The sequence below is a fragment of the Pinus tabuliformis genome, chromosome 1_2, assembly GCF_031772625.1.
Source record: "Pinus tabuliformis cultivar Carrire ecotype Pingquan chromosome 1_2, CPIR1, whole genome shotgun sequence".
In the NCBI taxonomy this organism is placed as follows: domain Eukaryota; kingdom Viridiplantae; phylum Streptophyta; class Pinopsida; order Pinales; family Pinaceae; genus Pinus; species Pinus tabuliformis.
The window spans coordinates 310,612,017-310,684,105 of record NC_142298.1 but is presented as its reverse complement, the minus strand read 5'-3'; the positions used below and the strand labels follow the sequence as shown (position 1 = coordinate 310,684,105).

The 72,089-nt window shown below is 36.1% G+C and overlaps 2 pseudogenes; one reads left to right on the top strand and one right to left on the bottom strand.

Annotated features, from left to right (window-relative positions):
- The first annotated feature begins 42,245 nt into the window (after positions 1 to 42,245).
- LOC149205603 (serine hydroxymethyltransferase 3, chloroplastic-like) lies at positions 42,246 to 45,904 on the top strand (annotated as a pseudogene).
- Positions 45,905 to 67,216: 21,312 nt separating this feature from the next.
- Positions 67,217 to 71,390, bottom strand: LOC149205602 (oligopeptide transporter 1-like; annotated as a pseudogene).
- Between the last annotated feature and the right edge of the window lie 699 nt (positions 71,391 to 72,089).

The following is a 72,089-nucleotide window of genomic DNA, read 5'->3' as shown; positions in this document are numbered from 1 at the left end:
ATAGAGGCGATTCTTCAACTCAGAGAACGCTTGCTTTTGGGTTTCCAACCAAAAGAACTGTTCTTTTGCTCCGCCCTTGGTGACTTGACCTAGAGGCCAAGCAATATGAGAGAACCCTAACATGAACCTATGGTAGAAATTGGTAAGACCCAAAAAGCTACAGAGCTCTATTAGAGTGGTTGAGGCTAGCCAATCCTGAATGACTTGTATCTTGGGTGGGTCCACATGCACACCCTGCTCATCAGTGATGTACCCTAGATATTGAACTTAGGTTAGGCCAAAGGTGCATTTCTCCAAATTAGCACACAAATTGTGTTGTCGAAGGGTTTAAAGGACCTGTCAAATATGGTGGAGGTTCTCTTCCCACCTCTGGCTGAAGATCAAAATGTCATCTAAATACACCACCACGAATGCATTGGCAAAGGGTCGCAATATGTCATCCATCAGTCTCATGAAGGTTGCAGGGGCATTCGTCAATCCGAACGACATGACCAACCATTCAAAAAGGCCCTCCTTGGATTTGAAGGTATTCTTCCACACATTGGCAGGTTGGATAGGCACCTGGTGATAACCTGACTTCAGGTCAATCTTGCTAAAATATTTCTCCCCCCTTGAGCTGGTCCAAAAGGTCATCAATTCGCGAGATTGGGTACCTATTCTGGACAGTGATCTTGTTCAGTACCCAATAGTCAATACACAGCCTCCAGGTCCCATCCTTCTTCTGTACCAATACAATCGGGCTCCCATAAGGTGATGAGCTTGGCTTGACGTGCCCTTTCTGTAGTAGTTCCTAAATCTGCCTCTTGATCTCATTGTTCTCTAGAATAGAGCATCGATAGATTGGTCCATTGGACAGTGGCATGCTCGGGGTCAAATCGATGGAGTGCTTGACCTGAAAGTGCAGAGATACTCCTCTGGGTGAGGCAAAAATAGACGTGTACTCCTCCACGAGCTTGTCCATATACTGCTGCTATGCAAAGGAGCCCTGCCTGGAAGTCGTGGCCACAACCTTCTTCTTGCCTTGGGGGCGAATCATAAGAAATTTTTTTTCTTGCTTTGGGAAATGATCTTACTGCATTACTTTGTAGTGATCAAAGAGATGTTAGTAGGCGAGGCTACCTCCAATATCCTGTACAACTTATTAGCCAAATTAATAATCACAAAACGAGGTCTAGACTCATATACAACATGTCGCTTCCACAAGTATGGTTGTTTTAAAAATACATCGGAAACTTCAAGAGGAGCAACATCACACAATACCTCATTTGTGAAGGGCTTGATGCTATAGGGAAGGTGACACTACCAGCTGACGCGAAGATCTTGTCCAGGGAAAATTTTAAGAACCACCCTAAATTTATATGTATAATAAATGGGTGAATCCCCATGATACATAGGAAAAATGGGAGGCGATTTTATCAATAATATAATATGTATATATAATTTTTTTGGTGAATCTCTCACCAGATTATATTATCTTGTAAAGCCATGGTGAATCTTTCACTAAATTATAAAATCTTGTAAGATCTTAGCAAATCTTTCACTGAATAATAAAACATTGTGAAGTCTTGGCGAATGTTTTGTTAAAGTATGAAACCATATATGATAATAGGAAAACATATTCATTAAACTGTAATATACTAACATACGTGTTTATAAAAAAAGAAACATAATTTTCTCTTCCTACAAACAATGTTTCAAGTTTCAGTGGTCGTGTTCGTTAAGGTTCTTACTGTACACTCTTTCATATCCTTCTATTAGTTTTGATAATATTCCACAACAAAGTTCTTGTATGTGTTGATCTTGATCACCAATTTTGTCAAGGTAGGAGAGATTAATCTTTTCTCTACCACTTTTTTCAAGCTATGAGAGATTAATGTTTGTGCAATTTTTTTTTTTACTTTTCTCCCAACTTTTGTTTCCTTGAGTGTTTCCATCACTACCTTGTCGATTCCATATCAAACCAATTTCTCAAATGCCAGCCTAAGTGTGAAAAAGGAATTTCTCGCTTCTACAAATTTGCAGCCTTATTGTAAGGAGAAGTTGTTATATTTGTAGGGGCAATTTATAAACACTTTCATTCGCTCTCCGAGTAGTTTTTAAGTCATTGACCTTTAGGTAGTTCATCCTTCCATATGATATTTGGTCATTACAATCTATTCTTAAAAAAATATATAAGTTATGAAAGTCATTCTACCATGTCATGAAGTGTTGAATTGAGGGAATCCCATACCCATGAACCTTACCTGTGGTCTTACGATGCAATCTTCCGTTTTGAGTCATTGTGTTAAAGTCCCTCCCCTTCAAGCATACTTTATGCAAGTAGGAAAATGAAACAGCCCCCCCTCACTTACCGACCTTCCTTTATCTTACCTGAATAATTGTATCTTACCCAACCAATGAATGGTTCCTACCTTGAATGATGGAGTTTAATAGACCAACAAGAAAATATTTATGTAACTCTGGTCCCCACCACCTGAACACCTTATGGCCCAGCACGAATGAAGGCATGTTAAAGATTTCTTCATTAGTCTTGGTAAAGATCATTTCAATTCATATTCATCATGGCTTCTGCTAGCCACTCACGTAGGGTCACTTGGCTTGGCAATGCAAATTTCTCATTAATGCTTCCCATCACTTGACCACCTTCAATCATATTCATTTCAACAATTTCATTTTGATTAGCATTTGTAAAATTTGTATGTGTTTTTTTTCATCAACAACTACTATTTTTTCTTGAATTGCTCCATCATATTCTTAATTAGATTTTCCATGTTCATCATCATCACCTAATAGATGATAACATCCTTGAGGTAGACTAAACAAGTTTATAACAACTTTTTCATCTTTATCACCAGGTATTTCAAAAACTTGGCTACAAGCCTCATCATTGGTAAGAGCAGCATAATTGACTAGCCAAATTCCATTGCACCTACATTCCACATTAATATTAGAGGGTGTCAAGGTCCTTTCAATAGATATGCTAGAAATTTCAATTGTTTCAAACCTTTTTAGCTCTCTCCATGGTTCTTTGCCATCCAATTTATTCTCTCAAACCTTAAATAATTATTAAAAGGGCCAAACACACTTCTAGGGGTTTCAACTTATGAGTAATGTCTAAGTAGTGCCAACACTATGTATGCCTATCATGTTTGCCTCTGTGGTTTGTAAAACTATGTTGTTGTGATGGCCATAAAAATTAACAAGTATACGTTTGTAAGATAGACGTCTCTAGGTAAAAAGTGACAAAATGGTATAGCCAAATCATAAACAATTATTTAGTCATCCATGCATTATGATGTGCAACCACGGATATTCCTTGCTCACAATTCTTGACATGGTTCTTCATATTTTTATTTCCCTAAAACAAGAAAAGCCTAGACATTGATAAACCAATTGTAATTGAACAACAAAATATAGTTATCCACACTGTTGTTAGGAAACACTTTGGCACATTTTCACTCATTCTCTTGTCATTTATCCACATGCCAAAATTCCTTCAAACTTGGAAAGGAAACTCGTCACAATTGCATATATATTTTGTAAACTGTATGAATGATATTTGTATGCCTTGGATAGAGTGTATTGTAGGGTGTAAATCCATAGTTTTGTCTCTATTTAGGATTTCAATTGTTCATAATGCCAACTCTTGATATATTTTCTTAACTCCTGCCCACCCTGATTTCCCCAAAATCCATCTTTGAATGCACTCAAAGTGGAGCAACGTTAGCCTTAAGTCATATCAACTCTAGGTCAAGGCCAATTTCAAGTATCTCCTTACACCAATCAACTATTTCCTCCTTTTGTTCAATTAACATTGTAATAACCCCTTTCTTCTTCTTCCTTGCATGAGGTATTTAGCCAATAATGTATTGATGATGGTGAGTTCCATATTTTCTCATTGCAACTCTTATTAAGCATCCATTTAAGTCAACATCATCAATTTCCTTCAGCATATCCTCTTCAATTTGGCCTCTGTTAACACTATTATTCTTGGTTAAACTTGCACCTTGCACTATAATTCATGTAGAAGCACCACCTTCAACATCTACATCATATGATCTTCAACTTTTATATCATTATGCTATTCAAAACCTACTGGATTTAACTCCTCATTTGAGGAAGAGTTTTGTAGATGATCAACCCTTTTCGCTTGCATTCTTAGCCTCACAAGAGCAACACTATTTCCTCATGCATGATAGAAAAACATTAAACAAACAAATATTGTAGAATAATAGAGGTTAATGCAGTGCATAGCAATAAGGAAACAAAAAACTTTAAGGTAAACATAGGTGACAAGAAACAAAACTTTAAAAGGAGAGAGTTTATGAAATAGTGTTGATCCCTAACTAAAGATTCGTGGTGAGAGAAATGTTTGCAGTGACCTACTAAGCAGTGTTGTAAACTGAGTTGAAGAAATGGTGCTTCCATTAATGATGGTTTAGATTTATAATGATCCATTGGAAATATTGACATTATATGAAATTCTGACAGTGATCTAGAGATCAGTATTGTAAATTGAGTTTCCGTAATGGTGCTTCCATGAATTATAGATTAAATGTATATCATTCCGTTGGAAAGTTGAGTGGTGAATGGTCATCGACATGGATTGCATATGAAGAATGATGATATATGTGTATAGGAGTGATTTTATTATGATCTAGGGGTCTTAGTTTCTCCTAGCTAATGCCAGTGCTTCTAAAATGTTTAATGGCCTTGGCAGATTGATTGATTAATGGTCATTTTGAAGATAGTTGAATAAGTTACTCCTTTCCATTATAGTTTGCAAACTTAGGGGTGGGTCATGGAAAGAATTGAATGATAAGCATTACCTATTCATGTATGATCAAATGCACAAGGGGAAAGAAGCATTGGACTCTATATGAACTTGAGGTTATACATATTGGAACATCATTTACTGTAGACATTCTCCAGTAATCAACCTCTCTATCAGATGTGATAAGTAATCTGTACATAAAAAACGAACCTTGTTGGACTAAACATTTAATGGTTCTTAATGTATAAGGATTTGAAGTGTCTTTACGTTATAGAATTTAAATATGTGTTTGGGCATGATGTTTTGTATGGTAGTGAACTAAGAGTGACTTTCTAGACAATTGTATGCCTTGTGAGTTTATGGACTATTTTTAAACTTGTGAGAATTATTCGTTATTTTAATACCACTTTTATAATGTGTTATCGGTGTGATGTGTTTTGATTTGTTATAGCTTCAGAGGTCAGGTTCTATCTCCACTATTGGTCCCCATTCCACTACTGGCTTCCCTCCCCTAGTTTATCACCTACTCGAGAATCACAAATTCATGAGGCATTGATTACAATTGAATAGAACCAATGAGAACGTGACAATAATATCAATTGAGTTTCAACAATAAAAAAAACATAATTAGGTCACTGTATCAGGACAATACATTAAGCATGCAATAATTCTAGCGAGAATGATCTCCATTACCGCAGGAATGACTGGGGATCATGACATCAAATACAAAAAAATTCAAAGCATTGATCAACAGGAGGTGCTACTTAAGAATAATGTATTACCCCACAAATAACACCTCATGTTTAATTTCAAATGTAGCATTACACCACAAACAACACCTCATGTTTAATGCCAAATGTATTACAACGAACAATAGAGGAACTGCCAACATAAAATCCTAAGAATCAAATACATGCATAACCCAACAGGGACTTCTGTGTTTTGGCAGCAGAGTAATGAAAAATAATCTAGATTGAAAAAATGTTTATCTTTTGATGAATGACATATTACAATAGCTGTGTAGGAATTAAAACAAATCATGCACAATCACCATATTATCAGACATAAATTCCCATTGAAAAATCAGAGTAGCTGATCAAAAGAAAAAAACTCTCAATTTTTGTAGTTTGCACCAAAAAAACAATCACAAGAATTTGAGATGATGACTAGACATAGGAAATCATGGCTGCTATTCAATAACCGAGTTGCTTAAATAATGTTACCTTATTCAACCAATAAAACTCAAAACACAAAAGTACATTCTACCATTTTTGAAAGAGTCGAGTTCGAATGTACATGCAAATTAAGGTTTTGTTAGAAAATTATATATTATAGATCTACATAGATGCAATACAATTCCCTCATATATAGCGAGGGGTTTCCTTCTAGGGAAAAAAACCCTAATTTAAACATAACTTCTACTGTCACATCTCTGCCTAATGAACGACCTAGATTGACTACGAAAGTATAACATTTTACATGGAAAATTTACATCTATTTTTAGCTTCGGGGGCGCTGCCCCCGATCCCCTCGCCAGGGGGGCTCCCAGAGGTTGCAGCTGCCCCCTAGACCCCCCTTGCAGTGAATATTTTACGGGCGGTGTGCCACCTCATTATGAACTGGGGTCCAATGCGGCGATACCTTTGAATATAGAAGATAATCAGGCTCCACACCCAACAATCTCCCACTTGGAGACTGATTATAGCAACTCTACCGCAGCTTCATTTGTTGGAAAATGACTCCACTTTGGACCTAGCTATTTCTGATCTTCTTCATCATACTTGAAGACCAATTGAAACTGAGTATATTCTCAGTTTCTCCCTGGTTACAACTTTTGTTAACATATCTGCAGGATTCTGGCTAGCGTGTATCTTTTCCAGCTTCAATTGTCCATCTTCCAACGCTGACCATATGAAATGGTACTTGAGCTATATATGTTTAGTCTTGTAATGAAATGCAGAGTTCTTTGCAAGATGTATGGCACTCTAGCTATCACTGTATAACCTGCCTAACTCCTGCTTCTTACCCAATTCATCTAGAAACCTTTGTAACCAAATCATTTCTTTACTAGCCTCTATAGCAACATCATACTCCACTTCTGTTGTTGAGAGTGCAACAAAACTTTGCAGTTTTGAGACCCAACTGATAGCTGTTACACCTACAGTAAACACATACCCTATTGTGCTCCTCCTGTTATCTCTATCACCTGCCATATCTGCATCAACATATCCCTATAGAGCAATATTTGAACCACCAAAGCATAATTCTTGATTTTTGGTACCTCTCAAATACCTGAGAATCCACTTCACCACCATCCAATGTTATTTTCTTGGATTTTTCATGTACCTTCTTACAACTCCCACTGCTTGTGAAATATCAGGCCTTGTGCAGACCATTGCATACATTAAGCTTCCAACTGCTGATGCATATGGATCTTTAGACATATGAGCCATTTCTTCCTGAGTCTTGGGACACTCCTCCTTACTTAATTTGAAATGGCTAGCCAAAGGTATACTAATTGATTTTGCATTCTGCATATTAAACCTTTTCAACACCTTTCCTATGTACTCACTTTGAGACAATGTTAGTTTGCGATTCTTCTTGTCTTTAATTATTCTCATACCAAGGATTTGTTTTGCAACACCCAAATCCTTCATTGCAAATGAGTTTGCCAATTTTCTTTTGAGCACATTTATTTCCTGCATGTTAGAACCTGCAACAAGCATGCCATCTACATACAATAACAATATAATATAGCTGCCATCACTTTTCCTTTTGAGATAAACACAATGATCAGAGTGACATCTAGTATAACCTTGTTAAGACATAAACCTGTCAAATTTTAGATACCACTGCCTTGGAGCCTATTTTAAGCCATACAAGCTCTTCTTCAACTTGCACACTAGTTTCTCCTTCCCTTTTACCTCATCTCCTTGTGGCTGCTGCATATATATCTCTTCCTCCAAATCCCGATGGAGAAAGGTTGTCTTTACATCTAACTACTCAAGATGCAAATATTGAGCTGCTACTAGACTTAAAATAGTTCTGATTGAAGTCATTTTAACAACAGGAGAAAATATCTCATCAAAGTCTATACCCTTTTTCTGTGCAAACCCTTTCACCACAAGTCTAGCTTTATACCTTTTCTACCTCCATCTTCTTCCTTCAACTTGTAAACCCATTTATTCTGCAATGTTTTTTTTACCTGCAGGCAACCTTACTAAGTACCAAGTTTGGTTATGTGCTAAGGAGTCCATCTCTTCTTTCATGGCTTGCTCCCACTTCTTCCTGGTTTCTACCTATACTGCTTCTTCATAACATTCTGGTTCACCAGAATCAATCAACAATACATAATATAATGAAGGAGATCATCATTCAGGGGGTCTACTTATCCTAGTAGATCTTCTAACACCACTTTCAGGTGTTTGAGGTGCTTGTCGCTATTGTGGTTGTTTTTCTAGATGTTGATCATTATGATTTTTAGGCACCATCACTTTTTCTGTGATCTCGTCAAGCACTCTGTATTCTCTGTTTTCTTTTTCCTGTTTTTTTTTCCTACAACTGATCCTTATACAAAACCTTTTCATTGAATATGACATCTCTGCTCCTAATGATATTGTGTTTTTCATAATCATAAAAGCGATAACCAAAATCATTAACACCATATCCAATAAAGGTACATTTCTTTGATTTTTCCTCAAGCTTTGTTCTATTTTCTTTATTAATGTGAACAAAGGCTTGACAACCAAAAGTCTTTAAAAAAGAGTAGTTTACCTTTTTACCTATCCATGCCTCCTATGGAATACCACCATCCAAGGAACTTGAAGGCCCTCTATTTATTAGATAAACAACAATATTTACAACATCTACCCAAAATTGTAAAGGCAATCCTTCATGCAATCTCATGCACCTTGCACGCTCCATGATTGTCATGTTCATCCTTTCCGACACACCATTTTCTTGTGGTGTTCCTGGAACTGTCTTCTCTCTGCGAATTCCATTCTCTAAATAGTACCTATCAAACTCTTTGCTACAATATTACCTCTATTGTCTGATCTGAGACACTTCAACCTTTTTCCTGTCTCATTTTCAACCAAAGCTTTCTATTTCTTGAAAGTATCAAATACATCAGATTTATTTTGAATACAATAAATCTAGGTTTTCTGGTTGCATCATTAATAAAAGTAACATAATAATGAAAGCCACAAAGAAATGATACCTGAGTAGGTCCCCATACATCTGTATGCACAAGATCTATTTTTTCGCTCTTCTTTTCTTTCCCAACTTTGAGGAATCTGACTCTCTTCTGTTTTCCATAAACACAATTATCACAGAATTTTAAATCAACATGCTTCAAACCTCACAACGCATTTCTTGAGTGAAGAATCTACATCCCTTTCTCACTCATGTGCCTGAGTCTATGATGCCACAATTCTGTATCTTCTCTTGTAGAGGTTAAAAAATTAACAAAATTAGAAATACCATTGCATAAATACAATGTACCAACCTTTTCTCCTTTTGCTATTACCAACGATCCTTTAGTGACCTTCCAGGTTTTATCTATAAAAGTAGTCACACAACCTTCACCTCCAAATTGCCCTGTTGAAATATTATTTTTCTTCAGATCTGGAACATGCCTTACCTCCTTCAATAGACATTGATATCCATTCTGTTGTTTTATGAAAACTGTACCCATTCCAATGATTTCACAGGGTTTATCGTCACCCAATCGAACCTGTCCAAAATATCCTTGAACATAATCATGAAAATGTTTCCTATCAGGTGTGGCATGGAATGAGGCCCCTAAATCTACCACCCAGGCATCAATAATATTTTCTAAAGAAAGAATCAAAGCATCTTGCAACACATCACTTGTTACATTCGATTCATGATTATTTCCTTGCTGCGCGTCTCCTTCTTTTCCCTTTGGAGACTTGCAGTATTTCTTCAGGTGTCCTTTCTTCCCACATTTCCAGCACACTATCCCTGATTTGGACTTGGATATGCCTTTTCTTGACTTACTGCGATATCCAGGGCTCTTTCCTCTTTCCATTTTTCTTCCCCTAGTCTCTGCAGTCAAAGCATTACCTGATGTCTCACTGGAGCTTTTCCGTTGCATTTCCTCGCTAAGGATTGCACCGACAACATCATCAAAATTTAAAGTACTAGATCCAGAGACAAAGTTACTAATGGCCATAACTAAACCATTCCAAATTTCTGGCTATGAGAACAGAAATAACAGAGCCCTAACCTCATCATCAGAAGTTACCCCTACAAAACTTAATTGACTGGTAATTGTATTAAATTCATTTAAATGATCAGCAACAGATCCACCTTTTGACATTTTCATATTAAATAAACACTTCATAATAAATACCTTATTTGAGGCCAAGGGTTTTTCATATAGTTTGGCCAATGTCGACATTAAACCCTCTATTGTCGTTTCCTTTGAAATATTAAATGCTATCGACGCCGCTAGGCACAATCGTATTGTTCCAAGTGCCTTTCTGTCGAGAATATCCCATTCTGTGTCTGTCATACTTGTTAGCTTCTTTTCCTTTCCACTCAATGGTTGGTACAGATTTCTCTGATACAAATAATCTTCCATCTGCATCTTCCACAACTGGTAGTTTTCCCGTTAAATTTTTCGACCCGAAACCTAACATCTTTTGCCATTGCTCCCACTCGAACTAGGAACCCTTCTCTCCTACCAGTTTATTAGCCAAATAGACCTTCGGCTCTGATACCAGTTGTTAGAAAATTATATATTTCAGATCTACATAGACGCAATACAATTCCCTCATATATAGCGAGGGAGTTGCCCCCCCTGGACCACCCCTGCAGGGAATATTTTACGGGTGACGTTGCCACCCCATTACGAACTGGGGTCCAATGCGGCGATACCTTTGAATACAGAAGATAATCAGGCTCCACACCCAATAGGTTTCTCATTAAAACATCATTACTATTTGATAAACCACCATGATTGTAGACGACTTTCAATCCTGATCTTCAACACGTGACCTAATGAAAACCTGAGCTAATCAAATCATATTACTTTATGCCATCCATGACACAACAACAAAAGTTTTATATTCTGCCATTTTCGAGAGAGCCCAACTAGGATGTATTTCAGATGAAAATTTTGCATTGAGAAAGAAATTATTACTAATTCAAAACATGCTAAGTTTTTACCTGTAACCTGACACTCAATCATGATGTTCAGAACTTGTCTTAATGGAAACATCCCAATACACCATGCCCACCATTCACAAAAGCTTTTACATCCTTCTAATTCAAGGAGAGATTAGTTGGAATATATGTATATGCAAATGAAAGTTCACCAAGGTATAGAAGCAGTTACTCATATGTTTCACAATCCTAGTTTGGAAAACTCCCATTATTCTTTTCAACACTTCCAATTGAAAACAATCTCTAGTAATGTGAGACTACACTCACTATAATTTGCACTAATTTGAACATCCAGTTGGTTGAAAGGCCTTGCATTTTGCGGTCACACAAAAATTTGAGCATTCAAGAGTCAAATATTTTGAAACAAAAATTAACCCATGTTCATCATTTAGATACTATGATTCCATTGAATAATACCCTCTCTTGTTAAGACAATTAAGACCAGAAGACTATTAAATCAAAAGCTAAACAATGTTGTCAACAGGGTCTTACCTGGTCAGTGAAAGAGGGGTGTTGTTATCACGCCCATTGGGGTTCAACTCCCCCAAGTGACATGTTCACCTCTCGTGGGCTGGCATACCTCCACAAGGGGCTACTTATTGTGTATGGGACTAGTTACAAGTCCTATGAAATTTTGGCAAAATAGATACCACCAAGTCATGGTATATTTTACAGTCCTCAAGCACATCACATCACGTCTCATAGCCTTAATCCAACAATCCTTGCACTTTTTTCTTTACCCCATAAAAATCCATAACAAATTATATATACACTTGTTTGGAATAAGTGAATCCAATAGTAATTGGATCAAATACTCCACTTATTTTTTTGTTTTTTGGCTCTCAAACTTGTCTCTATATACTTTGCATTCCTCTGTGCTATAGACTAAATGAGATCTTGATTCTATAGACTCAATAAACTCAGGATGTAGCTTCCTAATAGTGTAAGTCCCAATCGATCTAATATACTGACTAATACTAATATAATTCAAAACAGTAAGAGTAGTCAACTAGTCAAATGAAACACAGACAGGGTGTGTAAAGTGGTAAATTCAGTAATCAAACCTTGTGTAAATACCTACTCAAGCTACGTCAATTCTATCTATAAACCATGGATAGGGTGGTAAATTCTTTCTATAAAGGGTGTGTACAATAAATGTAACAGTATCACTTTCTTTCTGTTTATTCCTACCTAAGTCTTTATGCCTACTATTCCTATTACTTAGTCCTAAGCAATAGAACAAAGTCTAAATAACTGCTCAATAAAATGAAGGATTGAAAGGGTGTACCATACAAATTATGTAGACTTTTCTTGCCAATAAATAAAATAGAAAACTCAACATCCATCACACCAAAACAGAATCTATATGCTTATACTGGGGAAGCACATAAATTCAAGAAAAATACAGATCTCAACATGGTTCATTGCTACCCGGATGCGGGTGTTATTAATCGGCATTAATGAGACGCATGCAGAGACAACAGCTGTCTTGGCACCTGGACGGTGGACGCAGCTTACACATTCCTGCAGCATCTGATATGAATGTTGAAAGGTACAACATTATGGCTCTGTTAATGGCATTCAATGCGCATTCGGCTCGAGAAATTCTGCAAGGTGATTTAATCATGGTCTGCTCTCTGGTTCCTGCAAGTGACATTCTAGGCTCCTTCTTCCTTTGCTCGTTATTTTTTCCGCACCCCTGCTCTGTTCAGGTTGTCTGGAAGCTCCTCTGGTTCTTCAGTTTGGCTTGTTCAGCCTGCGCCTGGTCCTCTCCCCTCCAACTCTGGTCACCTTCCCTTCCTAAGCTCCCTGTTCATCCAGCCATGGTTCGACGTCGCGGAGTCTCACGTCGTGGTGGTAATGCTGGCAATCGAGGCCCTGTATCTCATTTTTCTCCTCAGAACATCACTCCTTTAGCCTCTGCCACCCTGTCCTCCCCGCCTTCTGATCATTCTCGGCCTTCTCTGAACAGTTCCTTTCAGACCACCCGTTTTAAGTTCAGGAGCAGGCTCAATAAGCCTTTGATTTCTGCCAATATTACTATAATTCTTACGGAGGAGGAAGATGCGCCCAACAGTTCGGACAACATTTCCATGTCTCAGTCTCAGTCTCAGAATGCAAGCGGATTTCAGGGTGAGATTGCTGGGGTAGTGCTCAACGCTGATAATATGCAGAACGAAGGTGAAATCCCGGAAGCCCCTCAACCCCAGCCAACGTCTTCATAGGATCAAGTACTTGCTTGTGAACCAGTGCATTTTACAGGAAGCATTCTGAATCTAGTAATTCCTCCAAATGGCGGTGTTCTAGAAGCTGAAGATAATAAAATGGTCACATGGATTGGCTCTCCTAGCCAGGTAAATAAGGACGCGACCGACTCTCATACTCATGATTAAAGAATTCTGGTTCAAAGGCTCTGTCAGCATTCTCGTCTATGATCTGTCGTTCTCAGGTTATGCATCTATGGTTTTTGTTACATCTGCTCATGCCTCTGGCACTGCTTTTGGTATAAGCACGAATCGCTATAGTCTTCAGTTCAGAAACAATTATGGCCTAGCTAGCCTGGTTTTTGATTCTTTTTGTAATGGCGGCTTCAAAAGATTGTCTCTCAGCAAACGCAGAGCTGCCACTAGAGCTGTTATGTCAACTATAGGTATGGTTATCTTTTTGTCTTTTAGCATTCTTCAATTCTTGCTTCAAAGTCTTCCAATTATGTAAGGTGATTGAAGAAAGCTATATGTTTAAGTTTCTTTGGTGGAGGGCTGGCTTCGGCCCCCTCAGAGGTCTAGACCTCTATGTAAATATTTTTATCTTTTTTTAATAGAAATAATCTTTACTCAGAAAAAAAGAAAACATGGTTCATTGCTATAATCTACAAATGGGACCAATTCTTGCCAGCCTATGTGAGATGATGAATGTAACGATAAAATATTAGAAGCCCAATTGATTGCAAATGTGTCATGTATACATGGAATCTATGCATGAGTAGAAGTATCTTAGTGAACACACTTTATGAACTTTGTAATTGGCCCAATACCTGGGCCCTTGAGAAGTATGGAATATTGCTTTCTAGGCTATATAAAGTATCCATAGTCACACCACATAAATAAGTGCTATAATAGCTTCCATACAAGTTATCAATATTTTTCAACCCAAAATTCTTGTGATGAAAAACAAGAGAGCCTTACATAATTTCCAATAAATAAAATGGCAAACTCAACATCCAACACATCGGAATAGAATCTATTAATGCCAATGCTGGGAAAGCACATAAATTCAGACAAAATTCAGCTTAAAACATTATTCATCACTATAATATACACATGGAACCAAATCTTACCAACCTAGTTATCATCACTGAAGCCCAACCTAAAAGTTAATAAAGGACACTTCTGATCTTGTGAGCACGTCATATATCTAATTAAGATTTTCAGTGCCAACACCAGACAATGGAAATTGGTTAGCAAATGATTCAACCCGCTTTTTGAGATCAACAATGCTATTTTGTAGCTAGAAATTGTCAGACTTAATAAATTATATAAAATATTTTAATTTTGTACTTTTCACAGAGCCCTTAGCCTTAATGGCTATTTGCACCCCCTTGTGGATAAAATATGCAACCTTAATAAAGTCATCCTCAAGGAGCCCATGGGTGGTTAATGCAAGAGTCCCTAGGCATATACCACCAGGAACCATAACAATTTTATCACTTGAAAACGTAAGGTATTAAAGTAATCTATATCATCCCATGGAGAAATGAAAATCAATGAATCCCTTACATCTAAATATACAAAAAAAAATCATGTAACCTAGTACAAAATTATTATTCAGTGCGATAGAAGAAACATCCAAAACGTCCTCTACTCTTGCACCATCAATGCCCTGTCCAAGCCCATTAAGATATACCATGTTAAATTCAACCAACTAAATCCAATAGGAATCAATATACAATTAGGTTGTGTACTCCAGCATATGAACAAAGGATCCTGACCAAGGGCCTAAAATAAACTAGAACTAGGTGATTTTCGCTACCACCAAACACAAAATTGTAACCCAAATCCATTAGGCTCTTTGCAAGGGCTTGACAATTTTCTACAACTTACTAAAAATATTTTACCTTTGATAAGAAACAAAATCCATTCAAAAAATAATTCACATGCATGAATTTTACAGAAGCTTAGACATGTGAGAGTGCTACACATGTACTTGATAAGCCTTGAACTTTGCAGTTACATCCTATTTTAAACAAACAACCAACCCTTCTATGGTATGGTTATGTGGTCCTCCCTAGAAAGCCACAAATTATTTCATGTACTTTTAGAAACGAAATAATACAAAAAATTGATATATCCAATATTATGATATTAGTGAGCAGGAGAACAATATCGATGATGGAGCAAAGGAAGGAGAACTCAGATTGACCTGTAACCCTAGAAAAATACATTTTTTATGGTTGTCTCTAGGTCGACCCCCAATACTGGTTCCTTCCTGAAGAATATCAAGACTCCCCAAGGACCTCATAAAGACTAAAAATCACAACCCTCCAATACAAAAACATTTCAGAATGAAAAATATTAGAAAGATAAAAATGAAAGGAAAAAAGTGAAACAACTGACAAGCAATTCAAGCAACATAATAAGTTTCATCAAAGCTTTGATCTAGTAGTGATAAGAAATAGAAAGAACATAAAAAAATGAAAACAAGAAACTGAATCAAAGAACATGTAAGAGAATCAAAAGGAAAATCTACACCTCTTAACTCTATAACCACTCCTCCTATGATGGGAATGGCATATTTGTTTTAGTTCTTCGCTGTTTCTTGAATATTAATGGGATTATTTTTCTTCTACAAGGGGGGAATGGCACAGATATATAGCATTAAGATAGATCCAAAAAAATCCATCTAATATAGTCATATTTTTAATCGAAAGGGTGAAGTGCAGAGAAAATTAATAGCATAAACTCACCTTGTGCATTGTACTTGTTACTACATCACAAAAATCAAATGGACTAGCCATTATGGAAGCAACGATGAGACCATTTATGTGTGCCATGTCCACCATTAAGTATGCCCCAAATGTATTGGAAATCTTCCCAAACCAAAAACGTTTTAGTACTAAAAATCATAAAAAATCCAACATCACATACTATAAGAACATATTAATAAAATATGCTAGAATAAACATTGCTGAAAAGAGAAATTTTTGAAATGAATGCCATTATAATATCTATAGAAATACCCAGCTTCAATACCTGCCTCATGCGAGGGTAATCAATATCTCGGGGATATGCACTAGCACCAGTAATGATAAGCTTGATCCTAAAAAGGGTGGAATTCTTCTCAAGCATCTCATAGTCAATGAATCCTATAACCCAAGAAAAAAAACTTGACCATTAACACTTTGAACACTTTCCCAAAAGATTGGTTCAATATTTGTCAATGTTGGAACTGTTTCCCTCCTAATTATTATTAGACTGGAAATGCGAGCTCACCCGTGGATTCATCTAGATGATATGACATTGATCCAAAGTAAATTGATGTAGTAGATACTCACTTTTTTTCTATCATGAATCCATGAGACAAATGCCCTCCATGTGGTATATCCAAACCCTAAATGTTGCAAAGAAAAATTTCACATGTTACATGCCCAAATAGGAATGATAATCTTATCAAAGGAGGTTCATAGTTCAGAACCATACACACCATAATGTGATGATGTGGTTGGAGGAGAGTTTTATAAATAAAAAAATTAGTTGGGGATCAAGATAATGGTTGAAAATTAACACCCCATGTATTGTTGTCAAGATGGAATGCTTATAGGGCCCTCTACTAGCAAAGCCTCTCACTTTGGTCAATGTATTCATTTCCATCATATTATATGCATGGCATAAATCCCAACCCAACACAGTAGTGAATAAATATAGAAAAGTGTCCAACAACTATATCCATCATTGTGATAACAGATACTCATGCAACAACTACAGGTCTCTACATTATAACGGTGAACCCAGAAACCATTACACACATGTCAAACATTCAAACTAAAAAGTACAGGTCCAAAAGCTAAGAAAAACTGAGTTTAATAAGAAAAAAATACCAAGTGGAAAGAAGAAACTGTAAAGCAGCTCAGACACAATCACAATCATGATGGTTCCATTCTTCACATTCCAAGTTATATCTTTAGGCACTTGCCTCTTACTAGGGAGTCCTTCTGAATACTTTCTTGTTAAACATGATCCAACAACTTCCATAACCGCCTAGGATGTAAAATTTTTAGAAGAAATAAGTTCCAAGCCATTGAGTTGCGACTGCTTTACTTTCTCAATTATCACATTCATTTCAGGATCGAGCTCACTCAGAGGAGGATCTACAAAGCTTTTCTTTCCCTCTGCACGGAGTAATTCACAAACCAGATAAGAAATCACAATAAATTTAGTACCCTCGGTAACTGAGGCACAGTTTGACAGGAGTATTAATTGTATTATTGAGGTCTATAACTTCTGTTTGCTGGCATCTGAGGGGAATCCAGATCAAGAACAAAGTATTTATCAAGCCATTTATAACCGTTAACTCAACAAAACTATAAATAAAACCGAGATATTTGAAATAGTTCATTAAATGAAGATAAGAAGCTTATTTGCAGCAACTCAATTCATAAATGAATCTTCTAAACACCTCCAAGTTAAAATATATTCAACTATGATCTGTGCTTTCTTCACTTGGTCTTCAAATGGAAAGATTATCGAGGATGTCACAGAGGCTATCTGTACTTGTAGCAATTTCAACAAAAAACAGATACATAAATAAATACATCATAGCTTGAATTGTGAACAACATGCACACCTGTGAAGTTGCAGGGTTGCGCCAGCATGAATGCCAAAGGATTTCCCATTTTCAAGCTTGTTGTGATACAAAAAGGTTTATATGATGGGCATGGTCTCAAAGTTTCAAACCTCCTAATTTTATGCTTTTTTTTTGCCAGGGAACCCCCAAAACTAGTTGTGAAGTTTTGGGCATCAAATTTGCAGTTGGTATCAAATTATATTCACCCAACAAGCCCATCCCTACTGCTCCACAACTCGTTATGACCTACAATCAATATGTTTTCACCTGAAACAAGAGCTATCCTCTATGCCCACTTCAAAATGTGAAAATTAATCAAATACCAGGAGACATGTGAATCCAGAACTTGATGTATTGTGGATAATTCTTTGGAAGAGGTAGACATGAAAGACACCAAAAGCAACACCAGTTCAAATTTGACTCCTGCATGTTGCTGACTTGGGTTTGAATCGTAGATAATATACATAACAAGAATATCACACATGGAGGAGCAACTGACTCGGGTTTGAATCAAAGATAATATATAGAACAAGAATATTACACATATTCGCAGATAATATATATAACAAGAATATCACCTTAGTAAGCACCAACAAATAAAGGGCATGGATAAGTTTTATCAACCTCCAGATTGCAACCCACCTTGGAACTTTAACCTTTGGAGTCATTTTTATGCCTTCATATAGGTATTTTATTTGATGATGTACTTGAAAAGGAGGGATCTCCTTGTCTACAAAATTGTTATTCCTTCTTTCCTGTCCAAATGGCTCTAAAGGCAATCAGGGGAAATGATCTATGTTATTTGAGTGCTCTATCGTCAAACAATCCAACAAAGAAGCCTCCTGCCAAGTACCCTATCCTCAAATAAGGGGAGAATAACACCCCATACCTCGTGAGAAAAAATACAAATGAAAACCGAACACCGACACATGGTCTATTGTTTCCCCTTCACATTTTCATAGAGTACAAATTCCAGGACCCTGCCTTACCCTATTTTGTAGAACCTCTCACGTCAAAACATTATTCGTTAGGGCCAACTACATAAAATCATGGATTTCATTGAAGATTTAACTTTCCAAATTTCCCCACCACCAAGATACTACTACTACTTCATCATCAAAGATAGCCTTGTCCCACAAGCTAGCTGTCAACAGTCATATGGCAGGATCGTTGGACCATACAATTTTCTTGCGTGAAGAAGACATGGAGACAACTCTTTGCTCCTAAATGCAACCAATGTTGAGTTAAAAAAAAAAATTTGCTTGATTTTGTATTGAGCAACAACAAAATATACAGAATTTCCTTGTGACAGAGTTGCTAAAATGGAATCTTCATCTACAAACATTTACCTATTAGGATGAGAAAATTCAAATCAAATTTCTTTCTTATTCCATAGACTCCAATTGCGAGATAAAAAAAAACACATCAAGTTTGTTTACCCCAACACGCCAACAAGTAGCAAGCCCCAACTATATAATATAAGAAAGTAGTAGGTATCCTAAAGGCCTGAATGGGATCTAATGGAAAGAAGTGACTATTGTCAGAAGCCTTCCAATCAATATATAAATATATAAATGTAGATTTATTATTATTTTAATTGGAAAATTTCAATTAAATAATAAAATTTAATTATGTCTCTCCCAATCTAAATTGTTTATTAGCATAATTCACTACCTTCATACATCTTGCATTTTTTAACAACGTTCTACATGTGGATTAATTTCCTTTTTGGTGCACAATCTTCGCCTTTTAGAACAATATGGTGTAGTGGTCCAACCCCTACAGATCATTACCACAAACTAAGAGTAACAGAGAAGATGAAAGGTTGTACAAACCAACATATTTTTCAAACAACTAATCCAAAGTCAGTACCTTAACTTTTTCATGAAGATATCATATTGAGAACGTTTGAAAAATGGTGCGAAATCTGGGCAGCGACTATCTCTCTTCTGTGAGGGTGATGCGGAAAGAGTGATAAGATTTCACTATTTTGATTTTTTTTTGTTTGTTTGTTGTTAAATCAGAAAAACCAATATTAATGGAGATATTGGTATTTTTGCTAAATTTTGTGAAGTGACTAAATGTAGCTTTAACCATTCATGTTAAGATGGTTTTTACAATGTAATTTCCTAAGTCTATTTAATATCTTCATTATCATAAAAACCAACCTATATCCATCTTAACTCCACATCGACCAAACTCTTATATGGATGAAATCTATTTATCCCTCTCAACACTTGTAGACCAGAATTAAGATGGATCTAAGTTAATAGAATTTCCCCTTTAAATAGTCTATGCTCACATGAATACCATGGTATTACCATGGGTCAATACCATGGATTATCATAAACCTGGAGCTTAAAAACTACTATTAGTAATTTATAAAAATTAATAATTGATTTTTTGGTTTTTTTTGATTTTTTTTTTTAACTGAGTTAAAATGCTTAAGTGACATTAAATTACAAGATCCATTTTTACTCTTGATCTACCAAGCCCCGAGAGGGATCAAATATTTTTTCACTTTATGCTAGTTTGCATATCACGATATTTGATCCCTCTCGACGCTTAGTAGATCCAGAGTAAAGATGGATCTATCCCGGTTTAATTCCCCCTTTAAATAGGCTACATTCCACGTGAATACCATGGGTCAATACCATGTGCCATCTTTATTTTTATTAATACTAATATTAGGGTTAATAATATTTTTTTCATGATATTAATAATAATTCGGACCATGGTATTTGGCCCATATGCTTCACCTAAATATAACGCATTTTTTGAGTGTTCGTAAATATAAGGTGACTTATGGAGTAAATATAAAAAAATGTTTTATTTATTTATTTAAATAGAAAGAGGGTTATGGACTAAATATATAAAGAGGTTTTATTTATTTAGCATACCTCTAGTTTATTTATATTTTTATTTATTTACCATACCTTTGGAGTAAGTATAAAAAGAGGTTTTATTTATTTACATACCTCCACTTTATTTATATTTTTATTTATTTACACCTTTGACATCGATGAAAACCAGATTTGAAAATAAGGAGCCGTTCACAGAAGAAATCAAGGCGATTGGGACCAAATACAACCTCCCAAACCAAAAAATGGGCAATTGCAAACGAATTTAACATTGTAAAGTAGAAAATTGGACGATTGTAATGGAATATAACCTCCCAAACCAGGCGAATCGGGTCAAATGAGTCTTTTCATAGTTTATCTACCCCTTTTTTTGGGCTAAAGTGAAAAAGATAATTATTTTTTAAATAAAAATTGAGCTAAATATATGAAATGGGTGTTTTATAAAAATTTCGCCCCTCTAAAATGAAAAACCCCTTAAATTTCACCCTTGGGTTAAAATTTGCCCCTAAAATTTACCATGGAGTAGAAGTAGCATCATATATGTACGAGTTGTAGCAACAACATATTGATATGCCAATGAGAATCATGCACACTCATGTCCACATGATTAGCCTACCTATTGGAGCTATATTAATCTCAGGGGGGGGCTATGCATGGTATAAAGTTTCATGGCTTGATTTTCATTTTCACTTTTCTTTCACTTATGTATTTGAAGCAACCCCATATGTATTTTCATGAGTGAAAAAAATGCAATTTTCAGCCATATATATGCTTTTGGTATTCATTTAAAAGTTGGTTGAAAAGTTTGTACAACCATGCATAGAAGGAGATTATTGATTCAACCACGCATGGAGAGTTTTGAGCCTGTTGTAACAACCATAGGTATTATATTGTACATCATTATTTTTAGCCACGTACTCTTATGTGGCGCCTTGTACCATGTTGTTTCATCATTTGGATGTTAGCAGATAGGTCCTAATCAAGAGAGAGACTCATGGGTTATGTCATGCATATGTTGATGTCAGTTTTTCTTGAGATATGAGAGTTGTTACAACCATGTTTGGATCGATGATTGTGTTGATGGTGTTGGAACCGCTAACATGTCAGGGTATCTCCCTAGTAAGAAGTCCCAAATAGACCTTAGACCATTTGGAGTAGGAGTCCCAACAATGGGTAGTAAAGTTATGCCTTGATGGCGCTAGCGCCCAGAGGTAAGAAAGATATCCTTGTTAGAAGCAAGTGTGTGACCTTGCAACGAGTCAAAAGAGATGCATGGGTAGGTTCTAACACACAAAAGGGGAAAATAAGTGTATCCTTTAGAAGCTTGTAATAGTACGCAGCCTGAAAGGAACACACGAGCTGAATGACATCACAAGTTGGAAAGCAGAATAGTTGACAATCCAAAGTGATGAGTTAAACCAACATCACACTTCAATAAGATTCATAAAATCACATAAGAAATAGTCCATACATCAATGCGTAAGTAAAACTGCATACATTGCTAAAGTAACCAGAATAGTCAAACTATAATAACAACATATGAATGAAACATGTTGGCTTTGGTATATTATATAAAGTGAAAGTTCCATCCATACATACAACCATGACAACCGCTAGCCCCAATATTGGAACATTACAGTCAACATTGCCTTCTCCTCCAAAGAAATGTGCTTGCTCTACACTTTGGAGAAGCCAAGGCTCGTCACGATACTCTCCACGCCCTCTCTAAGGAATGCCTAACAAAAGTTTGGCTCACAAAAGCTCATTCTATGAGTTATGATTTTCTATTTATAACAAAGGGTGGGGTGACCCTTGACATTCCCCTTTGTGACTCTTGGACTACCCTCATGACTCTTCAAATTCATTACATAACTCTTTACATTACATATGATTGTTTGTATTCCACTAATGACACTTGGAATTTCACTTTACATCATGTTTACAAAAATGATACATTTTCCACATATACCCATGTGGGACAAAATTGGCTTGAGTTAGCCAGACAAGACAACACTAAGACTCAGACGGCTATGGAAAGACCAACTCATCAACCTCCTCTCCATGATCCTCGGTGACGAACTGATGCCATGCTTGGTAGTGCGCAATAGTGTTCACGTACTCTTTGATGATGTCTTTCTAGAAATGAACTCTTCCCTCCATTGATTCTGGGTATACTATTTTGGAACCTTGGTCCAACTCATCCTGTAACATGTTCAGTTAAGTCTTGAGCAAGGCTAGACCGACACATACATCCGTATGTTATTTGCACCAATTTGAAAATCTGCGCTGGTGGTCGTGAGCATCAACTGATCAAAGTACACATTGAGATCTAGTCTGACTTGGTTCTTCTCTTTGGCCTCAGTGAGTGTACCAATCGATGGGGTGTCATACTTTCTCACCACAGCATCCAAACTCCTGTACAATCGTGCATATGAAGCATCCATAAAGGTGATGAGCAGTAGGAGTTCCTCATAGGCCTGGATCAGACTTTGGATGTGTTCTTTGTCCAACTCTACCTGTGGCTTCATCATCTTGTGCAAGTGAAGAGGGGCTCCCTTGTACCTCATTGTCCATCTATGTACATGATCAACTGTGGAATGTATATCTGTGAGCATTCGTGTTATCTTGGTGCAGTGCTGCTAATGACCATGTAGATGGACAACTGACTTATGCATGGTGACGAACTTGTCATACAATTTCCGTGTGACTATCTCAAGAGTTGATATTTCAGCAAGTATGGCCATATTCATCTCTATATGGCAGATCCTGTTGATTTTTCTTCTTTCTTCTTGGCTACTTGCAACTCCCCAGCCATGCACTCGTTTTTAGCTATCAATAACTTAACACTCGAGCTCGTGGCTTCGACATAGGCCTTTGTAGCATCAGCTAAGGTGGCTGAGTGTTGTTGCACATCTGACACAATCACTTGTTATTCAAAGTGTGCAGGTGATGCATGCTCATATGAGGTGCCTGCTCTATGTGCTTGTACAAATCTGTGTTGTGACTCATCAAATTCTATGTTGTACACATCTGTTCCTGAATGGTCCTCAAGGAGAATGGTATCCCCTTGTTCACTCGAGGCTTCCTCTGTTGTTTGAGTTGGTGAAGCCTGTGGAGTGACCTCGGTAGCTTTTAGCATGAGGTCGGTATCCTGATCCTGTTTCGGCTACTCCATCTCCATGCCCATTTCTTCTACTATCTGTTGCTCATGCAAAGAAAGTTCCTGTTCCTGTAGCTGCTCACCCTGTTCCTCATCTGCTCCTAGTTCAGAGTCTTCAACATGTATCGGTGTAGTTTGCACTATTTATGCACCTTGCAATTCCTGTTGTTCCTGTTCCTATTCCTGTTCATGCTCACAGTGTGCCTCCTTCTCTCTTATGTGCAACTCTTATTCTTATTTGAGCTTCTGCTAGACTTCCTACAACATCCTCTCTACATATTCTAGTCTTTTCTTCTCTCTCTTTCTTTGCGCTATTCTCCTGTCGCATTGTCACCTCTTTGCATCTATCTCCAAATCTACCTTTTCCACAAGTGGGTCTTCCTTAAACTTGTAGCTTTGCTCTATCTTTGTGCTTTCGGCAATCTTCCTCTTGCCTTTGTATTGCATAGGTTTGTTTCTTGCTGTTGTTGTTCTTGCGGTTCTCTGTGGTGTTGCTGCCTTGAGTGCTGCTAGCTACTCCTCTACAATGCTGACCAATACATTGATCTTAGAGGAGTTATAACAATATATCCATGGGTATTCCTCTAGCCAATGACACACCCCATGGATCCAAGGATAGTACACTCTCACATATTGGTCCCTGCATAAACAATGTGGGGCGTATGGGTTGAAACTCCTGGCGCCGAACTTAAAATTATTGAAGTCTACCACCTCGACATACGCTTCTTTCAAACTCCCAATCACGTACAACCTAATCGGCATAGGAAATGTGGGCCATGGTGCCTTCTTCTTCATGTTCAATCCAGCTGATAACCCTGTCGAGATGTGGTATGCAACCTCCTGCATGACCAACTTGTCTGTGGAAAAACTCAGCAACACATGCAGAGATTTCTCCACGTTGTACATCCTGATGAAGGTTCCCTCGGGTGAGGCATACCAATCTGCAATGTTTAGTAACACCTCCATTTCTTCCTGGGACATGCAGGGCAGATCTTGTTCAAATATCATCATGTACAGAGGGGCAATGAAATGGTCAGATATTCTAGCCATGACTCCTCGGTAGCTGCAATATGAGAGAAACTTGCAATATACGTTCACAACGCTCTATGAAGGTGTCCATGCCAAACCCATGCCAGGAAACTGTTGACGGACATAGATTTCATCGAGAAAGTAGGCAGACATGAATAATCTTGCTTGTTGATCCTTGGGCGGGCCCCAAGAATTGGATAGATGCACTTTCAACTTGAGAGCCAACATGTCAGACCAGTTGAATAGTTTTCCTTCACTTTCCAGTTGATCCAACATAGCAAACCAACTTTGTGGGAAGGTCTTTGTACTCCCTTGGCCATACAAGCAGCATGCGAAGATGACTAAGAACTAGTAGGCCTTCTTGAGTGTCTTCGTCCTGTATATCTAGTTGGGTGTCGTCCTGAACTTTGTTTGCTCCTTTACTGAATGCTTCAAGATGTCTCTTGTGTTTGTGTTGTCGTTGGGAGTGTAGAATGGTGCATCCATCTTGCTCACTGGAAATGGAAAATGATATATATCATGATAATCCTCCGTCCTAAAGGAAGCAAGCCTTGCTCCACTAACACTGCTCAATATCATTGTCTCAGGATCAGTGTGTGAGACAATCCAGTGGATCACATCTGCACAATGGAACACGAGATACTTGCATGAAACCTTGTATAATCTTGACTTATGGATGTTCACATAGACCTGTCAATCCTCCAAATTCTCCTCGAAGTTTCCTGAGAAAGTAGTATTAATGTCTTACCATGTGATCTTGATGTCCTTATTAATGAACAGGTGTGTGTCTGTGTACACAGGAAAGCTCATAGACCCTTGTTCAACCACGTCTCCAGTACTGCTTTCAACTGTGTCTTTTTATCCAGCTCTCTTGGAGGCAATGATACCTGTACTGTTGAGAAGCTGCTCAAAAACCTATGGTACCTAGAGACAGAGAAGACACTCATGGCAAGACAATGTCAGCTAAAAAAATCAAACAACTCGAGAAACATTCCGGTAACCAACTGGTGACTGTTGGGTAAGATTACGTAGCACTGACTTCGGGAAGCTAGGAGACTGTTAGCTGGAACTATGAATTTCACAGTCCCATCTGCCAGTGAGGCTAATTGTTGGTTGGAATTGTGCAATGCATAATCCGGTGAGGTTGGCTGCTAACTGAAACTGTGCAATGCGCAGAAAAATCAGGCGGGGTTGTTGGCTGGAACTGTGCATTGCGCAGTTCCAGTGGGCAGGACTGGGCACTGCCTCCTAGGATTGTGCATAACACAATCTGGGGATATTTTGGGTAGCCTCTTCACAATTTTTGGAGGCAAAGTAGAGCCTTAACTGCCAAGGATGCACATAGCATGTTGGCAGAGACAAGATATGGGCCAAGTCAGCTGGGATTTGCCCAATGGAAACCTGAAAACATGTAGGAATGAATGTGTGTGTGAATTTGGTGCATATCTAAGTGAAATAGACATGTATGTGATCAAGAAAGTGCAAAAATTAGTCAGATGACAAAACCAAGAAGCTCATGAAGCGAGTCGCCGAAATGACGACTATGAGTGCAGAAACAGTGTTATGAGTGACACTAAGGAAAGTTAATGAAAAACTTGAAACAACACTTCTAAAAGCTAAATTACATTGAAACGTGAGTGGTCGTTCAATAAAACCAAGGAAACAATGCTCATATAAGCCGAAAAGTAAAAAGCAACAGAAAAAGTGGCAAAAGGCATGAAAGGAAAAACTTACCCAAAAAATATACGCCGTCTGTGCCGAAGGTTCTTAGATGCCTCTGGAATGACAGAGCTCCAAGATCGAGTGTGAAGAATGAGATTTGAGGCACTATTTAAATAGATTTGGCGAAATTAGGGTCTATGACGTGCATGCCACAAATCTAGAAAAAAGCCACACTTGGCGGGGAGTTTCTAAAAATAGTTTTGCAAGTAACTCCTGTTGCTAAAAATATATCCCTAAAATTTAGGTATGCTTTTTTTCTTTTTATTTTTCAGGAAAAGTTGCCCGACATGTAAAGAAGGATTGGGAAATTCTGGAGGGAATCGAGCAACTTGCCGGCACATGCAATGGACAACACCGAGGGAAACCTTTTGCGATGTTTCTGGACTGAAAGACCTTGGATGACTAGCCAGCTCTGCATAATTTTACAGAGAAGTGATGTTGGGCTGCTCTGGGCATTTCCGAGGAGCAGTGCAGCTGGCTAGTTCTGTGCAATTCCAAAGAACAATGCAGCTGGCCTGGGCTTCTCTGCGCATCTATGGAGAGCATTGTAGCTGGGCCAATTCTGCGCATTTCTATATGGACATGTAGCTAGCTATAACTACGAATTTTTGGAGAGAATTGTCGGTTGGCCTAATTTGTGCAATTTCCAGAGAAAGGCTCGCTAGCATGCTCTGTGCAATTTCTGGGTGCAGGGCAGTTGTTGGGCTACTTTACACAATTCCTGAATGCAAGGAAGTTACTGGGTTGCTCTACGCAATTCCTTAGGGGAAGAAAAGCTTCCCTCCAGGTTCATGTAGTTTTTCCCGACAGCTGATTGACTGGATGTGAACCAAGTGTTGGGTGTGCTTGTGGTTGATCGATGGGACAGGTTAGCTGAACACAAGTTAAATGAAAAATGAAATCAAATAAGCCCAAGTACCTAATCAGTGCAGGATAACTGTGATGATTTCGAGTAGGGAGGCTCCAAAACGAAGCGAAGGCAAATTTTTTTAGGGTGGTTGTAGCTGCTACAACATTGGTGACACACTGATAAAACTCTAGCTCTCTGTATGGACCTTTATCTTGAAAAGCTATTCTAACACCTTCGGAAGTATTGTTCGATTCTTCAATCATCATGGCTTCAACACTAAGCTTGAGTTAAATATATAGTCCCTTACCATTCTCTTGATTGGTTAGCACACATTCCAAGCCAAGTCAAGTCATTTGTTTCAATTGGGGATGAGGGGTATATTGGTACACAAGCAATAAAGATGTCAGAGTCTTATTTTCATCTTTGGTGTTGCTTCGTTGCCAGCAAGCCTGGACAGTACCCCAGCAGAGTCACGCAGGGACGCAAGCGTCACTTCCCTACCAAAGAACCTGGTCAGTACCCCGACAGAGTTACTTGCATCACCTCTCTACGTAGGAAGCCTTTCTCTTCTTTCGCCTTATTTATTTTTCATTTTTCTTTTTTTCATTTTTTCATTTTTTAAATAACTATGCATAGGAACTTATTTATTTTAGAGGCGAAGAGGGATCCTGACTTATTGAGAGGAGAAGAGGTTGTCCCTTCAGAGAAGTATTTTATATATACCTATGACAATAATTTTTAAGGTTTTCCCACTCACCTTAATCTACTCGACTGAGATGACAAGGGTTAACCCAAAAGAACCGATTAGAGTAGGCAGTACTAGTTAAAAGTGCAAGCGTTGTGTTTTCACCAAGAATCACTCTAAACAGAACGTATTTTCCATCAGGGTATCATCGACTGAAGACAAAATGCTATTTCATAAAGAGAGAGGACAACATATAACCAAGTGTTGATAGTTGTACAAGTCCTCTTGTACTTTACCTTGCTTGTCTTGAGAGCCATACACGGTTCAATGCGAAACTAAACCTATGGGTGAAAACAAGCAAACAAAAAGAAAGAAAAGGATAGAAGTAAATGAAATCAAAGCAAGAAAGCATCATAAATAAAGTAAACAAAGAAAGAATGCAACAAAGAAAAACAAGAAAGAAAACACTACTCTTACGCCTAGACTAAATAGTGCATGGGATGGCTCACATGAAGTGATATTTCCAATCCAGCCATCGATGCATTGGCTGACCCATGTTGGTGAAGGCGTGGTCTACAAGAACGATAAATGGGTAAACCAACAGACAAGAAAGATATAATAGTGAATACCAACACGCTCCAAGTTTAAAAATATCCATAGAAAAGAAAAGCATAAAAGCACAAGATAAGCATTATGCGGATGTATCATGGTCATGCTTCACACTGCGCACAAACGAAAAACATGCAAGTTTACGAATTTTGGGTTTTCTTCAAGCATATCAGGGAATAGGCCAAGGTTCACATGTGAGCTTGGTTCTCCCCAAAACATGCACGACCACTAGAATTCACATTCATACTTCAACACAATGACCTTCAAGTGTTGGTCATAACAAAATACTTTTATAAAGATATAAGCCTGCCTTCCTCTCAAGCATCATACCAAAGCCAAAACCATAACTATTATACTCTATAATTATGACTACAACAACACCAAACCTATCCAAAAAGGTCTTGAAAAAATCCATCATGCCTCTTAGTATATTCATGCATAAATGCATTATTTCAAGCATTACTCCAAAAATAAGGAAACAACAATTAGTTATACACAGGGATCCATGTTAACTCATAATAAGCCACATAATGTCCTTTTAACAATAAATCTTTGTAATTCTCAAGCATAGAGATCCTCTAGTGAATATAACATTTCAACCATGGAATTTTCCACATACCATAGTAGTTAAACTAGGTGATTAAATAATCAACAATAGCCATGCAAATAACTATGCAAATCAGGAAGTATCTTAGCATATACAAGAAGCCACAAGCCCCTTACATCTAGAGAAGAATCATGCAACACATCTCATTACAAACACATACAGGAACACACATTCCTTAATTAACAATGTTGATACACTCATTGTTATTTAGCAATAATATTCAATATTCAAGTGCAATAAGTATATAAGTAAACACTTAGGCTTATTATCTTCAAGTGATTGACCACTGAGAGGGACTTTAACTCCCCACCCACCTGTAGACCAACTATGCAAGTATACAAGTAAACACTTAGGCTTATTATCTTCAAGTGTTCAAGGGCATCCACATCAATACAAGTCAACAAATTATATAGGAAGAGAATCCCACTGTCCAAGTGGTTTATCAACTACCTCTAGCAGTAAGCACCACATTTGCTCTCGTTTCAAACTGAATTCAATTCACATAACAATAGGGATAAGGAGCCACTGTCCAGATGGTTTATCAACTACCTCCAGCAGTAAACACCATAGTGACCTCTACCCTAATAGAAACCAATCACTAGGAATTCACCCAAGGCTTAGTGAGATGCCATTTAGTTCCAAGAGGATGAAACCATCACATGGGTGGTTTCTCATATGGCTCTCTAAGCTAGTACTGCAAGTCAAGAGCCCACTACCCAGGTGGTTTATCGGCCTACTGAGCAAGCACACAAGTGGTTTATCATCCCCAAGGTAAGAAATTGGTGGCTTATTAGCTCCTTTTAGCAAGCAATTGAGTGTCTTAGACTGATAGTGGGTTATCAACTAATTTTCAACAAGCACCCTAGTGGTTTATTAGTCCTAAGGAAAGAATTGGATTATTTGAATCCACTGAACTCTCACTATCAAATTGAATTAACAGGCACAAACAAATGCCTTCACAAACATCAGGAATACCATCCCTAGAACATAACATAGGCGAGAAGGTATTCTCCTTGGTAGATTTACATCCACTGCCCCAACTCGAGCTTTGCGCTCTCTTGCATTGCACACTACCATGCATTTCCTCCACTGCACATCTGCTTGTTCCTGCTGAAGTGAACTCTCTCTTTTTTTTCATCCATCTCCCTTGTCGGGACTTCTTTCCCTATCCTTCTCTTGCATGTTGACCATGCCCAACACGATCTACGAAAATAAGATTGTATGGCTCATACAACACTTAGGCAATCCAAACTTCCATTCATTTCTTGCACCAACAATGCCATAAATTCTTGAGGGAGATAGGTGGTGAAATAAATGTAGTGGCTTGGGTTCACAAGGGACTCCTCCTCTTAAGCCTCAAAATCCATGTTCACTTCTCTTAGCCAATCAATATTTACATTTCCAAATTATTTACATGAATTACATGTAAAAATTGAAATTTATAAAAGCTTAAGTCAATACCATGGTAAATTTTAGGGCTGAATTTTTGCCGAAGGGAGAAATTTAAGGGGTTTTGCATTTTAGAGGGGTGAAATTTTTATAAAACACCCATTTCATATAGTTAGCCCAACTTTTATTTAAAAAATAATTTATTTTTTTCATTTTAGCCCCAAAAAAGGGGTGGGTAAACCATGCAAAGACTCATTTGGTCTGATTCGCCTATTTTGGGAGGTTATATTCCCTTACAATTGCCTGATTTTCTGCTTTACAATGTTAAATTCATTTGCGGTTGCCCCTTTTCTGGTTTGGGAGGTTTGATTTGGTCCCAATCACCTTGATTTCTTGGTTTTCAAATGGAGGGCAAGGGTGATTCGATGAATGGCTCCCGGTTTTCAAATTTGGTTTTCAAATCTGGTTTTCGTCAATGGAAAGGGTGTATAAATTTCATAGTTTCAGATTCTTTAGTTTGTGAATCCTCCATTTCTGATTTTTGAATTGGTGACTCCTTTCAAGCAGCGCCGCTGACCTACCTAGAGAGAGATCGTAAGCAAAGAAACTCACTCAAGAACAAAACAATATAGCCGAACCCTTGAGCTTCTCTTCTCTCCTTGATGAACCCTCCTTTCACCTACATGCAACTTTTAAGCCCCTGGGAGCAGCACATGAAGACCACCTCCTTCTTCTATAAGGCAGGCCTAATTCAAGCTACGACTAGGACCTTGGAACCGAAACTTGAGGTACGTGAAATGAGTTCTTATCCTTTCCATATATTCTTTAGTGATATATAAATTTGATTTATGATGGTAGAATTCTATTTTCCTAATTTGGTGATCTGATTTGCTCAATTTTCGATATTCTTTGCTTTCTGAAAAGTGGAAATTTGTATTATACTTCTGAGTTCAAATTTGATCTTAATTTCATGATTTTGAATTCTGTCATCATGGATAGTTTGCTGGCTTTGGTCCTCAGAGGACCTTCACCGATTCGGGACATGCTCGAAGGATCATTCTTGGATTTCATTTCTTGTTTCTTATTTCGCGCATTGCCCCTCATTCTCTTTGGGTCACAGTGGAGGAATATGAATGAGTTTGAAATTCACTCCTTACCATTCCCCTCCTCTATGGTCAGAGATGTTCACCATGTTGATCAGACAGAACTTCTTTTATATTAGTACTTTACCTTGGCTTGACATATCTACCGCTCCTCATTGTAGAACAACAATTCTTGTCTATTAGTAATTGGCTTACATACTTGTTTGATTAGAGCTTTAAGCTAAACAATTATCAATAGATCGTACGTCATGACTTGCTTTATCTATCATCCTTTGATTAGGGCAAAGTACACTGGACAGATAACCCTTAAAATTCAAAACCCCTTAAATTTCTACCTCGCATTCCTACCACCATTCTCACCAGATTCCTTAGTTTTGGCAAGATCACAATCTAGGCCTTTGTTCCCATATTTAGATTCCTTTTCTTGATCTACATTGGTTATATTATGTGAATATGATTAGAAGGGGACCCATAGTGAGGATGAGAAAACAAAAAAAATGTTGCATTTAAACTAATGATAGTTTTATTGGTTCCACATTGAGTGTATGAAATTGTTGGTGTTTAACAGTACCACAAATTTTGATCTCTAGGATTTTATTGTTAAGAAATGACCCAGTTGCACTATGTTGCCTATGTTGTATTAACTTGTACAGTTACATCAAGCCTGATTGTTTGAATAGTAAGGACATTGTTATGGATTGTTGTATGCTGGTTGAGAGATGTTGAGACTTCATGTGATATTATTCAAGCTTCAATATAATCCCCTTTAAAGGATGTTACATTTGACTTTACCAGTGAGACCAATAAATATTCCATAATGAATAGGTATGGAAATACTTTAGTCTTGAACCCTTTTCATGAACTAATTGATCTAAGTACATGGGATTCAACAAATCTTCAATAGGTGCAAGGTACTGTCTAAGGATTTTGTTTTTTTTTGGGAGGCCTTGACACTATTGGAAAATTTGTGCTACATAGCATGGTTATCATGCTTGAGAGTTCACTCATTATGAAATTATGTCCCTCTCAACGTTGGGACCTGAGTTATAACGAATCCCATTGTGTGTTCTATAAATTATTGTTGTTCTCTTACTCTGCATATGTAATCTTTAGTACCAAAATTATCTTCCTAGACCCAAAGAGTGTGTTCTTTGGTCCTTTTACTAGTAAGAAACAAACTTCATTTACTAGTTACAACATTATTATTTACAGGAATAGTAAGAATTACAACCTTTGACATGCACTGAACAATTAGTTTCTCCAAACATTCAAAAATAAAGGAATTCCACACAAACATAATAAACCCTGGATAACCCTTGGAAGGAAAATTCATCATTAATAGAAGAGTACTGTGCCTCTTTTGTTGTGTCATTAATCGTATTCAAAATACAAAAGAGATATCCTCTATGAAGTATTTATTTCAATAGAGTTTGAAGTAAAGACATTATGGCTTTTTCTAAAATGTTTACATATATTATTTCTTCTCATCTTCTTTGCTCTATATTCCTTATTGCTCCTCCAAGTGAAAATAGCTTTTTGGAGAACCTCATATCTTCCTTTATTTATCCACCTTTCACTTCATGCAGTTCTCTATCATTTATCTTTGTTCATCTCCCCTTACAAATCACATCAACGATTCAATGCTATGACAATTGAGGTCCATGTTTCCCTAATTATTTGTTACTCAACGAATTTTACCGTTTCCGTAGTGCCTCCATTTCCTATCCTAGCGGTGAGTTGGTACTTACTGGGATGTTATTATGGCTTAAGGTGGCACTGAGGTGGCTAAATTTTGATTTTATTGATTTTCTTCTCCCTTCTTTCCCTCCCACATGCATAATGAACATATTTTTCCAATTTCCTTTATACTTACCCATTCAAAGGATATGGTCTAAATCCATTATAAATCAGGTCTCATTCTAGGAGGATTTGGTCAAATAAAAACTCAATCATTTGAAGTTATTCATGGATTGCCACTTTTGGTTAGCTTTGGCTCTGTATTTTCAACTTTTTTCTTTGGCTCTGTCTCTTTATTCTCAGCTCCATTTATTGTTCTCTTGAAGAATAACTCATATATTACCCTTTGATTTGTGCTACTTGTTCATCTTGTATACAATGTTGTTGCAAATGAAAATAATAATCACCACAAGCAATTGATGACACAAAATATTAATAATTTGAAAGACTCGGTGGTTCATTGCTCTTGGTTGTTGGCCCTTGACCCTAGGTCTCTACTAGGCAGGCTCCTACTCTACCTCTCAGATCTGGCTCTTGGCTTTCCACTCTGGCTTTATATTCTTAGCTCTATCTCTTGTCATTTGACTTTGAACTCCAACTCTTGTTAATATAAGAATGATTAAGTCTTCTAGCTATACATGCCTCAGAAATACACCTCAATCACAACTATGTGGATAGCTAAATCCTTTCACTAGAAACATTCCTCCAAATATTTGCATGGATTAGCACCATATGGTCATCAATCATCTCATTGCATTGTAATATTTAGAATTTCCAATAACAATTTAGCTGAAGGGGTTAGAGAACATTAAGGTAAGAAGGTTGTTCCCTTTGAGGGGAAATTGACTAACATGTAGGCAAATATAAAGGTCTATAGGATTTACTAAATGGAGATATAATAGGATCAACTATCATGTGTGAAAATGACCTAAAAACAAATACCATATCAACTGACCAAAATAGAAGTATGATGTCTTATTAGTGTAAATAACAAAAATAAAATTAAAAAACCACCTTTTGAGGTTTGGGGGGGGTTTACAAGGGGTTAAGGGGGTGAGTGTTACACTGAGAAGCTTGGGACTCAAGTAGTATACCCTTTGATTTACACCAACTTCATACTGGTGAGTCGGTGACTGATATGTTTGATGTTGCATTGTTCTGAAATTAGCAACTACAATAATTAAGGTTTTTCTTATGGCTATTATATGTCTAGAATCTAGATTTTCTTTTGTACTCTTGGGAGATGAACTTTTCAACTTTGTACTCCCAAATGGTGCACCCAACCTTGCTCCCACAGTGGTAACTAGATATCCACTTCACCTTATCTCAAGAATTTCCTCAAGATCCAAACCTAGTCAGGATTCCCAGTTATGAACAAATTTGCGGTTGTTTAACAACATTCATTAAAATTCTAATGCAAACTGCAGATGGAATTACAAATGCTCACATAGAATTCCCATTTAACACATGCAAATTTCATTGATTCACCCACTTCTTAGCATGATAAATGGCTATACAAATGTAAAACAACAAGGGAATTCTACAACAAATCGATATGAAATTTACTCATTTAACAATGGATTTCATGCTAGATCATACCTACATTCAAATCCATGAGGATTAATATTCTATTTTCTGCACAGAATTCAAAGAGTCACTAATTTTTCTAATAGAATTTGTCCAAAAAATTGACTGCATGGAATGGGAATGATTCAAAGCCCATCCATATATATCTAGCATGGATATTGACCCAAGCCAAACTAGTTAACCAAAAGGACTAAGATAGACCTGCAAGGATGATGTTGTTTCAATGTTATACAAATGAATTGTTATATTATATGCCTTAAAAAATAATATTTTCCCATTATCATTGTTAAATAATTTTTGTGAAATTCCGTTTTGCCTCAAAATTCAATTTTTGATATATGTTCTTTCAATGTTGACTCAACAATTCTTTTGCAAAGTACAATTCTATTTTCTATGAACAAGTGAATTTATATGAATCATATCTCAACTCTTGGAAACTATTGATGCAAATTTGTAGATCGATTTGAAATTTTACATGTGGAATATTCAGTGAGATGTCAAAAGATAATTGTGGGAAGAAACCATCAAGGAAAATGGATGTATTATCATACTTTCAAAAGGCTCTATCCAAAAATACACATTCTCTTCACGATTCAAGCTCCTTTGAACAATCTGTTACTGAGAGAGAGGTTAACTCTTGTGGAAATGCATTTGATATCCATACGATGGATGAAATAATAGGTTCCTCAAGTGATCAGGGTGAAATAAATGCAGTTTCAATAGAAATTGGTAATGAAAATGTTAAAGATTTTTCTGTGGAAGCTGACACAATCCATTGGCGGAAAAGGAAAAAAGGCCAGTGGACCATAGGGAGATGATTCCAAGAAAATTGGGTCTCAAGTTTTCCATTTATTGAAGAAATACCTCCTACAAATGAGAACGAGGTTTTTCGACAAGTCAGATGAAGCTAGATATAGTACAAAAGCATGTAGAAAAGGTGTATGAAAAGAAAATTGTAAATGGTAAAGAGAAATATATTGTTAGATGGAAACCTTCTAAGGAATGCCGACATATTGGATATGCAGAAGAATATAAAAAATATTTAATAATTAAGAGGAAACTTGAGGCAAGTGGAGGAACCATCATATCTTTATTTGAAAAGATGATGGAAAGAAGTTTGTTATCCAAGACGATACAATTGAGCATTGTATTTCACATATTATCTAAAGGTCACCCTATGAGAGATTATCCAGATCACATGAAATTTCTATCTTTTCTTCAAGTGTCAAAATTTCCATCTTCTCATTGGTCTGTAACCAATGGTTGGGAATGGGCAAGATATCTAGCTCAAGTAGAAAATGATTATTTGAAAGAGAAGATTGCAAATGCTATGTTTTTAGCATTGTCTTTGGATGAGGTTATGGCTATAGATAATACTTCATGGATTTTCATGAGCATTTACATGTTTAATGACCATATTAGGAATTCCTATCTACTTGGGATTAAAAAGATGAGAGAGACTTCTACAGCTGAAAATATTTATGAACTTGTTCTTAATGGTATGAAGGAAAGTGGTATCGATCATTTAATGATTGCAAAAAAGTTGGTATGTGTTGGAGCAAATGGAGAATCAATAATGCAAGGACAAATGAATAGCCTTTTTGTTAGGCTACAATTATCAACTTCACCATATATGCTTAATATTCATTGTATGGCTCATAGGATGAACCTTGCATTTAAAATAGTAAGCAAGTTTCCATCAGTTTCAAAAGTTGAATATTTGGTAAGTGAGACTCAAGCATATTTTTCTCATAGTCCCAAACGATATTTAGAGTTTCAACAATTTGCAGATGGCGTTATAGATGGAAAAAAAAACTACTGAAAGATGTTGATACAAGATGGATCTCATTAAATGGACCAACTCAAAGACTATTTAGTGAGTTCAAATCTTTGGTAGGGTTGATGTATGAAAATCGCTACAATGTAGACAAAGCTCAAGATCTTCTTTCTCTACTAACTAATATAGAGACATTATTGACATTGGTTGGAATTCTTCCTATGATACATTAAATGAATGTCCTCGTGAAAATGTCTCAGAATCACACAATGTATATTATGGAATACACAAATGTGAGAAAGTCAACATTTCTTGCATTGGATAATTTGTATATGATGCCAGACTCTTTTACTGGTCCAGAGTTTAAAAGTTGGACTAAGATCATCAATATAAAAAAATACTGAATTTTTTTTGACATTTGATGAAAAAGGGATCCTATGTATCACAGTGTGTGGGTATATGGTTCCCTTTCATTATATTAGTAAGTCAAGACAAATCACCAAAAATTGCCCTGTGCCAAGAGACCAATTTGATAATATTGTGATTTCAGTGAGACAAAATTTTATAGAAATTGCAAGATCACTATCATTAGAGATAAGAGAACGATTTCCTTGAGATGAATTGTTGGAGGCCATGTGTGTGGTATACCCTCAATATTGGAACAATTGTCAATGTCCAAGAACTTTAAAAGCTGATTTTCAAAAAAGATTAAAATGTTTAGTAGACCATTTTTGCAAGAAAGCCTCGATACACGGAGAACAAATTAAAGGTATTTTAGATTCATCAAAATTGTATCAACAAGGTGAACGCTTTGTTGAGAAAATGTGGAAGCAATATCCTTTTTTGAAACATCCTAATGAAAATGGTGCTATAACAAGATTATGGACTACTTTAAGTGCTAGCCAATACCTGCAAGAAAACATATCAGAATATTTAAAATTAGCAGATTTGCGTCAAACCATGATTTTGCGATCAGTGGAGGATGAGAGAATGTTTAGTGAATTATCATTCTTGAAGTCGAAGTTGAGGAACAAGCTTGATAAACATGTGGATACATGTTTAAGATTATATGTAACAAAGTATGAAATTGACAATTTTCCATATGAAAGAGCGTTAACTTTTTGGCGATCAAATTGTGATAGAAGGGGAGAAAACAATATAACAAATTTATCTGATGAACTTGATATTAAACATAATGTTTTGGAGGCTCATAATGACAGTTCATTTAGAGAAGGTCATGTTCACAATTTAGAAAATGAGGACCAAGATTAGAACTGGGAAATTGAAATACCCTAGGACTCTTATTTTGGTATACATGTTCCATTGATCATGCAAGATTACTATATGTAAAATTCAGGTAAAAATAGGTTCTATATTTGTATTTTTCATTGTAACATTACAACGACATTACTTTGATGCGTGTTATTTTAAGATTTATTTTTCATATTTAATCATTACATTGTTTGTTTCTTATCTGTGACACGAAATAAAGCTGGAATTGATGAGGTTGGGACCTATTTCTTTTCACATAGATAGTGTCTGACTATAATTAAATGATAAATAACTAATTTAACAATACTAACACAAAGCATCAATGGGCTCATTCAAGTACATGAAACTACCTTGATATCTAACTCTGAGATCTTGGAAAATTTTAATGGTTTATATGTTGCTTGTGTATGGGGCATTTTATTGAGTTTTGAGTTTTGTTTTCGTCAACTATTATGTTAGCCCCTTAAATTATTTTAGTTCTTACTTCATGCTTAGATTCATAGATTTAGTTTTATAATTATTATTGTTTTCTTTATATATTTTGTGGTTTGAAGAAAGTTGTTTTTATTTTCTTTCACTTATGGCATGACTTTGTAGACTACTATGCTTATTTTATATTTTCGTGGAAAATAATTATTTATATTTGGAAAGGGAAATGAGCCATGGCTAGCTAAGCGAAGAGAAAAATGGTTTATGTGCTAGGTTTCTGCGCATTCATCATAGGAGACCTATTGACATGAGACCAATATTATTCTGTATAGTCTTGTCAATCATTTGTCAGCCATGCTTTCAAGTCTTTCAGGTACTAAGTTGTTTGGGTCCCCACATGTCCTTAGGACCATTAACGGATGAGATAACATGAGTCAGTACAAATCATGCCCTGAATTTACTTTTTACCTATTGATGTAAATGTTTTGTTACCACTTATCACCAACAAAATTCTACCATAACATAACCTAACTTGAAGACAACACTTCTCATCTTCCTTTTACATAAATGCTCTATGGATCTCCCTACTATACTTTCCCGAGACCAATGTCCCTTCTTGGTAGGTCTCTCCACCATACCGCTAATCGCACAATAGACACACAATAGTAACTACCACATTCTATAAATCTCTCTAGTCTCAGTTATTGGTGTCCCTGTGAAACTCGACCAATACAATCTTCCAGGTCTATTTTTTATCATATCTTTATTTTTTGTTATTTTGTGTATCTAACTTTAGCACCATCATAGATTAACGATTTAGTGTCCTTTGGATTTGATCTTTGATTGGAAATGAAGTCAGATTTTATGAAGTTGGGACCTATTTCTTTTCACATAGATAGTGTCCTAGTATTAAATGATAAATAACTAATTTAAGAAGTCTAACGCTAAGTAACAATGGGCTTATTCAAGTACATGAAATTGCATTGATGTCTAGCTCTGATATCTTAGAAAATTTTAGTGGTTTGTTTACTACTTGTTTAGAGGATTTTTTCAAGTTTCAAATTTTGGGTTTGTTTTGGTCAGATTTTTTTAGTCCCTTGACTCATTTCATGCATAGATCGATAGATCTAGTTTTATTTTTATAATTATTATTGTTTTATTTATATATTTGGTGGTTTGAGGAAAGATATTTGATTTCCTTTCACTTTCTGGCATGATTTCAACATCTTCACCTTTTAGAATATAGTAAAATATTATTCTTATTTTATATTTTCTTGGAAAAGAATTATTGATATTTGGAAAGGGAAATAAGCCCTAGGTAGCTAAGTGAAGAGAAAAATGGTCTATGTACTAGGTTCCTATGCATTCATCGTAGGAGACCTATTGGCATGATACCAACATTCCTTTTATGCAACTACACTTTTGATGCTAAGGTGGAGGTAAGTTCGCTGACCTGGGAAGAATAGTGACAGCTGATCATAATGCTAAGGAGATTAGAATGTTGGTTTGAAAAGAAGGATTGTGAAAATTGTTTGAACTAGTTCTTATTTTGGTCATATTTACTACCAAATTTGTGTCTTGCTGATTTTTTACATTTGTGATGACCTTGTGCAGAGTTGGTTTGAGGAGCCCGATGTTAGAGTGAGAAGAGTCTCTACACACCACAAGGACTACATTGACTCGGATGACCAATGCTTGGAGGGCACTCGATGTTCTTGGTGTTGCTGAGTCTCTTCACTCGAAGCGTCTATGGATACAATGGTATGACCATAACATCACTTAATATGATCCTCTTTACTAATCTGCTAACATCATTTCAATACATCAAATTGTTCTGTTTTCATGGAATTCAGAGATACATCAGTAATGTTATTTTGTCTTGGAAATACTAAATTATTTTGTTCTGAGATCACCCAGTTTGAGTTGTTCATTGCAGCCACCACTTGATCCTTTAACAAGCATTTGAAATTCAAAGTGTAATAAAGCTCTTTTAGTTGCTTTCCAGAAGAATATTTCTACAAGCCAATGAATATTACTGTGATTAAACTAGATGTTGCACTTGGTACCATAGGCCTTGTAATAGGGTTGTACTCCATTTCAGTCTATGGTAGTAGACTGATTTCTAACTGCTCCATGTACAATGACATATGATATAATATATTACCCACATAACTGTAACTTCTAATCTTCTAATAGATCATGTAATGAAGAAATATTTATCTTTGAAAAGCTATGGACCCACGTTGTACAACTTGATAATTAACATGAATTTTGAATCTATGACTTTGCACAGATATTTTTACTTGGGTTTGCACTTAGAAGATATTATGATCTTGTTGCAGATCCTTGTATTGGTTTCCCAATGCCCTTTTTGTTTTGAAGATCTACCTTGATTTTACAATTATAACTTACAATGGTTGCAAGAGCACTTATCCATACAACATATGCAACAAAAGTTAAATTTGTTCAACTTCTTTTGGTTATATTTGAAAAATCTAGTTTTTCTCATCCTGATAGGTAAATGTTTGTAGATGAAGATTCCATCTTAGCAACTCTGTCACAAGGAAATTTTGTATATTTTGTTGTTGCTCAGTACAAAATCAAGCAATTTTTTTTTTTTAAACTCATCATTGGTTGCATTTAGGAGCAAAAGGTTGTCTCCATGTCTTCTTCACGCAAGAAAGTTGTATGGTCCAACGATCCTGCCATATGACTCTTGAAAGCTAGCTTGCGGTACATAGCTATCGTTTATGATGAAGTAGTAGTAGTACCTTGGTGGTGGGGAAGATTTGGAAAGTTAAATTTTCAATGAAATCCATGAATTTTATGTGGTTGTCCCTAACGAATAATTTTTTGACGTGAGAGGTTCTACAAAATAGGGAAAGGTAGGGTCCTAGAATTTGCACTCTATGCAAATGTGAAGGGGAAACAATAAACCACGTGCTAGTGTTCATTTATATTTTTGCTCAAGAGGTATGGGGTGTTATTCTCTCCTTATTTGAGGATAGGGTACTTGGCAAGAGGCTTCCTTGTTGGACTGTTTGATGATAGAGCACTAAAATAACATAGATCATTTCCCCTGATTGCCTCTAGAGCCATTTGGATAGGAAGGAAGGAATAAAAATTGTGTAGACAAGGAGATCCCTCCTTTTCAGGTACATCATCAAATAAAATACCTATATGAAGGCATAAAAATGACTCCAAAGGTTAAATTTCCAAGGTGGGTTACAATCTGGAGGTTGATAAAACTTATCCATGGACTTTCTTTGTTGGTGCTTACCAAGGTGATATTCTTGTTCTATATATTATCTACGAATATCTGTGCTATTTGTGTTCTATATAGTATATGTGATTCGAACACAAGTAAATTGCTCTTGCATGTGTGATATTCTTATTCTGTATATTATCTGCGATTCTAACCCAAGTTAGTAAGGTGTAGGAGGAAAATTCGAACTAGTGTTGCTTTTGGTGTCTTTCATGTCTGCCTCTGCCAGAGAATTATCCGCAACACATCAAGTTCTCGATTCAAATGTCTCCCGATATTTGATTATTTTTCACATTTTGAAGTGGGCACAAAGGACATATCTTGTTTTAGGTGCAAGCGTATTCATTACAGCTCATAATGGGCAGTGGAGTAGTAGGGATAGGCTTGTTGGGTCAATATAATTTGAACCCAACTGCAAATTTGATGCCCAAAACTTCACAACTAGTTTTGGGGGTTACCTCGCAATAGAAAAGCAGAAAATTAGGAGGTTTGAGGCCATGCCCATCATATAAACCTTTTTGTATCACATCAAGCTTGAAAATGGGAAATCCTTTGGCGTTCATGCTAACGCAACCCTGCAACTTCCCAGGTGTGCATGTTGCTCGCAATTCACGCTATGATTTATTTATTTATGCATTTGTTTTTGGTTGAAATTGTTGCATGTATAGATAGCTTGTGTGACATCCTTGACCATCCTGCCATTTGAAGACCAAGTGACGAAACCACAGATCATAGTTGAACATATTTTAACTTGGAGGCACTTAGAAGATTCATTTGTGAATTGAGTTGCTGCAAATAAGCTTCTTATCTTCATTTAATGAACTATGTCAAATACCTTTTTTTTATTTATAGTTTTGTTGAGTTAATGGTTAGTGAATGGATTGATAAAGACTTTGTTCTTGATTTGGATTCCCCTGGGATGCCAGCAAATAGAAATTGTAGACCTCAATAATACAATTAATGCTCCTGTCAAACAGTGCCTCAGTTACGGAGGGTACTAAATTTATTGTGATTTCTTTATCTAGTTTGTAAATTAATCCGTGTAGAGGGAAAGTGGATCTTTGTAGATCCTTCTCTGAGTGAGATCGATCCTGAAATGAATGTGATAATTGAGAAAGAAAAGCAGTCGCAATTCAATGGCTTGGAACTTATTTCTTCTAAAATTTTTACATCCTGGGTGGTTATGGAAGTTGTTGGATCATGTCTAACAAACAAGTATTCAGAAGGACTCCCTGGCAAGAGGTAAGTGCATGAAGATATAACTTGGAGTGTGAAGAATGGAACCATCATGATTGTGATTGTGGCTGAGCTGCTTGGCAGTTTCTTCTTGCCCCTTCGTATTTTTTTCTTGTTAAATTAAGTTTCTCTTATATTTTGGACATGTACTTTTTAGTTTGAATGTTTGACATGTGTGTAATGGTTTCTAGGTTCAGCGTTATAATGTAGAGACCTGTAGTTGTTGCATGAGTATATATTATCACAATGAAGGATATAGTTATTGGAAACTTTTATATATTTATTCACTACTGTGTTGGGTTGGGATTTATGCCATGCAAATAACATGTTGGCAATGAATTCATTGACCAAAGTGAGATGTTTTGCTTACAGAGGACCCTAGAAGCATTCCATCTTGATAACAGTACACGGGGTGTTAATTTTCAACCATTATCTCGATCCCCAACTAATTTTGTTGTTTATACAACTCTCCTCCAACCAAATCATCGCATTATGGTGTGTATGGTTCTAAACTATGAACCTACTTTGATAATATTATCATTCCTATTTGGGCATGTAACATGTGAAAAATTTCTTTGCAACATTTAGGGTTTGGACTTACCACATGGAGGGAATCTGTCCCATGGATTTGTGACAACAAAAAAGCGAGTATCTGCTACATCAATTTACTTTGAATCAATGCCATATCGTCTAGATGAGTCCACAAGTGAGCTCGCATTTACAGTCTAATAATAATTAGGAGGGAAACAGTTCCATGATTGACAAATATTGAACCAATCATTTCGGGAAGTGTTCAAAGTGTTAATGGTTGGGTTTGTTTTCTTGGGCTATAGGATTCATTGACTATGAGATGCTTGAGAAGAATGCCACCCTTTTTAGGATCAAGCTTATCATTGTTGGTGCTAGTGCATATCCCTGAGATATTGATTACCCTCGCATGAGGTAGGTATTGAAGCTGGGTATTTCTACAGATCTTATAATGGCAGTCCTTTCAAAAATTTCTCTTTCCAACAATGTTTATTCTAGCATATTTTATTAATATGTTCTTATAGTATGTAATGTTGGATTTTTTATGATTTTTAGTACTAAAAAGTTTGCGGTTTGGGAATATTGCCAATACAGTTGGGGCATACTTAATAATGGACATGGCACACATAATTGGTCTCATCGTTGCTTCTATAATGGCCAGTCCATTTGACTTTTTTGATGTAGTAACAACTACAACCCACAAGGTGAGTTGATGCTATTAATTTTCTCTACACTTCACCCTTTCGATTAAAAATATGACTATATTAGATGGATATTTATTTGGATCTATCTTAATGATATCTATCTGTGCCATTCCCCCTTGTAGAACAAAAAGAATCCCATTAATGTTCAAGAAATGGGGAAGAACTAAATATGCCATTCCCATCATATGAGGAGTGATTATAGAGTTAAGAGGTGTAGATTTTCCTTTTGATTATATTACATATTCTTTGATTCGGTTTCTTGTTTTCATTTTTTTACGTTCTTTCTGTTTCTTTTCACCACTAGATCAAAGATTTGATGAAACTAGTTATGTTCCTTGAATTATTTGTCAATTGTTTCATTTTTTTCCTTTCATTTTTATCTCTTTGATATTTTTCATTCTGAAATATTTTTGGATTGGAGGGTTGTGATTTTTAGTCTTTACGTGGTACTTGGGGAGGCAAGATATTCTTCAAGAAGGAACTAGTATTGGGGGTTGACCTAGAGACAACCATCAACAATGTAGTTTTTCCAGGGTTATAGGTCAATCTGAGTTCTCCTTCCTTTCCTCCATCATCCATATTGTTCTCCTGCTCATTAATATCATAATATTGGATATATCGATTTTTTGTATCATTTCGTTTCTAAAAGATACATGAAATAATTTGTGGCTTTCTAGGGAGGACCACATAACCATACCATAAGAGGGTTGGTTGTTTGTTTAAAACAGGTTGTAACTGCAGAGTTCAAGGCTTATCAAGTATAGGTGTAGAACTCTCACATGTCTAAGCTTCTGTTAAATTCATGCATGTGAATTATTTTTTGAATGGATTTTGTTTCTTATCAAAGGTTAAATAGTTTTAGTAAGTTGTAGAAAATTGTCGATCCCTTGCAAAAAGCCTAATGGATTTGGGATACAATTTTGTGTCTAGTGGTAGTGAAAATCACCTAGTTCTAGTTGATTTGAGGCCCTTGGTAAGGATCCTCTGTTCATATGTTGGAGTACACAACCTACTTCTATATTGATTTCTATTGGATTTAGCTAGTTGAATGTAACATGGTATATATTAATGGGCTTGGACAGGGCATTGATGGTGTAAGAGTAGAGGGCGTTTTGGATGTTGCTTCTATCACACTGAACAAGAATTTTGTACCAGGTTACATGAATTTTTTCTTTCTATATTTAGATGTAAGGGATTCATTGATTTTCCTTTCTCCATGGGATGATATAGCTTACTTTCATACCTTACATTTTCAGGTGATAAAAGTGTTATGGTTCATAGTGGTATACGCATAGGGACTCCTGCATTAACCACTCGTGGGCTTCTTGAGGATGACTTTATTAAGGTTGCATATTTTATCCACGAGAGGGTACAGACAGCCATTAAGGCTAAGGGCTCTGTGAAAAGTACAAAATTAAAATATTTTTTAGAATTTATTATGTCAAACAATTTCCAGCTACGAAATAGCATTGTTGATCTAAAAAATAGTTTGAACCATTTGCTAGCCAATTTCCATTGTTTGGTGTTGGCATTGAAAATCTTAGTTAGAGATATGACGTGCTCACAAGCTCAGAAGTGTCCTTTATTAACTTTTAGGTTGGGCTTCAATGACGATAACCGGGTTGGTAAGATTTGGTTCCATCTGTATATTATAGCGATGAATAATGTTTTAAGTTGAATTTTGTCTGAATTTATGTGCTTTCCCAGCATTGGCATTAACAGATTCTATTCCGATGTGTTGGATGTTGAGTTTGCGATTTTATTTATTGGCAATTATGTATGACTCTCTTTTTGTTCATCACAAGAATTTTGGGTTGAAAAATATTGACAACTTGTATGGAGGCTATTATAGCACTTATTTATGTTGTGTGACTATGGATATTCTATATCACCTAGAAAGCAATATTCCATACTTCTCAAGGGCCCAGGTATTGGGCCAATTACACAGTTTCATGAAGTGTGTTCACTAAGATACTTCTACACATGCATAGATTCCATGTATACATGACACATTTGCAAACAATTGGGCTTCTAAGATTTTATTGTTACATTCATCATCTCACATAGGCTGGCAAGAATTGTTCCCATTTGTAGATTATAGCAATGAACCATGTTGAGATCTGTATTTTGCTCGAATTTATGTGCTTTCCCAGTGTAAGCATACACATTATATTTTGGTGTGATGGATGTTGAGTTTTCTATTTTATTTATTGGCAAAAAATGTCTACATAATTTGTATGGTACACCCTTTCAATCCTTCATTTTCATGGGCAGTTACTTAGACTCTCTTCTATTGGTTAGGACTAAGTAATAGGAACAATAGGCATAAAGACTTAGGTAGGAATAAATAGAAAGAAATTGCTACTATTACATTTATTGTACACACCCTTTATAAAATGAATTTACCACCCTATCCATGGTTTATAAATAGAATTGACGTAACTTTAGTAGGTATTTACACAGGGTTTGATTACTGAATTTACCACTTTACACACCCTTTCTGTGTTTCATTTGACTAGTTGACTACTCTTACTGTTTTGAATTATATTAGTCTTAGTCAGTATATTAAATCTATTGGGACTTACACTATTAGGAAGCTGCATCCTTAGTTTATTGAGTCTATAGAATCAAGCTCTCATTTAGGCTATAGGACAGAGGAATGAAAAGTATATAGAGACAAATTTGAGAGCCAAAAACACAAAAAAATAAGTGGAGTATTTGATCCAATTACTATTGGATTCACTTATTCCAAACAAGTGTATAGATAATTTGTTATGGATTTTTATGGGGTGAAGAAACAAGTGCAAGGATTATTGGATTAAGGCTTAATCAGACCTTGTGCATCTCCATTAGGGTCACCTATTGTGTTGGTACCTAAGAAGGATGGAGCCCAAATAATGTGCATTGACTTTTCTTGAACAATATTATGTTTAAGAATAGGCATCCATTTCCCGGCATAGATTATTTTCTTGAAATATACAAGAATGAAAGAGAAAGAGATATGGAAAAGAACCTTTAAGACCAAGAAAGATCTTTATGAGTGGTTAGTTATGCCATTTGGTTTAACCAATGCACCTGCTACATTCATGAGGCCAATGAATGATGTGCTCAAACCTTGATTGGATGAGTGAGTGTTAGTATTCTTGAATTATGGTTTGGTTTTTAGTATAACATGGGAAGAGAATATGAAAGATTGGCATTTTGTGCTCTTATTACTATAGAACAATTAGTTCAAGTTCACTTTGAGTTTTGAAAAGGTTTTCTAATTAATCTAGCTTGTTAATCAGACATAAACTCAAAGATACTTTCTATAAGGAGACACTCCTAATATCTATAAAGAAACTTGAAATCTCCTAAAGCTACTCTTTATCTCCATACCATATTTCCAAAAGCATACTTAACTACTCCTTTTAGTATATCTCCTAAGCTACTGACTAGTTCCTCCTCTCTTTTTGGTCGAGTCGTTCCTCCATTCCTCCTTTCTTTCTTCCTAAGCTACTTTATAGCTCCTAAAGACACTTTACTACAAAAGAAACTTACTAGTTCTTAATTTCACTCTACTACAACTAGTAATAGAAGTCAAGTTCCTACACTTACGATTCAATACATAAACCCTACTAATAAAGCTTCCTACTATTACTTATTACTCTTCAATATATATAAGACGCCTATAAGTTAAGTTCTAACTCTCACTACTAAGCATACTGACTACAACTCCTAATCCTTTCTCTTTCCTAAGCTACATTCTATTTCCTACACATTAAACTATCAATACATAATATTTCTAATTACTAATCATACTACTCATACTTCTAAACCTTCTTATAAATAACATCATATTCATTTATCATTCTATGAAGATCATCTTATAAATAAAATACCTCCCCCTGAGTATTTGAATTTTGTAAAAATCAAGGCTATGTTCAAGAATATTTAAAAGTTTTGGCCCTTCCTCTGTTTTGTTTATTTGTTTTTTCCAAAGATATATGACTTTATCTTCTTCATTCTTCACTGGATGAAGAACATCATCTTATAGATTATATATACCCATTTCTTGAATTTTACACAGATGGATAAGTAAGAGACTTGCATAGCAACAAAACCAGTATGGAATTCATTATTTATGAGAAATATCTTTAGGAGTGGGATATTGTAGGGAAGGAACAAAGCTGAGGTAAAGCATTTGATGTTTGTTTTAAATGTAGCCAGCTAATTTTGGTTATCTTTAGAAAACAAACTTCATTGCATATCACCTTTATGTTTTTGAAACTTTTTAGGTGTTGATGACCTCTCAGATAATATTTGTGTCTATGGCTTTTTATTGAAAAAATAATTTGAAGAAATTTGTTAAATGGCTTTGCTTACGAGTTCAACCTATATTATATTGTGCATGTGCAAGTTAATAAGTTATAACTGGCAGATAACTAGACATAGATTTATGATATGTTTACTTGGAGCTTCCCTTTCTTTATGACAAATGAGTAGGGATGTAGAACATTCTATATGTGCTTCCTTCCAGAACAATATAATAAATGAACAATATTATGGAAGGACATTATAAACTTATATAAAATGTTAATAGAATATTGTAAAGGTTATCTAAATTTTGAAATAAAAGGAATATACAAAAAAATTATTCCAACTTGGATCTTTCAGAAATGGTAGAATGTACTTTTGTGTTTTGAGTATTATTGGTCGAATAAGGTAACATTATTTAGGCAGCTCGGTTATTGCATAGTAGCCATGATTTTCCTGTGTCTAGTCATCATCTCAAATTCTTGTTCTTGTTTTTTTTGGTGCAGACTGCAAAATTGAGAGTTTTTTCTTTTGATCAGCTACTCTGATTTTTCAATGGGAATTTATGTATGATAATTTGGTGATTGTGCATGTTTTGTTTTAATTCCTACATAGTTGTTGTGATATTTCATTCATCAAAAGATAACATTTTTTTTAGTCTGGATTATTTTTCATTACTCCACTGCCAAAACACAGAAGTCCCTGCTGGGTTATGCATGTATTTGATTCTTGGGATTTTATGTTGGTAGTTCCTCTGTTGTTCGTTGTAATACATTTGAAATTAAACATGAGGTGTTGTTTGTGGGGTAATAATACATTTGAAATTAAACATGAGGTGTTGTTTGTGGGGTAATAATACATTTGAAATTAAATATGAGGTGTTGTTTGTGGGTTAATACATTATTCTTAAGAAGCATCTCTTGTTGATCAATGCTTTGAATCTTTTTGTATTTGACGTCATGATCCCTAGTCGTTCTTGTTGTAACGGAGATCGTTCTCGCAAGCATTATTGCATGAATGTATTGTCCTGATACAGTGACCTAATTATGTTTCTTTATTGTTGCAACTCCATTGACATTATTGTCAAGTTCTCATTGGTTCTATTCAATTGTAATCAATGCCTCATGAGTTTGTGATTCTAGAGTAGGTGATAAACTAGGGGAGGGAAGCTAGTAGTGGAATGGGGACCAATAGTGGAGATAGAACCTGACCTCTGAAGCTCTAACAAATCAGAATACAACACATTGATAACACATTATAAAAGTGGTATTAAAATAACGAAGAATGCTCACAAGTTTAAAAATAGTCCATAAACTCACTAGGCATACAATTGTCTAGAAAGTGACTCTTAGTTCACTACCATGCAAAACATCATGTCCAGACACATCTTTAAATCCGCTAATGTAAATACACTTCAAATCCTTAGACATTAAAAACCATCAAATGTTTAGTCCAACAAGGTTTAGTTTTGATGTACAGATTACCTATCACATCTGACAGATAGGTTGATTGTTGGAGAATGTCTGTAGTAAATGATGTTCCAATATGCATAACCTCAAGTCCATATAGAGCCCAATACTTCTTTCCTCTTATACATTTGATTATACATGAATAGGTAATGCTTATCTTCAATGCTTTCCATGACCCACCCCTAAGTTTGCAATCTATAATGAAAAGGAGTAACTTATTCAACTATGTTCAAAATGACCATTAATCAAATCAATCTGCCAGGGCCATTAAACATTTTAGACGCACCAACATTTGCTAGGAGCAACTAAGAGCCCCTAGACCATAATCAAATCAATCCTAGACACAAATATCATCATTCTGCATATGTAATCCATGTTGATGACCATTCACCACTCAAATTTCCAATGGAAAGTTATACATTTAGTCTATAATTCATGGAAGCACCATTGCGACAACTCAATTTACAATACTGCTCTCTAGATCACTGTCAGAATTTCATACAATGTATCTTTATTCTTGAGACTCATCAATCAATATTTCCAATGGAGCATTATAAATCTAAACCATCATTAATGGAAGCATCATTTCTTCAACTAAGTTTACAATACTGCTCTATAGGTCACTGCAAACATTTCTCTTAACATGAATTTTTAGCTAAGGATCAACATTATTTCATAAACTCTCTCCATTTAAAGTTTTGTTTCTTGACACCTATGTTTACCTTAAAGTTTTTCGTTTCCTTGTTGCTATGCACTGGATCAACTTCTATTATTCTACAATATTTGTTTTTTAATGTGTTTCTGTCATGAATGAGGAAATAGTGTTTCTTTTGTGAGGATAAGAATTCAAGTGACAAGGGTTGATCATCTACAACACTCTGCCTCAAATGAGGATTTAAAACATGTAGGTTTTGAAGGGCATAATGATATAAAAGTTGAAGAGCATATGATGTAGATGTTGAAGGTGGTGCTTCTGAATGAATTATAGTGCAAGGTGCAAGTTTAACCAAGAATATTAGTGTTAACAGAGGCTGAACTAAAGAGGATATGTTGAAGGAAATTGATGATGTTGACTTCAATGGATGCCTAATAAGAGTTACAGTGAGAAAATAGGGAGCTCACCAGCATCAATACATTATTGGCTAAATACCTCATGCAAGGAAGAAGAAGAAAGGGGTTGTTGCAATGTTAATTGAACAAAAGGAGGAAATAGTTGATTGGTGTAAGGAGATACTTGAAATTGGCCATGACCTAGAGTTGATACAACTTAAGGCTAACATTTCTCCACTTTGAGTCCATTCAAAGATGGATTTTGGGGAAATCAGGGTGTGCAGGAGTTAAGAAAATATATCAAGAGTTGGCATTATGAACAATTGAAAGCCTAACTAGAGACAAAGCAATGGATTTACACCCTACAATTTTGACCAAGTTCTATTACACTCTATCCAAGGCATACAAAGATCATTCATACAGTTTACAAAATATATATGCAATTGTGACGAGTTTCCTTTCCAAGTTGGAAGGAATTGTGGCATGTGGATAAATTCCAAGAGAATGAGTGAAAATGTGCCAAAGTGTTTCCTAACAACAACGCAGATCACTGTATTTTTTAGTGCAATTACAATTGGTTTATCAATGTCTAGGCTATATTTGTTTTAGGGAAATAAAAATATGAAGAACCATGTCAAGAATTGTGAGCAAGGAATATCTGTGGCTGCACATCCTAATGCATGGATGACTAAATAATTGTTTATAATTTGGCTATACCATTTTGTCACTTTTTACCTAGAGGCGTCTATCTTACAAACATATACTTGTTAATTTTTTATGGCCATCACAACAACATAGTTTTACAAACCACAGAGGCAAACATGATAGGCATACATAGTGGCGGCATTGCTTAGACATTACTCATAAGTTGCAACACCTAGAAGTGTGTTTGGGCCTTTTAAGAATTATGTAAGGTTTGAGAGAATAAATTGGATGGAAAAGAACCCATGGAGAGAGGTAAAAAGGTTTGAAACAGTTGAAATTGCTAGCATATCGATTGAAAGGACCTTGACACCCTCTAATATTAATGTGGAAAGTAGGTGCAATGGAATTTGGCTAGTAAATTATGATGCTCTTACCAATGATGAGACTTGTAGCCAATTTTTGAAATACCCGGTGATAAAGATGCAAAAGTTGTTATAAACATGTTGAGTCTACCTCAAGGATGTTATCATATATTAGGTGATGATGATGAACATGGCAATGCTACTTAAGAATATGATGGAGCAATTCAAGAAAAAATAGTAGTTGTTGATCACAAAAACCACATACAAATTTTACAAATGCTAATCAAAATGAAATTGTTGAAATGAATATGATTGAAGGTGGTCGAGTGATGGGAAGCATTAATGGGCAATTTGCATTGCCAAGCCAAGTGACCCTACATGAGTGGTTAGCGGAAGCCATGATGAATATGAATTGAAATGATCTTTACCAAGACTAACAAAGAAATCCTTAACATGCCTTCATTTGCGCTAGGCCATAAGTGTTCAGGTGGTGGGGACCAGAGTTACATAAATATTTTCTTGTTGGTCTATTAAACTCCATCATTCAAGGTAGGAACCATTCATTGGTTGGGTAAGATACAACTATTTAGGTAAGAGAAAGGAAGGTTGGTAAGTGAGGGGGGGCTGTTTCATTTTCCTACTTGCATAAAGCCTACTTGAAGGGGAGGGACCCTAACACAATGACTCAAAACATAAGATTGCGTTGTAAAACCACAGGTAAGGTTCATGGGTATGGGATTCCCTCAATTCAACACTTCATGTCATGGTAGAATGACTTTCATAACTTATATATTTCCTGAAGAACAAGAGTGTAATGACCAAATATCATATGTAAGGATGAACTACCTGAAGGTCGACGGCTTAAAAACTACCTGGAGAGTGAATGAAAGTGTTTATAAATTGCCCCTGCAAATATAACAACTTCTCCTTACAATGATGCTGCAAATTTGTAGAAGCAAGAAATTCCTTTGTCACAGTTAGGCTGGCATTTGAGAAATTGGTTTGATATGGAATCAACAAGGTAGTTATGGAAACACTTAAGGAAAGAGAAGTTGGGACAAAAGTAAAACAAAATTTGTGCAAACATTAATCTCTCATAGCTTGACAAAAGTGGTAGAGAAAAGATTAATCTCTCCTACCTTGACATAACTGGTGGTCAAGATCAACACATACAAGAACTTTGTGGTGGAATATTATCACAACTAATAGAAGGATATGCAAGAGTGTACAGTAAGAACCTTGACAAACATGCCCATTGAAATTTGCAACATTGTTTGTAGGAAGAGAAAATTATGTTTCTTTTGTCCAAACATGTATGTTAGTATATTACAGTTTAATGAATATGTTTTCCTATTATCATATATGGTTTCTTACTTTAACAAAACATTCACCAAGACTTCACAATGTTTTATTATTCAGTGAAAGATTTGCCAAGGTCTTACAAGATTTTATAATTCAGTGAAAGATTCGCCATGATTTTACAAGATAATATAATCTGGTGAGAGATTCGTCAAAAAATTATATATACATATTATATTATTGATAAAATTGCCTTCTATTTTTCCTATGTATCATGGGGATTCACCCATTTATTATACATATAAATTTAGGGTGGTTCTTGAAATTTTCCCTGGTCAATACACATTATATAAGGTTTCTTCACATTGGTCAGCATATGAGGCAATACTTTGGCATATGGACATCCTTGAGTAACAGTTTAGCTTTGAAATACAATGAATTTGTCGTAAGTCTAAGGAACATGATGCTTAACTTGTTAATTTGGATGCAATGAGAAGAAACATGGCCATGGAGGCCCTCAAGTTCAAATTCTTAATAGAAAGCGAGGAGAAGTATAATGTATGAAATCTAAATTGATATAGAAAGTACAATAGTAGTTTGAAATCCAATATAAAATAACATGTTATATATACATTGAAGTGAAACAATATAAGGAAACAAAGAAGAGGTAAATGCAATCTATTAATAAATACATGTAGATTATTGTGTGAAGTAATAATAACAAGAGCCACCTGGTGGCATGTCATTGTTTTTTTTGCCTTTTCGTATATTAGATGAATTTTGTGCATGTGGCCTAAGATATATGTACTTCAAAACTAATTATAAAATCTAACCAGAAATAATTAGATTACTATACACTATTCAAAAATTGACTAATATAACATAGTTAAAACTCATATTGATATTCACTTACTTTATATTTATATCTTGATTTTTCCAAATACAATCAAATATTCACATGAATGTGGAACCAGGAATTCAACACGATCAATTTTGTAAATTAACATATTAACTTTTGTAACTAAAACCCCAGACTTTTTACATGACAAAAATATGACTTTCTACTTGGTCGTGTCAGTCCAATACTAGTGACGAACAATGGTGGGATGCATAAACACACCCATCAGGAGAGGCTTTTTGGCTATTGCGGTAGCCCCCACCTTGCCACGACTCCTCCAAAAAAAAAAGAAAAAAATTAATTGCATTCACTACATTTTTAACCACAAATCTCATGATAATGGAGTAAAACCTTTTACCTGTACTTTCTTTCGTCCAAAAATATTTGCAGCGATGTTTTTCTTGTTACTGGACTCTGCACTAGAAACAATCATATTATGTTCAGACGACGGAATTTTGATAAAGATTGGTCATTTTTTTAATCTTTGTTGTGTATTTTGTGCTGACACATTTATTTCATGTGCCTGAAAATACAGATCTTGAAAATTTTAGCCATATATCATTAGAAATTTCAGGAAGAGGTTTACGGGAATCGAACTGTGAACATGTGGATACCTTTTCTGTAGGAACAGCGTCATAGACATTAACATTTCCGAGTAAAAAATGGTGAGCTAAGCTCCAGATTGCATAGGAGATGAAGACCTTAAGAAAACATTAGGCTGAGCGATCTGTCGCAGTTGGCTTGCTAAAAAGGAAAAAAAGCCTACCGAAGGACATTCCGGCTGTGAACTATAAAGCAAAGAAGTGGACGGAAATTTCTTTAAATTTTTGTTTGCATTTGGCCGATTTGTTGTCGCCGACTTTTTTTTACCATTCAGTCCATATTCAAACAATTTCTTTAATGAGAGTACCTGTTGAATTGCCTTAGCTTGTTCCACTAAAGTCGTCCCATCCCTGCATAGAAATTTAAAATATGTTATAAATCAATAGTAACATGATTTTTGAGCAAATGTCCATCCAAATAAGAAATATTTAATGTCTGAATTCAAATTATATACAATTTTGTGTGCTATTTGTTGGAAATATTAATGCCAACCACTGCGTCGAACACACTCACAACCACCATGCTTGCCCAGTGAACTATTGCATGGTTACTATTTTGTTTGCAGGGAGAAGGACTAAAGTCAGAACAGAAGTTCAGAGTGTACTATTCCACAACACATCACAGAAGTTAAAGCATTTAATGAAGTTTAATAAATAGATATGGGCAAACATTTACTCAGCGACTCTTGCCCACACTCCACAACACCTGCAAGTTCAGAAAATCATTTACTATGTAAAATCGCCCATGTTGCCTATTAAATATTTTCTCTATCATGCAATTAATGTCAAATTTGTATGTTAAGATAAATATGCAAGTAAAAGTCATTTGTAATGTTGGGCATGTTGGACAAGTTAGAGAGTGAGAGTCTTTGAGGTAGTTAGGAGAAAATCGTGGAGGAAATTTTGGTGGGCGGGTGAAAACCGAGTTTTAGAGAAGTTTACTTACTCCGCAACCTCAATAATGCCTAAATGGTAGTAAGTTTGTTGTGTTTTTCATTTGGAGCTGCAACCTCTATTTTTTACGAGAATGTATTTCTTTATGTTTTAACATATAATATAAAGCGTGACTAGTTCTGTTATGAGATTAATCTTTCACAAGTAGATTTACGGCAACCTCCTTTATTTTACTCTATTTTGTTGTAACCTAATTAAGTCCCTGTGTGGTTGTGATACCTTTAAGCAACTGAAGTTGACTTTGCCTACTTTTCCGCAACCGATCTCTGAGCTTCTTTGCCCTCGTAAAATTTTTCTAACATGGTATTGGATCAGTTTAAATATTGTCAGTGTAAAAACAAGTGTTTTTAATAACAATTAAAATTTTTTTGAGGCCGATTGTAATTTTAGCATATTTACCACCAGGTAGAAAGTTTTTATTTCACCCAGAAATGGAAACAGCAAGCACAAGCTTGAAAAATCCTCAGATACCTCAGTTTAATGGCAAAAATTATGATTATTGGGATATTACAATGAAAGCCCTATTTTCATCTCAAGACATTTGGGATTTGGTGGAGAATGGTTTTTCAGAACCAACATATGCAGTAGCATACAATGCGTTGTCTTAAGCAGAAAGAGATTTGTTAAGGGAAAACAAGAAGAAGGATTCAAAAGCCCTGTTCTATATTAAGAAGGATTCAAAAGCCCTGTTCTATATTCTTCAGTTCATGAAAGTATTTTCCCAAGGGTTGCAACAAAAACGAAGTCCAAGCAAGCATGGGACAACCTCCAGACAACCTACGAAGGCATGGAAAAAGCCAAGACAACAAAACTACAAATGCCGAGAAGAGATTTTGAAACACTTTTTATGAAAGAGTCTGAGAATGTAGACTCGTTTTTTGCAAATGTAATTGGGTTGGTTAGTCAAATCAGGTCTTAGGGTGAGACACTTGAAGAAAGAAGAATAGTTGAGAAAGTTTTGAGAAGTTTTCTAGCAAGGTTTGATGCCATTGTTGTGGCCATAGAAGAGACAAAGGATCTCACACAGTTCTTAGTGGATGAGCTTCATGCATCACTGAATTTGCATGACCATAGACTGAACAAAACAACAAGCTCCTCATTGGAGCATGCCTTCAAGACACAAGTTTCCTTTGGTTAAGGTCGAGGCAGAGCAAGATCATATACTAGAGGAAGAGGAAGAAACCCACACAGAGATGGAAGAATTAGCGCTTCAAGCTCAAGTGGAAGGGGCAACAATCAAAATCCAAGTCAAGGCCCAAGCCAGAATCAAGCACAAGGTAAGAGGTATGATAAATCTCAAGTTCAATGTCATTATTGTAAGAAGTATGGTCATTATGCAAATGAATGTAGAAAGAAGCAATATGACATTAGTAACAAACTAGTGTAAATTTCACAAAAGAAAATCAGAACCATGATAGCATGTTTTTAGCTTGTAATGTGGCACAAGAAAAACAAAGTGATATATGGTATTTAGGGTGTAGCAATCACATGTCAGGGAACATAGAAATGTTTTCCAATCTAGAGGAAAGTGTGAAATCTGAAGTGACATTAGGGACTGATAGCAAAGTCTCTGTCATGGGAAAAGGAAGAGTTAATATTCTAACAAAGAAGGGGGAGAAGAAGTACATCTCAAATGTTTACTTTGTCCCTGGTTTAAAGCATAACCTCATAAGCATTGGACATCTCATGAAAAATGGCTACAATGTCTTTTTCAAAAATGATGTGGCCACAATTTTGGATAGGCTTCCAAATAGACCGTTGATTACAAAGGTGCAGATGAAAAACAATAGAATGTAAGTATGTGGGATTTTACGCAGTGCATTATATTAGATATCATTTTTGGGATTCAACTGTGTTAAGTAAGTCATTCAAAGTATGACCATTTCCATGAGAGGTAGTCGTAAAGTGACTAATATCTCATGATTTTTGAATAGTTCACTTAGCACTCATTGCATCGGGTGATGCTCACAGGGGTGAAGAAGTGGGATTGAAACTAGTGAAATGTGGAGAACGAATCACATAGCATCAATCATCACTTCCGAGGCTTGCACCCGGTAACCAGGACTTCCCAGGAGGTCACCCATCCCAGAACTCCTCTGGCTCAAGCGCGCTTAACTGTGGAGTTTTTCCCCACAATCAAGCCCACTTAGCTTGCTACCCCATTTGCAAAAACCTTAGCAAGTATTGTGCCTCATGAACCATTCAGGTAGAGATCCCTTGACTCTTTTTGAATTTAAGTATGGGGGATTTTACGCAGTGCATTATATTAGATATCATTTTTGGGATTCAACTGCGTTAAGTAAGTCATTCAAAGTATGACCATTTCCATGAGAGGTAGTCGTAAAGTGACTAATATCTCATGATTTTTGAATAGTTCACTTAGCAATGATTGAATCCCAAAAATGATATCTAATATAATGCACTGCGTAAAATCCCCCATACTTAAATTCAAAAAGAGTCAAGGGATCTCTACCTGAATGGTTCATGAGGCACAATACTTGCTAAGGTTTTTGCAAATGGGGTAGCAAGCTAAGTGGGCTTGATTGTGGGGAAAAACTCCACAGTTAAGCGCGCTTGAGCCAGAGGAGTTCTGGGATGGGTGACCTCCTGGGAAGTCCTGGTTACCGGGTGCAAGCCCCGGAAGTGATGATTGATGCTATGTGATTCGTTCTCCACATTTCACTAGTTTCAATCCCACTTCTTCACCCCTGTGAGCATCACCCGATGCAATGAGTGCTAAGTGAACTATTCAAAAATCATGAGATATTAGTCACTTTACGACTACCTCTCATGGAAATGGTCATACTTTGAATGACTTACTTAACGCAGTTGAATCCCAAAAATGATATCTAATATAATGCACTGCGTAAAATCCCCCATACTTAAATTCAAAAAGAGTCAAGGGATCTCTACCTGAATGGTTCATAAGGCACAATACTTGCTAAGGTTTTTGCAAATGGGGTAGCAAGCTAAGTGGGCTTGATTGTGGGGAAAAACTCCACAGTTAAGCGTGCTTAAGCCATAGGAGTTCTGGGATGGGTGACCTCCTGGGAAGTCCTGGTTACCGGGTGCAAGCCCCGGAAGTGATGATTGATGCTATGTGATTCGTTCTCCACATTTCACTAGTTTCAATCCCACTTCTTCACCCCTGTGAGCATCACCCGATGCAATGAGTGCTAAGTGAACTATTCAAAAATCATGAGATATTAGTCACTTTACGACTACCTCTCATGGAAATGGTCATACTTTGAATGACTTACTTAACGCAGTTGAATCCCAAAAATGATATCTAAAACAATAGAATGTTTCCCCTAAAGATAAGATTAGATTTGAAAGAAGAAGGTGCACAAGCACAACTATCAATGAACTCACAAGAGGATAGAAGAAAAGAGGTAGTTGTCACACAAGTGAACTTTCAAGCAGAGGTAAAAGATGAAAATTGGTTATGGCATTTGAGATTTGGACATCTCAACTTGGAAGTTTGAATTCGCTGCATAGGAAAGGCATGGTGAAGGGTTTGCCACTCATAGAAAAACCAGACAGTGTATGTGAAGGATGTATCTTGGGCAAGCAACATAGAGAGACATTTCCAGCGGGAAAGTCAATAAGGGAAAAGGCACCTTTGGAGATTGTCCACTCAAATTTATGTGGACCAATGCAGACACCATCAATTGGTGGCAGCCACTATGTATTGACTTTCATAGATGACTACACAAAGAAGACACAGGTCTATCTCTTAAAACAGAAAATTGGAGTGTTTGAGTGCTTTCACCAATACAAAGCTCTTGTTGAGAAGTAAAGTGGACACTACATCAAAGTCCTTAGGACTGATAGAGGTGGTGAATACATCTCAAATGACTTCCTTCGATTTTGCAGGGAGCATGGAATTCACAAGCAATTTACAACAAGATATAAACCTCAACAAAATGGTGTGGCAGAAAGGAAGAATAAGACCATTATGGAAATGGCAAGGAGTATGTTGAAAGCAAAACATTTGCCAAATGATTATTGGGCTGAAGATGTCACTTGTGTAGCATATATCTTAAATAGATGTCCAACCAAAAGCGTCCAGAACATAGTTCCTAAAGAGGTATGGAGTGACAGAAAGCATAGTGTCACTCACATGAGAGTTTTTGGGTGTGTGGCTTATGCACATGTCGCGGATGAGTTGAGGAAGAAGTTGGACAACAAGGGGGAGAAATTTATATTTGTTGGATACAGTGATGAATCCAAGGCATACAAGCTCTACAATCCATCACCAAAGAAGGTCATAATCAATAGAGATGTGTAGTTCATAGAAGAGGAAGCATGGGATGGAATTTTAGAGAACACAGTTAATGTCAAAGGATGTATACCACATGAGGACAAAGATGAATTAACAGCAACAAGTAATTCCTCAACAGTGACTCCCTCTACTCCTATTCAAGCGCAACAAAGCAGGCAGCAAGGAACACCATCAACAAATAATAGGAAAACGTCACACAGTCAAGCAAATTCTTCTCCAAGCATGCCACAAAGCACAACACCAAGTGACATGTCAAGCCCATCTTCAACAAGCACAAGAAGACCAAAATTCAGAAATCTAATGAAATTTATGAGCAAGATGAGGTTGATAGTAGCACTAGTTTGAATTCCTTATTTGCATTATTTTGTCATGTAGATGACCCAATCCATTTTGAAGATGCAGTGAAAGAAGAAAAAAGAGTTGCAACAATGGAGGAAGAAATAGAAGCAATAGAAAAGAATGACGCATGGGAGTTATTGGACTTGCTGCAAGGAAAACAATTCATTGGAGTGAAGTGGGTCTATAAGACCAAGAGCAATGTCAATGGCAAGATTGAAAGGCACAAAGCAAGGCTAGTTGTCAAAGGATACAAGCAACAACATGGAAGAGATTATGCGGAGACTTCGCGCTAGCCGCGAGGATGGAGACAATGCATATAGTTGTGGTGATTTCCGCACAACATAAATGGAAAGTGTATCAAATGGACATAAAGTTAGCGTTCTTGAATGAAGTGATGAAAGAGGAAGTGTATGTTGCACAATCGCCTCGTTATGAGGTAGAAGTCTAAGAAGACAAAGTGTATCAGTTGAGGAAAGCTCTTTATGGGCTGAAGCAAGCACCACTTGCATGGTACAACATGATAGATGCTTATCTATTGGACAATGGTTTTGACAAATGTGACGGTGAGCCTACTCTCTACATCAAAGAGAACAAAGTTAAGATTCTCATTGTCGTCTTATATGTAAATGATTTAATTTTTACGGGTAGTGATGATTTCCTCATCGCTGATTTCAAACAAGTCATGAAGAATGAATTTGAAATGACTGACTTGGGGTTGTTAAGATATTTTTTGGGCATAGAAGTGAAGCAAACAGAAAATGGAATTTTTATTTCTCAAGCAAAGTATGTAGCAGACATTTTGGAGAGGTTTAAGATGCAGAATAACAAGCCCACACCAACTCCAACTGTCATGGGGTTGAATTTGAGCAAAGAAGATTGCAGCAACAATGTCAATCCGACATTATACAAAAGTATGATAGGCAGCTTGATGTATTTGACTGCCACTAGGCTGGATATAATGTATGCAGTGAGCTTGGTGTCGAGGTTCATGGAGACACCCAAGGAGACACATTGGCAAGAAGTGAAAAGAATTCTAAGGTATGTCAATGGGACAAAACAGTATGGCGTTTTGTACACCGCAACAAATGATTTCAGGCTAGTTGGTTACATTGACAGTGATTGGGTAGGAAGTGTCGATGACAGAAAGAGCACATCAGGTTATGTTTTTAATTTGGGTTCAAAATCCGTTTCATACGCCTCCAAGAAGTAGCCAATAGTTTCATTGTCAACAACAGAAGCTGAATATGTCGCTGCAACAACAGCAACGTGTCAGGCAATTTGGGTGAGACGGATGTCGAGGGATCTTCGCCACGACCAAGAGGGAACGACAACTATTTTCTGCGACAACACATCCGCAATTGCATTGTCAAAGAATTCGGTCTTTCACAAGAGGACCAAGCATATTGATGCTAAATAACATTTTATCAAAGAGTTGATTAACAATGATGAAATTGTGTTGCAGCACTGCAGGTCACAGGAACAGTTTGTTGATTTCACAAAGCCATTGACATGTGAAAGTTTTGTTTATCTCAGAGTTTGTTTGGGAATTTTCAATGGCAACAGTTGTTATTAAGGGGGAGTGTTGGAAATATTAATGCTAACCACCGTGTTAAACACATAGAAAACCACCATGCTTGCCCATTCAACTACTGCACGGTTGCGATTTTGTTTGCAGGCAGAAGGAATGAAGTCAGAATAGAAGTTTAGAGTGGACCATTCCTCAACACATCACAAAAATTAAATCATTTAATGGAGTTTAATAAATAGATATCTACGCAAGTTCAGAAAATCATTTACTATGTAAAATCGCCCATGTTGGGTATTAAATATTTTCTCTGTCATGTAATTAATGTCAAATTTGTATGTTAAGATAAATATGCAAGTAAAAGTCATTTGTAATGTTGGGCATGTTGGGAAAGTTAAAGAGCGAGAAAGTCTCTGAGGTAGTGAGGAGAAAATCATGGAGGAAATTTTGGTGGGAGCGTGAAAACCAGTTTTACGGAGTTTTACAGAAGTTTACTCCGCAACCCCAGTAATGGGTAAATCGCAGTAAGTTTGTTGTGTTTTTCATTTGGAGATGCAGCCTCTATTTATTGCAGTAAGCTTGTTTTGTTTTTCATTTGGAGCTGCAGCCTCTATTTATCACGCGAATGCATTTCTTTATGTTTTAACATATAATATAAAGTGTGGCTAGTTGCGTTATGAGATTAATCTTTCACAAGTAGATTTACGACAACCTCCTTTGTTTTACTCTGTTTTGTTGTGCGTTAAATTTATGTTTTAATTAAGTCCCTGTGTGGTTGCGATATCCTCGCTACAACTTAAGATTTACCTGTCCGCAATTGAAGTTGACTTTGCCTACTTTGCAATCTCTGAGCTCCTTTGCCGTCGTAAAATTTTTCTAACACTATTTCAAGCTTTGTTTTCAATTTTAGGAGCTTCTAAGAAATTTAGCATTTTAAACTGTTTTCTGAAACTAAAAAAATTAAAAGATTCTCCCTGGCTTGATGGCATATAAAGCTTTAATTGAAAACTTTTCTTTTTCTTTCCAAAGAAAAAAACACTATCTTTTCATCGTATTAAAAAAAAAGAGAGAACATTCAACAAGTTTTTTCATATAGTAGTCAATTCTCATATGATTTATTTGAGCATTCCTTTTTGTATGATTCTACTTTTCTCCTTTACATTTGAGACAAAAAGCTATAATATATCCACATATAGATAGTATGTTGTAGAAATTTTTTTACATCAAGTTCGACAGATTATTATTGGTCATCAAGACAATAAGGGGATACCCTATGTAATGTTAAAAGGATCCCTAGTTCATGAGAACGTCCTCAACGTATGCAGTAAAGGAAAACTTACTTGACTCTATGAATTCCTCTCTTTGAAAGAAGTCTGCAATATGGTTATGTTTTCTGAAGATGTGTGTGAAGAATATGTTCTGAAAATTGCTTACCAATCTCCTAATGTGCCTTATCTAGTTGGAAAGAATTGGGGGTTGAAGAGTGTTTGCTTTGTTCCAATTTTAACCATTTAGTAAAAAGAAAGATGCCACATAGTGCAATGATTTCGACTTTTCTGTTTGTACCTTGTCCTCCTTTTCACCAAAAATGATAGTATCTCCCTAATTCCATAATAATAACAACACCACACCCACATTTTCTCTGTTAACTTGCCCCGTCAAAATATCCTATGAGATTATCCCTTTTGTTTCCTTAATTATGGCATTTCTCTTATTTCTCTATTTTTTTTGGGGCCCAATCTCTACCAAAAAAAATGGACAACCTTCATTACAACCTCCCAAACCATTGGCATTTTGTGTTCAAAAATCCATGAGTACCTACTGCACCAGATGGACCAGATGATATAGAAGGGTAAATTCTGATACGTAATTCGATTCTTGAACCAGAAATTGAAGCATGCGATGAGAGATTGATGTGTCCCCATTTGACCCAAATGCAAAGAGTTTATAATGCTCACCCACCCCTCCTTTGCAAATGGGCAGCGCAACAAAAAGTGATCAATCTCTTCATTGTGATTCATGCACAAAGGGAAAATTCCAGGGCCATGAAATCCCCTGCGTCTAAAAATATCCCAAGTGAGCACTCTGTTGTGTATATCCATCAATTGAAAACTTTCCCTTACGACACTTTTATTGGCAATGTTCATAGGTTAACATGGAAAGCCTTCAAAAAATTTTTAGAGTATTCAATTTTTTCTGTAAAAGCATTTTAGCACAGGTTAGGGCTTTACAAACTGGCAAAAATCAAGCCAAATTAAACAAAATTGGCTCCACGAGGTGAACCACCATTGATTCTGAGCTCAAGCTAACCGAAAAAGTGTCATCTCCGTAGATAAAGCTAAAACAACCACTGACCTTTACATATTCTTTATATGCCACCCTCAGGGCTCGATTCCTAGATTATATTCATTTATATTATATATTTACTCACAAGAACTATAAATATATTCATTGGTTCTGGTTTTGGTTTTGGCTACTAGCAAGTAATAATTAGTGATAAATACCTGCAAAGCTCGAATTTGGAAGAGTAGGTGTCCTCTTGGGCTTTATGAAAGGCAAACGTCTCCCAAATATGGCGCATCCTCGTGAAAATCAGACAATGATTTTGCGGAGATCTTTGCTGGAAGGTGGATAATGGAGACAAGGTCTTTATTGGTCTAGATGCCCTAAAAGGAAAAATGTAGGACATAACCTGCCTATCTTCATCATCCACTGCTTCCACGAGAGAGGCTTTTCTACATTAGCACACATTGGGAGGGTACGCAACTCTTCCTTGATTTGGGAATTCCCGAGGAGTTTGTGGCTCATTGGGACACATATCGTTTACGACTAATTAATGTTGGAGTCTCCCTCACAGACAAGCCTAATAAGTTGTCATCGGCAGACTTGATTTATGATGGGGACATCTCTGTCAAAGTTGCCTATTCATATATCATGTCTTTGTTTCAAGTTGAGCCACATGCGAGATGGATGGCTCTTTTATGGTTCTCTCATATGGAAGTGGGATGTGCTTTCAAAGATAAAATGTTTTATGTGGTTGGTTATTTACAGTCATATTCTTACATGGGATAACCTTATAAAAAAAGGTTTCTAAGGTCGAAGTTAGTGTCCGCTATGTGGAACGGCCCCTAAAGAAGTTAAGCATTTTTTTCTTCATAGCCCTTTCACAATTGTTTTTTGGGAGGTGATCACAAATTCCCTTAAAGTAGATTAGGAAGTTGATCAATCTTCCATTGTAGCACGGTTTTCCAATTGGAGCCTTGATCAGAAAGAAGTAAGAGCCCTTACGCTATATTTCCTCTAGGGTGTTTGGCTTTGCAGGAACAAATACATTTTTGAAAATATGATTCCTGATGTACATTCCATCAGTTTGAAAATCATGGAATATTTTTAGGAGGTGGGTCTTTGGAGGCCCATACTACACAGTTGAGTGGTCTCTCTCATAGAGATTGATTTCTCCTACCCTGTTGACTTCTTTGATGGGTAAACCTCATAGGGTGCATGTCGTTGTGGTGCTTACATCATGATCGACCAATCTAAAGCTTTCAAATTCTATTGGTTGAGGTGATCAGGTTCCAGTTGTTGGGTTGAGGTATTTCCCCTTTGGAGAGTGTTCAACATTTGGGTTGTGTCTTGTCATCAAAGATATTCAGATCATTGGTGAGTTCAAGTGTGTCATAGACTAGTGCAGGGTAGTCCCTCATTGGTTGTCCCTTCCTTATTCCACTGGCTTCAGCAAATCATGAGCCTGAAGGATTCTTTCCCCAGGATTTCGTTTTCACATATCTACTAGGAATAGAACATCGTGGTTGATGAGCTGTCTACACAAGGTGTTTCGTCAACATCGGGCTTCTTTCATTATAATCTCTAGGTCAACGGTGAGGTCCATGCTTTAGGTGTTTTCTTAGCATTTTTATTGGTTCTGTTGTTTTGTCTTTTTTGTTGCAGCCTAATTATTTCCCTTTTTCTTGGCTCTAGGTCATTTGGGTTGTTGTCCTACTTTTTATTTGGCTCCACAGGGGGGCTGCCTTCTATGTTTAGCAATATGTTTGTTTTTCATGATTCATGTTTTTGTTACTTTTTGGACCATCATTTCTTGTTTGGGCCAGATCTATATGTCTTTCGCCTATTTTGTTTGGTGGCAAGGTGTTTCATGATCTTATGCCAATGTAATGATTTTTATTATAATAAAAGTGGTTAGTTTTTTTTTGCTATATATATATATATATATATATATATATATATATATATATATATATATATATATATACTTTTTGGACCATCATTTCTGTTTGGGCCAGATCTATATGTCTTTCGCCTATTTTGTTTGGTGGCAAGGTGTTTCATGATCTTATGCCAATGTAATGATTTTTATTATAATAAAAGTGGTTAGTTTTTTTTGCGATATATATATATATATATATATATATATATATATATATATATATATATATATATAGATATAGATATATTATTTAAGGAGAAAGCAAGATATTTGGGAATCTTACCTTTTTCTTTCAAGTATCATTGATAGTGTTGCCTGGTGAGCTGCATTATATCTTCAATACTTAGATCTTCCAAGGGTTTCTCAAGGTTAACTCTAGCGGGGAGTGTGTCCATGCCTCCTCCTCGCATTTTTGAAACGCCATGACAACGATGACATTGTTAAACAATTTTTGCCAAAGAAAATAACATTAGGTAACATTAGGTAAGAGAACATGCCTTCTTTGTAATGGGAAAATTGGCTAAGTAAATCACTTTCATGAATATGCACTCATATATAGTATATAGTTCTAGCTGTATTTCTTCACACAAGTCTTTGATAGTTGAGGTGATCACATGCATTGTTGAACCAGGACCCTTGTACAACTAGTGTCATAGATTGGGTTTTGCAACCCCAGTGTAACAACAAGTCAACTGCTTAAGAAACCCAAAAATCTACAGTAAACATTGCAAATAAAAAAACAAATATATACCAAGGTAAACTAATATCACAACATGAAACATACATAATATCACAACAAGAAACGCACATAATAATTCACAGGGATACAATGCAAGGTGGATGAAGAAGAGGTAAAGGTAATGTATGCAATGCATGTAGAATAGTAGGAATCCATATGGACATGGGAAAATTCAAGGGCATCCTTCGACCTGTATTCCGGGAGCCGTTGGGCATTGCGCAACATCACAATGATCAGAACCTCCAGGTCCTCCCCACCATTCCACATTGTCAATTCCTTCCAACTGCAAACAGAAATAACAAAGAACTGCCAAGAAAGCGACCCCAGAATCAAGTGCACCAGACAAAATGTAGTTGTGTCTACTCCACCACTTCTTATGTCTGTTGAAGATGATGTAGTTGAAGATGAAGCCAACAACACACCACATGATGTAGTCAACTGCTCTAGTGGGTGGCATGCTGGTTGTGGCTCCAGCTAAAATGGGCATATTGATGTATTTAAAAAACTTTACATTTGGAAAATTTTTGGTAAGAATCCACACCACAACAGGTGCAAGCGCCCCCCCTAAGAAGAACCAATTTTCCTTCTCATATAATCCCAATTTCTCGAACATCCTTTTTGGTCCAACCACTCCCCATATGATTGATGCGTTGAAAAATACGATATCACCAGGGCAAGTCCACATGTTACCCTCCACACTACTGTCGCATATGTTTTTCACACTTTCTAGTAGCCACCATGATGTCCCAAAATATACAATGGCTGCCACAAGTGTCCCTATAAGCTGTAAATACAAATATATGTATATAAATGTCACTAATCATACATTAGAAGTTGGAAATACAAATGCATATACATAATTGACCTATCATGCTCAAGAATATAGAAAAACTCATGAGGTGTACATCAGTTAAATTATGTGGGGTTTAGTCTCTAAAACTCACACGTTTAAACCTTACAAGGAGAGGTTGAATCGGTAATCAACATCTCATTATGGGTGAATTAGTCTTCTTCCATCCAATAAATGTGTTAGCCTAGACACATGCTCAAGCTAGTGACCGCAAAAAACCAAAAGATGAAAAACACGAATAATAATAATAACCTGAACGATGAACATGGAGCGCGGAGGAATTTTCATGTAATGGCCTAGCTTAAAGTCCGCCAAAAATGCAAGAGCTTGACCCATTGAAATATAGCCATAAGTCTTGAATGATACATTAGCAAGGGGTCGACCCGAATATAAATATCCGATGATGTACTCCATTATTAAGTTCAAACCAAGTTACTACAGGTTGCATAAATATACATGTAATTAATAAATCTTCCATCTTGTTTTCTCATGTCATTTGTCTAACTTTTAAATCTCATTTCCCTGATTGGTAGTGGCTTGAATAATACCAATAAGCAGAGTGAAGGTAAATGCAAGGGCGCAAGCAAGTAGAACTCCCCAATATGGCAGTTGTAATTGTCTTTCAAATCCCTCACAGGTTGCTATTGAAAGAGCTATCATCAACACTAAAATAATAATAAACCAATACTGTGGGACAGACTTGTAGTTTTGCTTCATCAATCTAGAGTGCACGTCCATATTTGTGTCTGTTAAAGCTACCTTTGTTTGATACCATATATCTCTGTACCATCCATCCAATTAATAAATAAATCTGGTATACCTACTTTATGTAAAAAAGAATAGCTTTAAAAAATATTCATAAGAACCATGCATGATGTTTATCCTTAATATTTATATTGTATAAATATTTTTATATGAAATAATAGTTTATATGAATCATGGAGTAAGTCAATGATTAGATCAATTTTATATTTTGTGAGTTGATAAGAATAAAATGATCAACGTACAAAACGTAAAAATTAAAGCAATCATTAACCTACTATTAATACCCATATTAATACCCGTATTGCTGAACTTGTGTAAATTACAGATTAAAAAAATATATCTCAATGTGAGAAAAAGTATGAGTAAGTAGAGAGATTGATTGTTTGACTTCCCTCCTCCATACTCCACCAAATTCCTTGATATTCCCTAATCTACAATCCATATAAAGATACTCCATACATACTTTATATAGAAAAAAATTATACCTACTTTCCATATCTACTTTCTGTAATAAAATAAAAAATAGAAATAAAAATTATACTTACTTACGTTCCGTAGAAAAAAATAGCATGAGAAAGTGTAGCAGAGACTGCCGCAAAGCCAATTCCATATGTACAGGCAAAGAAAGCACTCAAATGCAATTTGCCATAATAATTATACGCAGCCTCGTCGAAGGTGAACCGGTTTGTTAGCAATAATGATGTGTTGTACTTATGACCAGAGTTTAAGAAGACACTTGACGAAATAATGGGAAATGATTTGGCATCGTAAACATTCTGCCAGTATATGATTGGAGTAAAGATATAGACAATGATAACGAAGCCCACTAGAACATTAGCGATTGCGAACCAGGGAGTAGATAGGGGACTGCCTAAAAATGATGCAACTGTTGCCCAATCCAAACCAAAACATCCGATACCAAGGCCGTTAGTACCAGATCCAATCTGTTGCACCGTCACAGAATTTTTCCATATATAACATAGAATCGATACCGTAGAAATGGTGCCGAAGAAAAAGTTGGGAATTATATAATACGAAAAGCTACATATTAAAACTGTCTTGAAAAATTGCATTCTTGTCAAGCTACCCTTGGTCTTTTCTCGTGCTCGTGCAAAGCCCTACATCAGCAATGGCAGGAAAATGATATTATATTTACAACAAGAAAGTGATATTATATTTACAATTAAGTGTAATATTAAGTATTATGTATTTTGTTAATGATGGGTTAGTGTTTTTTTCATTTTTTTTGGATTGAATAAAAATAAAATGATATTCATTAAACAAGATGAAAATATATTAAATCAATATCAAATTAATATATGGTATTTAATATTTGCCTCTGCCTACTCTTAAAAAAACTATGTTTATCAAAATAAACTATTTGCAAAATATTCTGAAATAAAATAAAGAGTAGTTTAGTTCGACTTTTTTACTCCTGTCTAGCCATTTCCAAATATCTACAATTAGCAATAGAGTTAAATTCAGTGGAAACAGCTATCCTTGTATTGAATCACAAAGAGTATACATATCTACTCAACCTTTATATAATAATGGTGTACATATACTCACCTGAAAATGGAAACTTGGACAAGGTTGGAGGGCCACCACATATAAGCAGATTCAACCAACAATTTTCTAAAAATCCCAGCCCATCCAAAGCCAAGCATCTAGTGATGTTCAAATGCAAATTCATCAATACTCCATAATCTATTTTCATGGTTCAGTAAACATACCTGTAAAGAGAGAGAGTTGCTGATACTATTTAATTCATGAATATTGCATTTACACATACCTGTGTAGATAATATCAATAACCATGCTGCTAAAGGATTTATGGTTCTCTTGTAGAAGCCCTTTACGATTGTGACAATATTGACTGCATAGACCCCACTACTTCCAGCAGAGGCAAAAATTGTTATGAGCACATGCTCTTTCATGTTAAACGGTCCTGGATTCAATGAGAAATGCCAGTTTGTTCCTGGAAAACGGTACATTGTGGTGGGCAGAGTTGCAGCCATAAAGCGACCCACTGGCAGAACTGCTATTTGAGCAGACACTGAAGTTATTGTGTGGAAAGTCTCTGTAGGCAAAGTACTGATTCAGAAATGCTAACAAGACACAGCATGTCAATCCCAGCACCCACGTACGAAACGTTAACACAGGTGAAGTCGGGTCGTCTGTTGTAGGCACGGTCAGTGCTACTTCTTCAATTGGGGATTGGTCCGATATTTCATCTTCTGCTTTATCTTCAAGTTTTCCTACTCCACCTGCCAAATATATATACAGTTATATTTTCTTTTATTTCTTTTATCTGCCCAATATAGGTCGCCCATTTTTCTATTCTTCCTTAATGGCAAATATTAAGTATTCACTCAGTACCTTTTCATATTGTCCTTTAGTGTCTTTTTCATATTGTCCCTGGCCATTATTAACTGACCATCCACTTTGATAAGTTTCAGCAACAAACTTCTAGATTTTCAATAATACTCATCAATAGAAAGTGATTTTTTCAAACTCAGAACTCTCAAACAATATTAAAACATCTTGAAGAATTAAAACAATCATGAGATCTCAGAATACTGTGGTTTTCTTGTGTAGGGAAAAAAATACCATCTCTCTCTGTAAAAACAATCATTGACAAAACCCCAGTTTATAAAAAGTGGCTACTCAACTAAATCATTACCTTGGTTTGTTAACTCCAATCCCTTCATGTTTTCCTCATTATTCTCCATGTGAACAGTCTGGGAATCGATCTCTAGATATCTTATTCCCGTTGCATGTGATGTGAGGAAACTAGGGAAAAGATATTATTGTTGAAATATAATTTCAACTGCAGCAAACCGTTTTTTCCTTACCTTTGCGATGCAATGAGATCGCAGATCGCATATCGCATGTGTGCTTGGATCCTCCATTTTGTTCACTTGATTTCCCCGATTGCGATGCGATCCGATCGCATATCGCAGATCGCACTAATGAGTGAGTGCTCAAATTTTGTGTTCCGACCAAATGGGATTTTGCGATGCGATCTAATTAAAGTCAATGGGTGAAGTATGGGCCAGCATTAAATGAAATTTTACGTGAAGTAAAAGTTTTACTTTACCGCCAGTATGTGTCAGTAAAACAGTAAATGCTATTTACTGTGGGTTGGTAAGTTTTGATGAAATTTTTAATTTAGTTTCGGCGGGAGTATGGGCACAAGTAAAGGCTAGTAAAAATATTTAATTCCTTTTTACGGAAGCATGGCAAGCTAAAACGTGAAGTAATTTCCTTTTTTTGTCATATATATGTAATTTTTTTTTTTGTTATGTTATGTTATGTTAATGTGAAGAGGGGAGACGCATAATGCACAGCAGTGCGAAAAGGGAAAATATACAACGCAGCAGTGCGTGAATGAAAAAGAAAGGCAGCAGCAGCAAAATAGAATATACAGC